We start from the raw sequence: 68,413 nt of genomic DNA, 5'->3' as shown, positions 1-68,413 counted from the left end.
AAAAAGACTGTCATGAATAATCGAAAATGCTTCAAACACCAAAAGGGAGGCTTCTTCTGGTTATGTATATTGATGAGAAAATGTTTTGTGTCAATCAATCGTAGAAAACTTGGGTTATCGTCATGACGTAGGAAAGTGTAACAAACAGATAGAATGAGTGAATACTATGGGCGCGAACATTTTTTTAATGGCGGGGGCTCTTATAAATTATAGTTACATCTCAGTCAGGGTATTCATACGACTCATTGCTTACATGATTTTATTAAAAGGAATTACGAAGGTTTACTGATTTTTATTCTAAATCCTCAAAACCAGTGTATAAATCAGAAAGTAACATGTAAGGTGTCACAAGTTGATGCACTGTGTAATCTCCATCTGAGTTGATATAAAGAAGCATTGGTCTATCTTTAGATTCATTCTGAATTTCTTAGACTAGCAAATTTTATTTCAATTTGAGAACCAATTCCTATTGCCGTTTTTCGGCCTCTTCTACCAGGCCACACTGTTCAGTTATGTTACGGATTGCAAATTGAAAAGGTACTTTACTTTTCACAATTCCGTCCAGGTACTCTGGGTCGATATCACTTATCACCATTCCATATACACGTGAATTATTTTCGTCATAGGACTGACCAGGGTTTTAGCTGGATAAGAAGTGGCCTTGCCTTTTAACGTTTTGGATACATTACAAATAGAAGCCATAAATAACTACATGGGTTAGACGTATAAAGAGGGGCATGAGATATCCCTAAACATGTTTAACACTGCCGCATTTGTTACACCTGCATGATTCAACTTGAGTCTGTAACCTTTGCTATAAAGTCTTGTATTTATTTCATTTTTAAAATTTTGATTCATTTATATGTTTCAAGAAACAAACATTGAACTGCGACCCCCTTTTGTAGTTAATGTATTGCTCACTTAGGAGACAGCTTTAGGTATACCATACAAGTTTAGCTTCGCATTATAGCCATGGTGAATTTTCTAAATATGAACGTTTTTGTACAATTGAATTGATTTTTAGATAGTTGAATAATAATATAGCCTTCCTAGTGGGTTTATATGAACATTTAGATTATTTTTAGCATGTTTTATAAGCCATTGTACAGTTTGACCGTCCAAGCGTTCCTGACCGTACCGCCATTTATTTTGAAAATTTTGTATTGTTTTTTTCAACCAAGATTCGACGCTCGATCTTTTCAATTCAATTTCATGGGAAAAACAGCAGAAATGCATATGATTTTTTTACCTCTTGATAGATATATGTCTATGGTTTCAGGAAAGGTATCACTCTTATTGATTGAAATTTTCCTTTGGACCAAATTTTCAGATCTTTGTGACATGTTCAACCCCCTATTTTGCAATATTTGGTATCAAATAATTGCTCATTGTTGCCATAGTTACAACAACAAAAGAGATTATATTTCACCATAATAACTGTTGGAAATCGCATCTATGGACAATTCTCTTTCCATAAATATACACATGCATAACTCAAATATTAAGCCTTATTTTTTAGGAAGGAAGGGAAAGAGGAAAAAGGGTGTTTAAAAATTATGAGTGTCAATTCTTAGTTTTTTTCCTATCTGTGACTTGACACCCACCCTAGTGCATAATTTTCTCGCTGCGTTGGGATGTTTCTTCTATTTGGTCGGGCTTCTGTTTCTTTGACATTTTCTTCATTTCCATTCTCAATTTAATTAAGGATTTACTATACTAACTGCAGATTTTTTTAAAGACATATACAGTTACATATAATTATGCTGTTTATGTTACTACTTTGCGGAAGCAACGTTAAGTAAGAGATGGACAACAAATTTTAATGTGATTCTTGTTAATAATAGTTAAGATCAGTTAACAGAGAAAATAATGTCAAAAACAGTGAACACTTTAAGCAAAAAGTAACAGATAACAAGAATCTCAATTTCAAATGAACAGTTAGCATCATTGCAAATTTTAACAAAACAAATTACAGACAGTGGGTCGAAAACAGTTAACAGTTTTTAAAATTTATCAGTCAAATAACAGTTTTAAACAAATTTAAACCTTGAAAAGGACAAAACAGTTTAACATAAAAAGACCCCCCCTTTAGATATTTGAACTTAATACTTTATTGTCTTTGAAAGGACGCGGTAAATAACTATTCTAAAATTAGCAAGTTGCCATACAGTTGAAAACAAGTTGCCCTACAGTAAATTTATCAACACGAGCAAGTTGCCGTACCCTAGACTTTATTTTTTATGGTCTATATTCTTTAAAATGCATCTTTTTGACAACAAACTTCAGTAAATATGATGCCACACTATAATAATCTAAAATCGTGTTTGGAAAAATAATGAAAAACAGTTCAGTATCTTGAGAATGGGGCCACAAAGGACGATAGACCTCGAAATTTTCCGGTACTAAGTGGCAAGTTTTGGAGTATTACACAAAATCTTGTATTTATTTTGTACTTATTGGTCTAATAATTTAAAGAATTGTATATCAGAAAATCATTTCTTAAGCGGCACCCTCATCAGATGAGTGGAAATGCTTTAAATTGAACGAATTCCTAACTTGTTTACTTTTTTTTCTGTTTCTCTCCGCTTCGTTAGTACCCAATTTCCGATGGCGATGATACACAGTGGTTATCACTGAATGGTAAAGATTGTTTTAATTTATCAGTTGGTAGTAAAAGTGAAAATACATTGTATTCTGTATAAAACAATGATTTAAGTTAATTCAACTACTATTCTGGACAAAGAAAGATAACTCCAATTGAAAATTTCTTGCCTATTGCACAATACTGTGCAATTGAAGATTTTTTGCTATTCAACAAAACTGCAATTAAAAATTTCTTGCTATTGCACAATACTGTACAATTGAAGATTTCTTGCTATTGCTGAATACTGTGCAATTCAAAATTTCTTGCTATTGCAAAATACTTAATATAATAATTTTCAATCCTGATTTGGACCATAATCAACCAGATGCTCCGCAGGGCGTAGCTTTATACGACCGCAGAGGTTGAACCCTGAATGGTTGGGGCAAGTATGGACACAACATTCAAGCTGGATTCCGCTCTAAATTTGGATTGTGATTAAATAGTTGACACAGCATAGGTTTCTGACACAGAATGAATGTATTCAAATGAACTTAAATTTTTTGTTTTCTCTTAGAGCAATTCACTATGCTGTTGAATATTAATCCTCTCAAAAAAATGTTTGAAGAAATTTCAAATGAGAAAAATTGAACCCAATTTTTTAATCACATCCCCCTTTCCCTTATTCCAAAACTAATTTCAATTAAAATATTCTAATGGAGTTTGCAACAATAACTACTCATTTAAATACATCATAAAATATTAAGATGTAAAAAAAACTGCTTGTTATCACTGAATGCTAAAGATTATTTAAATTTATCAGTTGGTAGTAAAAAGTGAATATACATTGTATATTGTATATAACAAAGATTTAAGTTGATTCTGGACAAAGAAAGATAACTCCAATTAAAAAAAAAATCTTGCAGATATTTCTTGCTTACTATACTGGACAAAGAAAGATAACTCTTAATTAAAAAAAAAATTGCTATTTCACAATATAGTGAAATTAGATATTTCTTGCCATTGCACAATACTGTGCAATAGAAAAGACTTGCTATTGCACAATACTTTATATAATATTTTTAGATCCTGATTTGGACCAACTTGAAAACTGGACCCATAATCAAAAATCTAAGTACATGTTTAGATTCAGCATATCAAAGAGGCCCAAGAATTTAATTTTTGTTAAAATCAAACTTAGTTTAATTTTGGACCCTTTGCACTTTAATTTAGACCAATTTTAAAACTGGACCAAAAATTAAGAATCTACATACACAGTTAGATTTGGCATATCAAAGAACCCCAATTATTTAATTTTTGATGAAATCAAACAATGTTTAATTTTGGACCTCAATTTGGGCCAACTTGAAAACTGGGCCAATAATCAAAAATCTAGTACATTTTTAGATTCAGCATATCAAACAACCCAAAGGTTTCAATTTTTGTTAAAATCAAACTAAGTTTAATTTTGGACCCTTTGGACCTTAATGTAGACCAATTTGAAAACGGGACCAAAAATTAAGAATCTACATACACAGTTAGATTCGGCATATTAAAGAACCCCAATTATTCAATTTTGATGAAATCAAACAAAATTTAATTTTGGACCCTTTGGGCCCCTTTTTCCTTAACTATTGGGACCAAAACTCCCAAAATCAATACCAACCTTCCTTTAATAGTCATAAACCTTTTGTTAAAATTTCATAGATTTCTATTTACTTATACTTACGCTATGGTGCGAAAACCAAGAAAAATGCTTATTTGGGTCCCTTTTTGGCCCCTAATTCCTAAACTGTTGGGACCGAAACTCCCAAAATCAATACCAACCTTCCTTTTGTGGTCATAAACATTGTGTTTAAATTTCATTGATTTCTATTTACTTTAACTAAAGTTATTGTGTGAAAACCAAGAATAATGCTTATTTGGGCCCTTTTTTGGCCCCTAATTCCTAAACTGTTGAAACCAAAACTCCCAAAATCAATCCCAACCTTTCTTTTGTGGTCATAAACCTTGTGTCAAAATTTCATAGATTTCTATTAACTTAAACTAAAGTTATAGTGCGAAAACCAAGAAAATGCTTATTTGGGCCCTTTTTGGCCCTTAATTCCTAAAATGTTGGGACCAAAACTCCCAAAATCAATACCAGCCTTCCTTTTATGGTCATAAACCTTGTGTTAAAATTTCATAGATTTCTATTCACTTTTACTAAAGTTAGAGTGCGAAAACTAAAAGTATTCGGACGACGACGACGACGACGACGACGACGACGCCAACGTGATAGCAATATACGACGAAAATTTTTTCAAAATTTGCGGTCGTATAAAAATCTGAGTACATGTTTAGAATCAGCATATCAACGAAGCCCAAAAAATCATTTTTTTGTGAAAATCAAACTTTAGTTTAATTTTGGACCCTAATGTAGACCAATTTGAAAACGGGACCAAAAATTAAGAATCTACATAGTCAGATTCGGCATATCAAAGAACCCCAATTATTCAATTTTTGATGAAATCAAACAAAGTTTAATTTTAGACCCCGATTTGGATCAACTTGAAAACTGGGTCAATAATAAACTAGAGGCTCTAAAGAGCCTGTGTCGCTCACCTTGGTCTATGTGAATATTCAACAAAGGACACAGATGGATTCATGACAAAATTGTGTTTTTGGTGACGTCTTTTTAGATCTTACTTTACTGAACATTCTTGTTGTGTACAATTATCCCTATCTATAATGATAGGTTTCAGTGGAAAATGTTAGTAAAAATTTACAAATTTTGTGAAAATTGTTAAAAATTGACAGTAAAGGGCAATAACTCCTTAGGGGGTAAATCGACAATTTTGGTCATGTTGACTTATTTGTAAATCTGACTTTGCTGAACATTTTTGCAGTTTACAGTTTATCTCTATCTATAATAATATTAAAGATAATAACCAAAAACTAAAATTTCCTTAAAATTACCAATTCAGGGGCAGCAACCCAACAACGCATTGTCCGATTCATCTGAAAATTTCAGGGCAGATAGATCTTGAACTGATAAACAATTTAACTCCATGTCAGATTTGCTCTAAATGCTATGTTTTTTTTAGTTATAAGCCAAAAACTGCGTTTTACCCCTATGTTCTATTTTTAGCCATGGTGGCCATCTTGGTTGGTTGGCCGGGTCACGCCACACATTTTTTAAACTAGATACCCCAATGATGATTGTGGCCAAGTTTGGTTTAGTTTGGCCCAGTAGTTTCAGAGGAGAAGATTTTTGTAAAAGTTAACGATGCCGGACGCCCTGTGGGCCAGGTGAGCTAAAAATCTAAGTACAGTTTTAGATTCAGCATATCAAAAAATCCCAAGGATTCAATTTTTGTCAAAATCAAACTAAGTTTAATTTTGGACCCTTTGGACCTTCATGTAGACCAATTTAAAAACGGGACCAAAAATTAAGAATCTACATAGACAGTCAGATTCGGCATATCAAAGAACCCAATTATTCAATTTTTGATGAAATCAAACAAAGTTTAGTTTTGAACCCTTTGGGCCCCTTATTCCCAAACTGTTGGGACCAAAACTCCCAAAATCAATCCCATCCTTCCTTTTATGGTCATAAACCTTGTTTAAATTTCATAGATTTCTATTTACTTATATTAAAGTTATAGTGCGAAAATCAAACGATGACATCAAAGTCATACCAATATACGACCAAAATTTTTTCAATTAAAAACTTAACTTTGAGACCGAACCATGAAAATGAGGTCAAGGTCAGGTGACGCCTGCCAGCTGGGCATGTTCAACTTACAATCATCCCATACACCAAATATACTACACAGCTACTTTTGCCTAGGTACAATTTCTGTACTAAAAAATGCAGTACTGGAAATTTACTTCTAATATTTAGTACTTTTTTTTAACTATTGTAAAATTTAAGTACTTGATTTGTACTAAATATTTTGGTACAGAAATAATACAATATTCCATGTTTGAAAATCATAACTTTAAGAGATTTGAAATGGAAAAACTTTCAAAATGATGAAAATGTAACGGTAGTAACCAAAAATATGTAGTACCTAAATTTCAAATGCAAATAAAGTACTGTAAAATATAGGTACCTAAATATTACAATAATTTTAGAGTAACAAAATAGTACTGAATATTAAAAGTAGATTTCCAGTACTACAAATTTTAAGTACAGAAATAGTACCAAAACTAAAGTAGCTGTGTAGACCTATTGCTTATAGTATCAGAGATATGGACTTGACCATCAAATCTTAATCCTAGTCACTGATCCATGAAATGAGGTCGAAGTCAAGTATCCTAGTCACTGATCCATGAAATGAGGTCGAAGTCAAGTAAAAACTGACTGACGGTCGGGCATGAGGACCTTACAAGGTACGCATGTACCAAATATAGTTATCCTCTTACTGATGATAAGAGAAATAGACATTGAAAAACAATCTTCACTTTTCAAGTAGTCACTGAACCGTGAAAATGAGGTCGAAGACAATAGACATATGACAGACAGAAACTTCGTAACATAAGGCATCTAAATATACAATGTATGAAGGATCTAGGTCTACCACCTTCTAAAATAAAATAAAAAAGCTTTAAGTATGCATACAAGCCTATAGAAAATTTGTATATTGTAGAACATTTAATTTCATGGTTTACCTATACCTATGAAATCCATAGTAAGTGGTATCCAATGAATTATAAATAATCCACAGTATATAATAAGGCCAAAAAAAAAAATAGGTGTGTTTCCGGTCGCCCGACCGACCTTAATTTTTTGGCGCCGACCCTAACTTTTTTTCCCCTGAAAAAAAAAATAAAAAAAAATCCGGATTTTTTTCGTTTTTTTCCGGAAACGGTTTTTGTTTAGTATAGCCTTTGAATGGCATCTTTTAAACGTTTGATTTCAAATAAAATTTTAATACAGTAAGCATTTGTGTGATACAGATTGAAGTCAAACAACGGCATGGCTTCTGCTATGGCCATCAGTCAATAAAAATCGATGAGTGTCCACACAGGAACGAGAAAAAAGTATAATAGCCCCATTTTCTAATTCTACCACCTTTATTGATATATTCAATCAGTATCATGACTTTGGATTAAAGAACAATGAATTTACTGTGACTGGAAAAAACCATGAAATATCTCCCACATTGACAGTTGGGGAAGTTGTGTGCAGCTTTTTAATGTGAGGGACTTTAAATTCAAGTGTGTTGTTCCAGAATCTGACACTTTTGAACAATGAACTGATGAAAATAACCTGAAAGAATGGGGCATGCAACAGGAAACACACCTATTTTTTTTTTTGGCCTAAGGCCTTTTCCTCCCCCCAAAAAAACAGTTTACAATTTCTAAACAAAACCTGTTGGGCTGTTACACCATTATCCCAGCTTAAAGGTAGAGGACATGCTAATCCCCTACATTCTACATGTGCCTGCCTCAAGTCATGAGCTTACAAATTAGTGATTTTCATTTTTAGAGGCCGTAGCCTGATCTTTTACAGTTGACTACACAAAAGGTTTTGCTCTTGTATAATGCTGTAAGGAGACTTAAATCCGAATCATTTATGACTCTATTGGATAGTTGGGCCATTGGTTATCATACCACAACTCCTTATTTTTTATTAGCAGATTCCGTTGATTTCTGGGGAAATCAGAAATATAATTCCTTGTATTTTTGCCATTAGAAAACAAGACAGACAAGGGTAAAACTGAATCTCTGATACAGCAGGGCATACGAAAATTGAAGTTTGTTTAACTCATGATTATCCTTATTCTCTCCCAGTATTTTTTTAATGCTCAACTAATCTTGGTGTATCCTCATATATTTTTTGGACACGTAACTAAACACATGACTAGTTTACTTTATTTTTTATTGTCTTTAGAAAAAGAAGCCAAGGATCTTTCCTCCTAAATGTTTTCTTCTGGCCTCTTCATGGTCCATGATTCCTCCTGAGGTTGTTAGTACCAAAAATCTACAACACAAAATCATTAAATTCATAATCAAGCAGCCAAATTTGAATTCATTCATTTCGGTAATAATTTTTTCTTTAAGGATGTACTTTAATAGGTGAGGTTTTGGAATAAGTGTAAAATATTCTTACTCCTTGGTGTTTCAATACAATACAAGGTAAAATATTTTGCCCCATAACACCTATTTTTTTTTAACACAAGACATAATAGTTCATAAAAGGTCATTTGACAAAATTTAATCAGATTTTTGATTTTCCTTCTTTTAATATGAGACCCAAATAATACCAATGCAAATATAAGGTAAAAGTCTGAGTCAGCCTTTTCCCACCATATTTTACAAATCAAATATATTGAAAAGGAGCTCCATGATCTATAAATATGTTTAGCTTATTTTGATCCTTAAGTAATACTCTTCCAGCTTAAAGTATCAATTTTGAATTCTTGATTTATTAAATTTTACCTTAGATCACCTAAGTAAGTCATAAGATAGAAGTTAAGTTAAGTTATCATTCAATTAAAATGTTAACAGTGACCAGAGAGGTTATCATAAACAGAAAATAGAAGATCACACTATGGCTAAAAGACAAAAGATCTAACAAATTATGGGACAACTATTGTCTTAACTCTACAATAACACAAGAAAATCTTGTTGACAAAAAAAGCTAAGATTCACTCACTGTAGATTAATTTGACTATATTTCCTCTAGTATATTAAATCATTTATCAAATTGTAACCTAGTCAAGTCATGATAGTCAAAATAAACTGACAATTTTTCAGATAAATTTCCAGTCAAGGTTCTGTCTATGGAAGGGGAGTTAACTCTTTTTGCTTTATTTTTGTCCATATCAAATACATTGAACTTCACCATGTTCTCAAGAGATATCTTGATAAAGTGGAAAAAATCATTTCAAATTTTGTCTAAAATTACCGATTTCTGTCCTTTCCAAGACAAATAATTATATAAGTTGTAATTGTTTAACCTAATTTCATAAATTGTGGAAATCAATGACCCAAGACTATCAGCTAAACCCATACTATATTTGAAAGATCATTGTACTGATTTTTTTTTTAAAGATAACAATATATATATTGTCTTTCAATCACTTACCCAAACTGTCTTGAAGGCAACAGATTTGTGGTCCACTTCTCCATGTCTCTCATGGCAATGTCAAACCTTGGACTGATTACACCACACTAGAAAACAAAGAAACAACAATAAATACAGCTGTATTGTCTACTTATGTCTTGTTTGAATATATAAGAAATCATATCCCAGTTCTGTGGTGTTTTTATACCCCATTTATGGGCAATATGTTTTGTGGTCTGTGCGTGCGTACAGCTTCAGGTTCAAGTTTTTGATCAAGGTAGTTACTGATGATGTTGAAGTCCAATCAACTCGAAACTTAGTACACATGTTCCCTTTGATATGATCCTTCTAATTTTAATGCCAAATTTAGATTTCCCCCCATTTTCATGTTCCATTAAACAAAGAAAATGATAGTGCAGATGGAGCATCTGTGTACTGGTGACACATTCTTGTTTTTTTTTAAATTTATTTAGTATCATTTGTTAGCACAAAGAGCTCATCATGACATGAATATACTAATCTTCATACAATGTATCAGAATAGGAAAACTAATTGTTAGAGACCAGAGTGCCATTTTACTTTACAAGTAAAAAGTAAATAGCAAAGAGATCTCTATTTTAATGTTCCATTCAATGCGACGATATAAGCACTAAAGTTCTTATACCGCTATTAGTGAATGGGCGTAACATTATACAATTCAAATCTTGAGAAATAGTAGATTTCAGAAGGGAATATGGCCTCATATAAAATTTCATTTATTTGGTATTGCATGCCACCTGACCCACTGAAATTCTTGCTGCCCAAGTAATTTCGTTTAGGTTTCAGAAACTATTTTTAGGGGGTATTAAAACAACTGGAAATTATAACAGAATTTGATCACATCTGCAGTTTATTCCCGACTTTACCCATTTCAAATCACGATCTTAAAAGTTCTTGCTGTGCACTGTAATGGGAACAAACATTTAAATAACGCAGAAATTGATGGAATAGAAAAAATCAGCCAAATGAAAAGTCAAAGAGGCCTATGCTGCTATATATGCTTTGGATAAGTGAACATTTTAAAAATAAAATTTTCATCTATTCTTTGGAAGAAACATTCTGAAAGTACTTTTAGCTCTTACATTTGGTAAATCCAGTATATGTTTCTATATGTTCTAGTTACCATGATATGTACATTTGTACATGTGTTAGTATAAACAATTTTAAGAGAAACATAAAATTTAAAAGAATTGTACATCTCTATTCCTTGTATTCTTTCAAAATTTTCATGATTAGATTTTCCCCTAGTCCCTTTTTTTCAGAGACAGATCATGGATACTGTAGACTTTTAATTATATTAAAAATTCACAAAAGAGTTAGGATGACACAAATGCCATTCTGCTGAAAACAGGTAGTATTCAAATCTTTTAAAGCACAAAACCCCAAAAAGGATAAAGAAACAGGAAAAGTACTAGTAAGCTCCTTGTTCATACATGTAGCACAGACACTAATTCCAAGAAAGCTTAATATCTTTCCTGTCAGATTGTGACATGATCTGGTCATGAATTCACTTATCTACAGACAAATACTGGATTAAGAAAATGAATTGTAAGAGACCAGAGTGCCATTTTACTCTACAAGTAAAAAGTAAATAGCAAAGAGATCTCTATTTTTATGTTCCATTCAATGCGACGATATAAGCACTAAAGTTCTTATACCGCTATTAGTGAATGGGTCTTGTCTGAAGATACAATTCAGTTCATGTAATTCTATATCACTAAAACATCTTGAGAACTAACTGGTAAATTTCAGAGGGAAATAAGGCCTAAAATAAAATTTCATTTGTTGGCGATGCTGTCAGACCCACTGAAAAACTTTGCGAGGCCCAAATATTTTCATTTCAGTTTCAGAAATCATTTTTATTTGTATTAATATAAAACATATTTAAATTGTGTCCCAGAATTTGATTCCTTATATTTTTAATATCTTATTAAAAGGTTAAGGTATTCCCTAGTCCATACAATTTAGCTTTGGTTTTAAGACAGTTACCTTAGACTTTTAATTATATAAAAAAATAGCATCTATATCAATTCAAATGGAGATTTAAAAATTCCCTTAAAAAATTTACATTTTAGGATGACACAAATGCCCTTCTGCTGATTTTTTTTCCAAATGCGATACCCTATAAAGTCAGCACAGTGATATTGTTGTCTTTTTCAAAACTATCTCTACCGTTTTTTATTGGGAAAAATTGATATTTTTATTGAAATTGGGAAATTTGTATATTTTATTCTAAACACATCTGGGTTTTTTTGCTGACCTTTGCTGTCTTTTTTTCACTGTTTTTTTTTATGTATTTTTTGTTTGTCAGACATTTTCAACCTGAAAGGTACTTTTCAGAGAGGGGAAAGAAACCAAAGCAATGATGGTACTTAATGCATTGAAAACTACATGTTTTACAAACACCATGATTTTTCTGATAAGAAAATCAGATCTCAAAAGTGCTTTCTAATATCAAAATAATAACATGAATACGATATTTACAAACATTACTACCAATGCCATCACCTTTTGGGGAAAATGTAAAAAAATTTGGGAGGAATTTTAAGCCATTTTTTTTTGGTAATTGAGAATTTCTCTAAGGGGAAAAGGCTGAATTTCGACTGTCATTTACGGGAAACAATATAACTGCAGCAAAAAGGAAAACTTTAAAGCGATCTCTAAGTTCATAGCACTGCCACCAGTTTCAATAAAAATATACCTCTATATCTTTACCTATCACAAAGTACATGATCTTATCAGAATTTACTGATCTACCAACAATGTATAGAAAATTAGGAAAATAAATTGTTCAAGACCAGAGTGCCATTTTACTTTACAAATAAAAAGTAAATAGCAAAGAGATATCTTTTTTTCTGTTCCATTCAATGCGACGATATAAGCACTAAATTTCTTATACCGCTATTAGTGAATGGGTCTTATAATAAGATTTCAAATCATATAATTTTATAACAGTAAGAAGAATGTGTCCATTGTACACAGTTACCCACCACACACTTTCATTTTCTATGTGGACAGTAAAATTGGGTTAAAACTGCAATAGTGCAATTTGAAATTAAAATCATACAGATCATATGTGTACTAATATAAGTTTCAATTTGATTGCACTTCAATGTCACCAAATACTACCTTCACCAAAAACATATTGCCCCTAGGTGGGGCATTAAAAGTACACATTCATTTCTTTTGGATTAAAGCTTAACCCTTCAAGTACACGTAGATAAATCATATTAATATTTGTTCCCAATAACTTTATTAATTCATAGTGTGTTAATTTACAGTTTTTGATTGAGTTAAGACTTCCAATAGGGCCACACTTAAAAATATTTTTGTTTGTCCAAACCCTACCCAAAGGTTGAGACAGTGGGTAGGTAGGTAGGCATTTTCTTTCTTTTTTCAAAAACAAAGAAATTGAAGTATCAGATGTTTATTAGTCTTCATGCCTATTTGAAAAAAAAAAAACTTCTTCAAATCAGGACAATAAAAGAATTTGAGTAGGCAGCTTTTTCTGGGTAGGTAGTGTTTGGGCAAACAAACCTATTATTTATTATGGCCTTGATATTTTATCGTGTGTTTTTCTATGTTTTAATGTTATATTATTGTCTCAGTAAAAGGGAGACGGTTTGGTACCATTAAAACATTTGATACCGCTGCAAATGTTTGCACCAGTCCTTAGTCAGGAGTCTGATGTACAGTAGTTGTTGTTTGTTTATGTAGTTTATAAATGTTTCTCGTTTTTTTATATAGATTAGACTGTTGGTTTTCCCATTTGAATGGTTTTACACTTATAATGTTGGGGCTCTTTATAGCTTGTTGTTTGGTTCGAGCCAAGGCTCTATGTTGAAGACCATTCCTTGACCTATAATATTTTATTTTCTTATTTTAATAAATTGTTATTTGGAGAGTTGTCTCATCTGCACTCATAACCACATCTTCCTATACCTATAATCTATTTTTTTTATTTTAAATTTCATACAACTTTAAGTACCAGTCTTATAATATTTTATTGTATCAAGTAATATACATAATATTTGATTTGTGGTTGATTCAGTGTCAGCTGCAAATACATAATTAAATTGAGAATGGAAATGGGGAATGTTTGAAAGAGACAACAACCCGACCAAAGAGCAGAAAACAGCCACAAAAACAACAAGAAAAGCATACATAATTTTTCCTATATAAGCATATAAAAGCAATGGAAACATTAATTAGAAATTTAAATTTAAGACTTATTTTACATACTTTATTTAATCTTCCTGTTAAATTGACAACAATCTTGCCATTTCTGTGGTCATCTACAATCTCAAACTCTCCAATGTAACCTGAAATAAAAATCTTTTTTTAAACAAGGTTTTTAAGTTGTTGGTACAGGTTTAACAGAGAAATGACATAGTTTCATATAAAAAAAATTTTGTTAACTTAATATAAAGATCACCTCCTTATTTCATTTTTGGGGGCTTATTAAATTGTACTCTCAAACAAATTATACATCTAACTTGCATAAAACATTCTTTCTTTTGATTCTCTGCTTTAAATGAAATAACGTTATACAAGTTTGAGGTTTTGTTTGTGGCAAGACCATTTCATTCAACAGTGCCTCTACCAAGTCAGGATAGTCAATCAACCAATTGTTCTGATGAGAATCATTGACAAAACCCCTTCCCCTTAAAAGTAGCCAGAATAAATAGTCATGATTCTTACATTAAAAGTTTAGTATATTTTGTTTTCTTATCTGGTAAATTAATGTGTTTTTACTTCATATTTATTTTGTTAATTATTTACATTAAAATATAAGGTTGCATAAATTGAAATTGTAGGGAAACATGTTTAATGTTCGTTTTGCAGGTTCTATAATTAGAAATAACTAGAGGCTCTAAAGAGCCTGTGTCGCTCACCTTGGTCTATGTGAATATTAAACAAAGGAAGCAGATTGAAAATTGACTACAAAGGTCAATAACTCCTACAGGGGTCAATTGACCATTTCGTTCATGTTGACTTATTTGTAGATCTTACTTTGCTGAACATTATTGCTGTTTACAGTTTACCTATATCTATAATAATATTCAATATAAAACAGCAAAATTTCCTTAAAATTACCAATTCAGGGGCCGCAACACAAAAACAGGTTGTCCAATTCATCTGAAAATTTCAGGGCAGATAGATCTTGACCTGATTAACAATTTTACTTCATGTCAGATTTTCTCTAAATTATTTGGTTTTTGAGTTATAAGCCAAAAACTGCATTTTACCCCTATGTTCTATTTTTAGCCGTGGCGGCCATCTTGGTTTGATGGCCAGGTCACCGGACACATTTTTTAAACAAGAAACCCCAAAGATGATTGTGGCCAAGTTTGGATCAATTTGGCACAGCAGTTTCAGAGAAGAAGATTTTAGTAAAAGATATATAAAATTTACGAAAAATGGTTAAAAATTGACTTTAAAGGGCAATAACTCCTAAAGAGGTCAACTGACCATTTTGGTCATGTTGACTTATTTGTAAATCTGACCTTGCTGAACATTATTGCTGTTTACAGTTTACCTATATCTATAATAATATTCAATATAATAACCAAAAACAGCAAAATTTCCTTAAAATTACTAATTCAGGGGCCGCAACCCAAAAACAGGTTGTCCAATTCATCTGAAAATTTCAGGGCAGATAGATCTTCACCTGATTAACAATTTTACCCCAATGTCAGATTTGCTCTAAATGCTTTGGTTTTTGAGTTATAAGCCAAAAACTGCATTTTACCCCTATGTTCTATTTATAGCCATGGCGGTCATCTTGGTCAGTTGGCGGGGTCACCGGACACAATTTTTAAACTAGATACCCCAATGATGATTGTGGCCAAGTTTCAAATAATTTGGCCCAGCAGTTTCAGAGGAGAAGATTTTTCTAAAAGATTACTAAGATTTACGAAAAATGGTTAAAAATTGACTATAAAGGGCAATAACTCCTAAAGTGGTCAACTGATCATTTTGGTCATGTTGACTTATTTGTAGATCTTACTTTGCTGAACATTATTGCTTTTTACAGTTTATCTCTATCTGAAATAATATTCAAGATAATAACCAAAAACAACAAAATTTCCTTGAAATTACCAATTCAGGGGCAGCAACCTAACAACGGAATGTCAGATTCATCTGAAAATTTCAGGGCAGATAGATCTTAACCTGATTAACAATATTATCCCATGTCAGATTTGCCCTAAATGCTTTGGTTTTTGAGTTATAAGCCAAAAACTGCATTTTACCCCTATGTTCTATTTATAGCCATGGCGGCCATCTTGGTTAGTTGGCGGGGTCACCGGACACAATTTTTAAACTAGATACCCCAATGATGATTGTGGCCAAGTTTGGTTAAATTTGGCCCAGTAGTTTCAGAGGAGAAGATTTTTGTAAAAGTTAACGCAGGACGACGACGGACGCCGGACGCCAAGTGATGAGAAAAGCTCACTTGGCCCTTCGGGCCAGGTGAGCTAAAAAGTGTTTTTGAGGTTTAATGCAGTCAATTCCTTTTAAGTGTCAGCAGTGCTTTGTATATGTCTTTTTGTCTGTAAGAAGATTCCTGGTTGATCTTCCCAATTTGTCACCAGAAGTTATTTAGAAAGCTGTGATTGTTTAAGCTGCTCGTTGAATTCTATTGGAATATCTCCACAAGGAAGTTTGAGTTCAATATATATATACATTGACTGTTGTAGTGAAATGTTTACTAGCAGATATTTCTAGTTCAGACTAACAATATTTCATATTTACCATGCTTCATCATTACTGTTAAAAATTTGATGATGACTTTTGATGAAGGTCTGATCAACACCTGCCTCTTTCCTCTTCTCTCGGCGGCTGCAATAGACCTCAAGGCATCTGCCAATACATTCATACGCACCATCTTGAGCTGAAAATAAAGAGACTATTCAGTTAGAAATAATTGTTTTAAAGCATTTTCAGATGCTATGCTTTCTTCTCTTATTTTGGTTCATTTGTAATATCCTGATAATTCAAGCCACAACCTTGATCTTAATATAAGCACTTGCTGCTTGTTTCTGAATCCTAATTGTTAACATCAATCTTGGGGGCAAGTAATTTGGTTGCTTTTAATAAACCTTATATCTATTCCCAGCTGACCCGAGAATCTGTTCCTCTTGAACTATTGATGTCATGATATTTTGTATTATAACCTCAAAAATTTTACGGGAACCTGGGTGGTCTAGATAGGGCAGAAAAATAGCAAAAATTGGTGTATTGGAATCACTGAAGCATGATACACCTTATGACTAATTGTCCGCCATTACTGGACCTCACACAGGTTCCCATAAAATTCTGATGCCAAAATACAAAATAAAATTCTGACGCCAAAATACAAAATAAGACACCATAATGGAAAAGTGATTGTTGTACAGCGTCAATAGTTCGAGCTGCAGATTCTGGGGTCAGCCCAGATTAGGTGTATTGGTGCAGCCCCCCTTCTTTAGCAGTGTTTTCCATAAGAACCGGCCGCCGGCCAAATTGACCGGTTCAAGCAATTATTTGGCCGGTTCAATCGTCATCAGTCTAAAAAATTTGGGTGCATATTTTACTTATACGACTATTTTACATTTCATAACTTTATTGATCTTTATTATGATCTTCAATATATTCTTGAAGTTTTATTTACGTTTGAGAGTTCCGGTTTGTATTTCTATCGGAACACACGGCCGTTATCCATCGAAAGAGAAACTCCCGAGAGATATCGAGTATTTATGCAAGTCATGCCATGTCAAGGTCGTTAAAAACTTTCGTTTGTTGTTGAAGATGAAACGTTCCATTACAGATTTTTTCCCCTCAAAGCGACACAAAGGTGTGGATTTTTATGATAATACAATTTATAAAGTTTGCATGCATTGTTTTTCAATTTGTTCTGTTGTGTTTATAAACGGATACTTTAAATCGCGAATGAATCGATGACATAGCAGTGTTCCAGCTAGGTCGTTTCAGAGGGCGCGGCGCCCACCCTTTTTTTCAGTTGCGCCCGTGCCCTTGTTGACGATTTCGGGGCGTCCTGTCCTTTTAGAGATCGATTGTGTTTGATTTCATTTCCTTGTTGACCCTATAATTAATATCGATTTTCATCATTAATCAAGGTAATTAATACCTGCAAGTTAAATTGACAACCTACTGACTTCACTTGACAGCTTGTGTGTCTAACAAACTGTTAATTAACATTTATTACCTGAGCTTTAGGTCATAAATTATCCGCGAATTTGAAGCGTTTGTAAATATATTTTCTCAGTTATTTCCCCCTTGTTTAGCTTCAATCAAATTTATTATCCTTCAAATGTTATTTACTATTAAAAATTGAAATAAACATGAATTTAATAAGAAATTGCATAAAGGAGGGGCATTAAGATAAAGATGTAAATTAAAACTCTAATTTTGAAATAAAGAAAAAATGTGAATGTTACTTCTTGTGATCATTAACATTTGGCTTCATACTTAAACATTTAAGTAAATATTTTTTATCCTTTTTTATGGTTATTTTCATTATGAATTATTGCCAATGGGGCCAATACATGTATATGTAGGAATCATTCCAATGCACTCAAAAACAATGTGTGATATATATGAAGAGATGAAAAGTGTGACTTAATTTCAGATCCAATTTTGTTTGTTTAAGTTATGCATGGATGACTTGAAAAAGTTTTTTGTTTCAACTGCATGTTTATTTTTGGATTTGACCAATAAAAATCATGTGAGTATATATAATTTAAGCCTTTAAAGATTTAGACATTATCATAACAAATCAATACAGAATAAAAAATAAGATGAAACAACATGTGATGTAGTTTTATCAGAAAGACAACACAAAATGTATTTTGAATTTAAAGGTTCTATATTTTTATAAATGAAGTAACTGTTGTAAACAGTATTTAATCAAAGAACGATGCAATTTAGCAATTACATATATTGAAAACAACTGGTACATGTATGATGTTTATAATTTATATAAATATTTTTTTGAAACACACTCCATTAGCCGCATCATTTAATTTTTCTTTATTCAGGATTGATTAGTTGTATTTACTATTATATGTTTCAGGCAATGACTGTGTTGACATTAATGGCAATGCAATAGATGAATCACCCTCCCCTACAAGTAGCTGCTATGATAAAGATCAGCATAGTGAAGAAAAAGAACCTGAGTCAGGATCTTCAACAGAAACGGCAACACACCATACTAGTAGTTCTGTTAATGAACAGTCTCAATCTTCAAAAGATTATATCTCAATGCCAAATGAAAAGAGTTATGGTCCGTGGAATTTTAAACAATGCAAAACAAACGTAGAAGATTTATTTGAGAACAAAGCAGTACATTCCTTTTTTACATGTAAAGATGCTGACTGTTCAACTATTCATACTGATTCCCAGATCTTCAAAAAATTTAAACACTCCTGGCTTAACAGTAAAAATTGGTGGCTCTGTTTTGTTGAAAATGATGGCATGTTTTGTTTGGTTTGCAAAAAGCATCAGATGAAGCACCCACAAAACCAACGCAGTGTATTTGCCTCTACACCAAGTGTAAGATTCAAAATCGATTCTCTAAATACTCATGTGCAAAGTAAATTACATATTGCTGCTTTACAAAATGAGTTATTACAACAAGTTTCAGTATTCCATCAAGAAGTTATTAAGAAAACAGAAGTGAATAACACTGTTTTAAACCAAGTATTTTCTTCAGCATATTTCTTAATGAAAGAATTTGTAGCAAATAAAAAACTACTTCCACTCTTGCAGTTTATTGAAAAAATCTTTGAGGTTGAACATTTAAAGTTCTTTCAACACAGATCAGCAAGGTCACAAACTGAGATTTTTCGAACTCTGGGGGATGTGATGAAAGAAATAATGTTAGAGAATGTACGAAAGTCTAATGCGTTTGGATTGATGACAGATGAAGTGGCAGACATTTCTGTGAAAGAAAATTTAGTAACTTTTATACAGTACTACAGCTTTAAAGATGAAGAAACTAAAACAAACTTTTTGTCCTGTAAAGATATTCTTGAGAAACACAATGCTGCTAATGCTGAGACAATAACTGGTCTGTTGCTTGAAGAACTTGAATCAGACAAGTTAGATGTTTCAAAACTTACAGGTTTCTCCTCTGATGGAGCTTCTGTGATGGTTGGTAAAAGAACAGGTGTCGCTACACGTCTCAGAGAAAAAAATCCATGTCTAATAAACATCCACTGTGTATGCCACAAGCTTGCCCTTTCTTGTGCTGATTCTAACGAGTCCATCAGTTTTATCAAGAATATGGAAATTATTCTTCGTCAACTTTGGCAACTCTTTGAAAATTCACCAAAGAAAATGGCCATTTACTTAAAAACTCAGAAGGAATTGAAAAATATTATCATGGGGGATAAGGCCCAAAAAGTTGTAAGCAAAAGATTAAAGAAGGCATGTAGGACAAGATGGCTTAGTCTTGAATCATCAGTCAAAGCTGTATTTTCAGAGTATGAAGTTATTCTTCATACATTAAGTAAGTTAGAAAAAGATGACGCAGCAGCATGTGGACTTTTAAAAAAGATGAAAGGTCTTAAGTTTCTTGGAGCAATATACATTTTAAATGACATTTTGCCAATACTAGCTGATTTATCAAGACTATTTCAGAAAGACTCTTTAAACTTTTCTGTGATATGCCCAGCAATTAACATGACAAAGGACAAGCTGAAACAACTAATTGAGGAAGATAAACCTATTGAAAGTTTAAGAAATGATATAGATTCTTTCACAAATATGTGTGCAGAAATAAACTTGACAAAGAAAGATTCTGATGAACTAACATCTCTTTTCAAAAAGTATGTCGATGCATTAATCAAAAACATTGATAGACGATTTGAAGATTGTGGAGAAGTCTTATCGTCTTTTGCAATTTTTGACCCAACACTTCTACCAAAAACTGATGAAACAGGATTTAAAGAGTATGGAGAAGATTCGATCAAAGTGTTGGGAGAACATTTCTATCAAGATGATGAAGAAGAAAAGAAAAATCAGAAAGCTGAAAAACTACTGACAGAATGGCAAGGATTGAAATATCAGATCAATGACAATTTGAAAAAGATCATGCCTCAAGATGTGAAAGATGGAAAATCCAAAATTACAGCCACTGAATGGCTTTTAAACCAACTAGTCAGAAACAAATCATTTTGCAACTTCTATCCTAGTATAGTTTTTATAGCAGAAGTTGCATTGGCACTTCCAGTGTCCAATGCATGGCCTGAGAGAGGGGCTAGTGCATTAAAAAATGTAAAGACAAAACAAAGAAACAGACTAACCAGCCACATGCTAGACTCAATTCTTCATGTGTGCATAAACGGCCCACCTGTAGAGTCATTAGAAGGTGAAGCTCTTATCAAACGAGCAGTAACAACCTGGACTGGTGCAAAAAATCGAAGACGATTACCAGCAAACAGAGCTCCTACATCTAAAGTACAAGAAAACACCATGACTTGTAAAGCACCTGTACTCGAAGATGCAAGTGTTCAGACAGAGACACCGACAGAAATTGTCACTATTGAAACTGAAGTCAGACAGACATTGAATGAAGTTCGAAATGCCATGAAAATCCTAGAACTTGATGAAATGGATAATCTCTCCGAAGATGATTGTTCCTCTTCTGATGATTTAGATTAATAAATTTGATAGTCTGAATTTTACCCACCATGTTGTGTTGACTTGTCTCAGTATATTTGGTTATACGAGTTCTAAAAACAAGAAGATTTTCATTCTATTTTTATTTGTATTTCTATTACAACTTAAATATATCATGACAAAATGACAAAATTATTACAAAACAAAAGCTAAAAAGACATGATAATATAGAATATAGTGTGCATCCTATCTATAATTAAATAAAAATAAATAAAATTGCTGTATCCAATAATCCAAGAACAGTATTCTTAATTTTGTCAACGTTCATGACGTTTAAATTATAGTAGTATTCAAAGTCTTAAAATTGTGCAGACAAAATTTTTTAGAAAAAAATTCTGCTAATAATATGCCCATTTAACAAGCATGAAATATTGTCTTAAAATTCGTCAGATGCCAGGATTTTGAATCTAGATTTCAAAAATTTTTTGGGGGGGCAAGCCCCCCCGGACCCCCCCTATTATCCGGTGACCGCCTACTTATTCATTTTGGCCTGTTAGGCCAAAATGAATGGAAAACCCTGCTTTAGGCCAGTTAGTGCCCACCCGGGGGCACCCCCCTTATAAGTTACAAATTCTGATTCCACCACTGCATGTACTTGTATTGTCCTTTCAAAACAGAGAGCAGTGTTGGTCATTCTTTTTACTATAGTTTGGTAAATAAACGACTTTCAACAAGAGGGTTGCACGACAAAAGGCAGGAAATACATATTTTGAAAGACTGCTTGTAATACTTGGGTTCACAATGTGAAAAGAGATTACAGTTTGAAATAATTATATCTGTTGCAGACCCAAAATCGTAGCCAATCTTAACATATTTATAGAAGCTGTCGGTTTATTTTATACCCAAGAAAAATACTTGACAGGAAAGTTTGAACCGGTTACAAGTGCGATTGGAAACAAGGTCAGTGACGTTTCTATAATAATTCAACAGTTTTGTCATAGTACATTTAATACTTAAAAGAGTGTCGACTCTGTATCCATCAGTTATTCAATTTATTTAACATAATTAAATAATCTGATCGCAACAGATCTCAGTACGTTGATTTGAGATGGACATGTCAAAGAACCAGATTGATTTTCCAATCATATGTTGTAAAGCAGTGGAAAATTATCGTCTATTTTAATAGCTATTGGTTCACTTAATCATTTAAAAGCCTTTTAATCGTTCAAATATTTTTCATAAGCTAGGATGATTACAGATAATTTTAAACACAAATAATTTGGCATGTACCGTTGAAATTAGCGGAAATAAAGGAAGAAAACAGTGAAAGGAATTGTGGGTAAAACAGGTGCTCGTCTTAGTCTTGAAAACGTTTTTCGTTACATTGATTTTATTGAATTATAAAACGTTTTGATGACCTATTTCGTCGACAAGGCAATGTAAACAATATGGCTTCCAAAATTTGATCTCTCATCTTTCCGAACTCCGACGACTAAAAGTAGCTGAACGAATCGCATGTTTATCGACTGGACATGCCCTTAACCAACATTTCAGTGAAGTTTTTATGTAAGGAATTGACTTGCAACAAAAATGTGAAAGATGAATACAAAACATTAAGAATTATAATAAATCTGTAAATAAAAGAGTATTTCTGTGTAAAAGTTATAAAATATTCCCAATATTCTTGGCACTATCATCAAATAAGATAAAATATTTTTATTTTTCCAATCAGGGTCCCACAGCATAAGTCTATGCTCAGCGGTGCACAAATAAAAAATATTAATAATAAAGTTTGAACAGACTTAAATTACGCCTGTTCAATATTTACAGTCGTCTACGACTCCTGACCATTATTGGAAGATGATGATGATGATGAATTATTATATATAAAGATGGAAATGAGTTCATCCTGGGGCATAGCTGGGTCCCTTTGAAGTGCATGCCAACCAGAGGGGGATTGCCCCCCCCCCCCCCCCTGGATATTTTTTAGACCCCGCGATGTGCACGTCATGGCGTGACAGTGTATATGCAGTTATGCCCCAGTCAGGTATCAGGTCCGTTCGCGCCCAATATACTTTCGCACCCTACAAGTTCGCACCTCGCATGTTCGCACCCAAGGTCCGCTCGCACTCTACACGTTCGCGCCCAATTTTAATTCAAATTCAAGTTGAATAAATGGAAAATCATGATTGTTGTTTTTAATTGCTTTGATGTAAATATTGAATGTATTTAAAGCTTGGTATGAGTAAAAGATTAGATATATTAAATGAAAAACACAAAAGATAATTGTTTTAACAGCTTAATCCAAGCTTTGATCTGAAACAATGAAATAATAAAATATAGCAATACACTATTATATAATAAAAACATGTTTAAATTTATTCAACGCACACAAAAAAACGTAGTCAGAATCTCACTTCATTTTGAAACAAGTCAACGAAACAAAGTTATAAGCAATACACTAAACAAAACATGATTAAGTGTTATTCAACAGAAAATAAAACGTTAACAGAATCAATCTTTAATTAGAAAGGAATATTATTTTTATTAACAATACACTCTCAAAAACATGATTAAGATTTATTCAACACATAAAAAATGCTGTTTCGCTTTATTTTGAGACAATGAAATCAATTATACTTTTAAGAATACTACTTGCCAAAACTTGATTACAAAGTTATAATTAAACACAAAACCAATTAAAATTGGGATGGTGCTCTAGGATAAACTGTTGATTGTGATTGGCAGTAACAGCAATCATCCCTGTGTAACAAAGCAGATGAACAAAATGAATAGAAAAACTGGATCCTATCAATTAACAAATATTTTTCTTAAATAACAACAATTGCTAATTTTGCAAAACATGTAATATAAAACTGCTATTTGCAGTGTTTAACCAGGAATATGCACAACTCTTTTAATACAGTTGAGTTCTCACTTGACAGCAGCCATAACAATTTCTCTTTGAAATTAAAGAAATTAAGTTTAATTAAATTAAGACATGATTCAGAAATAATGTGATATAAATTATATGACCAGTGTCTGTCTTCCTTATATTTTGTGTGATAAAAGCGATAATGAACTTCATCTTCAATATTACTAGAATTACAATACTGTCATAGTCTAAGGTGTGGAGGAGTACCCTGGTATTGTCCTATTTCAATCTGCAAATGGTGAGATGGCACCCTAAATTTTGTTAATGATCTAATAAGCTCATTTTTTTTTTCGATATTTAGATACTTTTGAAAACCATAATTATTCTTAAATTTTACATAAGTGCGGAGCTTTCCTTCTGAATTCTTGGTCAATTGATCGTTCCAATTTTTTTATACACGTCTCTTTGAATATTTTCCTGATGGTACTATATATAGAAGGTATGATCATATGATCATGTACATTAGGAAGTAATATTGTGATTTGGTTCACATATAGTTTTAATATATAAGAACATGTCTTATGTCATATTAATGTTACTGATTAAAATAATAACATAACCTGAGGGTACCCAAATTGCACCTATTTTGACAGTTTTTTAACCTTCATTTATTAATGCTTCAGACAAAAGTTTTCATTATGTGTTTATTTTGTAGATGTATCATTATTTACTATATGGTTTCATTAATTTAATTTTGAATCCATATGGAATCATAGAAAAATTGGTCTGAACTGACCTCCAAACCATCAATAATTCTGTTACAAATTAGAGGAGTACCCAAATTGCATCCATGCTCAAATTCTCATCATCAAAAGCTGAATAACAGAGCTTATGTTTAATTTCAAATATTTTGAACAATTGGATATTTGTCCATGCTTACTCTTAATTTCTTTTTTTTAAAAGTATACTTGTAACATACTGTAATGTATTTGCTAATTTTAACAAGATGACGTTTTAATGACATTTATATGAGGCCATAGTTATTTTATTTTTAGTTTTACGAAATTTTTTGACAAAACTAATGGGTAGGAGGACGAAAAAAAAAAAAAAAAAAAAAATGCTGCTGCTGATTTTTTTTTAATACCAACCGTCAATATCAAATTTTTTTTTTTTTTATTTCATCAGGAGATTTTCTACTAGTGTTACAACTAATTTTTTTTTCTTGACAAGGTTTGAATTGAAAATCAATGTGCAACAACTTACTAAATCACCAAGAGCATACATTTAGATTCTTTCATGCAGTTATGAACTAAAAATTTATTTTTTTTTGCATGAAAAACACTGGGTCGGCGGAGAAAAAAAAATAAAAATCAACATTTTTAATTTTATTTTTTTTCCTATTTGGCAAAAATTAGGGTAGGAGGGTTCGTAAAACTAAAAATAAAAAAACTACGGCCTGAACATTAAAATATTTACATAAACTTCAGATATACATGCACTCTTTATTATTTTACTCAAAAATATGTTTCCAGTGAATAAAGATAAAAAAAGAAGAGTTAAGCCATTTTTACTTCCTTTGAATTGCAGTGAAAAAGTTTCTATTTATATAATCACAGTAAGGCAACGAAGCAAAACAAAAATTGCATTTCAAGCTGTCATTATTATTTGGACTATATTAGATGTAGAATATATTATTCTGCTGGTATTGATTATAGAATTAATGAGTACTGTAGGTATAATAATCAATTGTAAACTGTATCATTTCAGATTAAATGTATAAATATATATATATTTCTATTTCTTTCTTTTAGGATATAATTGCTGACAAGATGTCTATGTACAGTACCAGACCAACCACAATAAGAAGTGGCATTACTCTGAAACCAAAATATAATGTCCAGCACTGTTCAGATAAACATACAGAAGAACAAGTATATTTTATTTAAACTAGTTTAAATTGCATTTCAAAACTCATCAAATTAATAGAGAGTCTAGGCTAGCCTATTTTATTGTTCACCTCATATTTTCAGTATTCTTTTATTTTGACCACAGAAAGATTATAGCATCAAATTGCAATGGAACTCACTAATGTATAGTGACTTGGTATAGATATATATAAGGAAGATGCGGAACATGTATCCATGCCAATGAGACAACTCTCCATCCAAGTCACAATTTAAAAAAGTAAACTATTATAGGTCAAAGTACAGTCTTCAACACATAGTCTTGGCTCACACTGAACAGTAAGCTATAAAGGGATTTGGGAAAAAAAATCCTGTTTTTATTGTATTCCACACTAATTTGTAAAAATTATTGTGTTGATGATTAGATTATACAATTGTTTAATACACACAGGAAAAAATTACAATTTGAGAATTTTTTTATAAGCTTAATTCATTAAAGCATTACTATTATTTCTGTTATAGAAAGATATAGTGAGAAATGCTCAGGCAGAACTACATACAATAATTACAGCATTGGAAGTAGTGAAGTCAGATCAAGAGGTTGACCGACTCAGAGAGGACTGTGTGAAGATCAAAGAAAAAGTAGATAAAGCTTTGTTGACCTTGAAAATCTTGTATAAAATAAATGCTGAGTTACAGTATGCGAGAGCAGATGTCCGGCATGGAGAAGGGGAGCTGATCACCATTGCTCGTAAACGTGTAAAATGGTTAGAGGATCGTATGGCCACGCTTTGTGGTAAAAATAAGCGACAGGTATTAATACTTATAATATATTGTTTAAATTTCTTTTATGATTCGAAAAATGATGTATGAATAAGAAATATTAAAATGTTAGCTTTTTTGGGAGTAAAAATTAATCTGTAACATATGTCAGATATGTATAGCAAAAATATATTTGAATGAAATATATAATTTACAAAAGTAAAAAAAAACAAAACATAAAAGTTAATGGTATACCATATACTTTAATGTTATATTTACTTATCTTCACAATAACACTTGCTCAATTAGAAGTGTGTATTTACATGTAGAAACTAAATTTTTGATGCTAAAGCATAAAATAAGGTCAGGTTGTTGCTTTAGTATTGATTTATAACTGATAAATTAGAAATGATTAAGAAACTAAGGTTCTAATTTCCTCAGGCTAAGTCCATCTTAGATGGATTTGTCCTCTTTTTTTTTATCAAACAGCGCCTCAAATATTCATGCATTTGTAATATTTTCTGTCTATTGAGAATTAGCATAAAAAAGAAGTGCACACTGAAAAATCTGTGTGAGTTGGTTATTTAAAAGTGTGCAAGTTGTTGTTGAGGTTATTTTGAATAGAGCGCAAAATTATACAGTTGGTACTCTAAATTCGTTTTTTAAGGAGTAAATCTTAATGAGTACAAGTTAATAGACAAAAATCATTCAGAGCATGTGTTACAGTCAAAATCAAGGTTGTACATTACACTACAGGGAGATAACTCTGTAAAATCAGCTGAACTTTTCAATTACGTTCTAGTGTTCAGGAAATATTAAGCTTCTGAATGAATATACATGATATAATAAGTGTTTGGCAAACTGCTATATATCCAACCATTTATTATCGATAATGTGTCTGGTTCAAGTTTTTTGAAATTTTGATTTTTTTGTCAAAGGGTTAAAGTACAATGTAAATATTTTGTCAAATTTTATGAAAATAAAACAAGCTGAATTATTTTTGTCAAGGTGTTTGGTACCACCTTAAATTGTTTTAACTATATATCATATAGGCTCTCAAAATTGTGAATGTGACTATAGTGAGTATTACTGATGAAAAAGATCAAAAGGGTTTTGGACACACCAAACTTATTAAGGTGTTTTAAACATTGTGATATATATAGAGCTTCTTGAAGATTTTGAGTAAGGAAGGTTCATTATCTCTCAGTGCACTCTTAATGTGATTGGTTTCACTTTAAGGCCACCCTATGGATGAGGAATACACATTTAAGGCACCTTTTCATAGATATAAAGACACTGTTATGGATAGGGACTTAACAATCAAAATATTGTGCCATTGTAACTGTTTTACTGTTCAGAAATAAAGATATGCATATTAGGTGACTAATCTCATTCCTTTTTGTAATAAAATAATCAATTTGAGATTTAACTAATAGAATCTTAAAATTGCAATTCAAATTTAAATCTATAACTCCAGTTACAAATGTATTTAATTTAGTACCAGAGCCTCATTGTCTAAGGATGTGGTGTGAACTTGTCAAGATTTGCATGACATTATTTTTTAGCTACATACATCTTAATAGCACCAAATTTTTTTGGGTTCTGATAAATTTATACAAAACTATCATCTTAACTTGCTAAGCAAGATGGTTCTCAGTAGCAGATGCAAAAAACGGATTTTGGCATGTGCAGTTAGAGGAAGAGACTAGTTACTTGACAACTTTCGGAACTCCGTGGGGACGATACCGATGGAAGAGAATGCCGTTCGGTATATCGCCAGCGCCCGAGGAATTTCAGCGTAGAATGGATGAAGCGCTCCAGGGATTAAAAGGCGTGAAAGTTATTCATGATGATATCTTGATATATGGTTGCGGAACCAACGACAAGGACGCACAAGAAGATCACGATAAGAACCTGATAGGGTTAATGGATCGTTGTAGACAGAAAGGTTTGAAACTAAATAAAGACAAACTGAAACTAAGATTACAGGAAGTTAGCTATCTTGGTCATAGAATTACCGCTGAAGGACTGAAAATAGACTCCGAAAAAGTGAAAGCTATTGCGGAAATGCCGATACCTGAGGACCGACAAGCAGTTCAGAGACTTTTGGGCATGGTGAACTATGTACAAAAGTTTGCACCATGTCTATCCGAAATCACCGCTCCACTTAGACAATTGCTTAAATCCGAAAATGATTTCAAATGGGATCCTCACGTACACGGACTATCATTTGATCAGATAAGAACCGTTTTGTCAAATACACCGGTACTTCGATACTTTGATGATAAGAAAGAAGTCATTTTGCAGTGTGATGCATCGAAATCAGGACTGGGTGCTTGCTTGTTGCAGGAGGGACAACCAGTATGCTATGCGTCGAGAGCATTAACACCAACCGAAGAAAACTATGCTCAAATTGAAAAAGAATTACTAGCAGTAGTTTTTGGAATGGAAAAATTTGAAACATACACATATGGAAGAAAAATCGTCGTCGAATCAGATCACAAACCGCTGGAGATTATATGTAAGAAAGTTTTGCTTACCGCTCCGAAACGACTACAAAGAATGTTGTTACGCTTACAAAAGTTTGAATATGTTGTTGTTTTCAAACCAGGTATTGAAATGTACATGGCAGATACATTGAGTAGAGCATACATTAACACAGAACTAAGTGGACAAGATAAAAGATCGGAAACCGAGAAGGAAGTTGAAACTGTGAATGCGATTCAATTCTTACCGATCACCGCCGAAAGGTGTAAAACACTACAATCAGCTACCGCAGAAGATGAAGAACTTCAAATTCTTTCGAAAGTTATAAAGAAAGGATGGCCGATTAACAAGGATGCCGTAGATACAATGATACAGAAGTATTTTCCGTTTCGAGAAGAACTTACAATTCAGAATGGATTGATTTTCAAAAGTGATAGGGTTGTAGTGCCGAACAGTGCAAGAGCAGATCTGACAGAAAAAGCACATTCTAGTCACATAGGAATACAAGTATGCTTACGACGAGCAAGAGAATGTTTATATTGGCCGAATATGAACTCGGACATTGAAAGTTACATTAAAACATGTGAAACTTGCAATGCATTCAACATGGAACAACAGAAAGAAAGTTTGCATAGTCATGAACTCTGTACAAGACCATGGGAGAAAATTGCTTGCGATCTCTTTGAGTTTAATCAACAAGACTATTTAATGACTATTGATTACTATTCCGATTACTTTGAAATCGACAGATTAAATAACAAGAAAGGAAAAGAAGTAATTGGAATCTTGAAGAAACATTTTGCGAGATATGGATTACCTGATTGTGTATTTTCAGACAATGGACCGCCGTTCAACAGTCATGAGTTTAGACATTTCTCAAATCAGTATGAATTTACGCATACAACAAGTTCACCGAGATTCCCACAATCAAACGGAAAAGTTGAAAACGCTATCAAAACAGCGAAAAGGTTAATGGTGAAATCTCATAAGGATGCGAAAGACCCGTATTTAGCATTATTAGATTGGAGAAATACACCATCTGAAGGCTTGGATAGTTCTCCGTCACAACGCATGTTTGGAAGAAGAGAAAGAACGTTATTACCGTCGGCGTCAAGATTATTGAAGCCAGACATTCAAACAGATGTTATAAGGAACAAGAGGGTTCAAAAGGAGAAGCAACGTAGCTATTACAACCATAGTGCTAAAGATAAGACCGAACTAGCGAAAGGAGATATAGTGCGAATTAAACCGTTCAAAAATGGAAAAGAATGGACAAAAGCAAAGGTTGATGAGAAATGTAATATAAGATCGTACAATGTGACCACCGAAGATGGCAGCACTTATCGGAGAAACCGTAGACATTTGATATTAACTAAAGAGCCGATGATTGAACAGTCCTAATTAGATCTACCAACTCAGACATCCGCAGATCGTACTGACAATCACGCACAACCGATCGCCATCGATAATCAAGTAGACGACAAAGTGATTGAACAACTAGAACCAAAACCAACTATCAGAACCTCAGAACGTATGCGTAGTAGACCGAAACATCTTCAGGACTATGTATGTACAGTAGTGCGTTGAATGGACTTTGTAAATATGTGCCTGTTCAATTTTTCAGTTTGAGTTAGATTAGGGTTTTGATATTGTGAATTTATAATGGACTTATAAAAGTAGGGTTTCTAGTGATGGACTGTAAATATGTTCTGTAGTAAAGGTTAATACTTTCAATGGCACAATCGCGAGTTAAGATCAGTTTAAAGAAATTTTGAGAACAAGAACTTTAAAGATTTTTTCTTAAGAAAGGGGATGTAACGATATGTATATGTTTATAGTGCGCCCCATAGATTAGCACTGATACTGATGACGTTGTACACGTACATGATGTAACTGTTTTTGGAATTATACATGTGTGCCTAAACTATTGTTTGTACTTCTTATTGCCCTCATATCGTAGGAATAACGATACAATGATCATTGGCTCAAGACTGTACAACTAACATTAAGCCTATTAATGTTTTTTTCCCATATAATTCTGTTTTTTTCCCATTTAGATGAAAGGGTGCTGATTTCTTGTACTTAAAATCTTTAGTAATTAGTATGAAGACAAGTTGACTTTTTATCTATCATGAATTGGTCATGCATTGTGAATGTAAAACTGGTTAAGCTATTATTTTAACATTTATTTTTCACCATGAAAACATTTTGTCTTCTGAATTTACCATATATGTAAGTAATTTTACACGTCTGTATTTCATAAAAAAAAACCTGAGGTCATTTTAACACATATATTGTACATAATTTATAGGGTCAAACTGGACTAAGACAATCTCATAAAACATACACAACAGCTGTAACGTTTCGATCAGACAGTGAGGACTTTAGTGAACAAAGACTTCCTCCCATTAGTCAGAGACCAGGTTATTCAGATGATGAAGGTCCTAGTTCACTGTATACACCATCTATCAGTGGATCAGAAGATTTACAAGAACTACAGGTACAGTACCCTTAGCCTGGGGTGTCTGGGGTTCAGACAAATCCCATCTGAAAAATATAATACTTAAAATTTTAAATTTAGAATTAGCTCGCCGTTTATGCTGATTAAACTTTATAATTATGTTGAATACTATATTTCAAACATGCAAATGAAAATAATTATAACAAATAACATGTAATATGATAATGAGATAACCTACAACTTTTTACTCAGAGAGGACAAAGAGGGATGATGGACACACCTATGTCAGAGGCCTCATCAGAAGTACCTACTACTACAGCTTACAAACAAACAGAGGAGGATTCAGATGAATCTGATATAGAATCCAGTACAAAGAAAGGATCCAGTACTAGTTCTTCTGAGAGAAAAGATACCAGTTCAGGACAGTCAGAAGCAGGAGACCAGTTAGGTGAACTGCCTTCTGTATTCCAGAAGAAAGAATTTATACAAACAAGTTCTCCCCAACCAATTGTTATAACAGCTACAGTTCAGGTAGAGTATTAAGTCAAATGCAAAGTAAACTTATATTTGTACTTATAGAATTTTTCTGGGTAAAATGACTATATTTTTTTGCTTGCATGGGTCACAGTTTTTTCAATATGCTTGTCTGTCTTAAATATTATTTCTTTACATTCTTAATTTGTAGAAATATTAAACAACCACCTGTTAATAAGCTATCACATATTTTTTATGATGAATTTTTTTTTGTTTACAACAAATGATACAATGAAAAATGAAAGTACTCAAAGCTAGTACGTAACAATTTTCATATTTTGCACACTACAGCACAGAATTTTTTCTTTATATCGATATTTTAAATATAGGAAGAAGATGAGGAGGAAGAAGAGAATGATGAGGAGGAGGAAGAAAAAGAGGATGATAAACCTCAAGGTCAAGAGGAAGTACAACCTGATAAGGTCAAAGGTCAGGAACAAGAAGCAGTTGGTGAACAAGAGGAAACACAAGAGAAAAACGGTGCTGAAAAGCAAGAAAAAACTTTCCTTACAGAAGTTTCTGCTGTCACAAACAAAAGTCGTGTAACCATAGTAACACCCACAAGAGAAGACACACGACAAGGTATTGTAGTATTTGTTTAATAAACTGTATTAGCCTTTCCACTTAGATTTTGAGAAAATTACCAGGTAATAAAAAATCTATTTTTACTTTAGTGTCAAAAATGCACCACTCTACAGACAAGTCTCAATACCAGATTTTCTTTTACATTTGTACTGTGAATCATAAATTTTTGTACAGTATATGATATCATACCTAAACATTTTGAAGACAGATTTTTCAATATTTGTTTTGGATTTGAACTAAGGCATCTGTGTGTATATAAGAAATAAAATAAAAATCTTAAGAATCAATATGAAGTACTTTATCTGCATTACTAAGTTTGGGTATTAAATGTCTAAATATGTATCTGTTAGAATTGGATTTAATTTTAAAAAGTTCTAATAAAGCTGGTTTATTTACCACTGACCAGAAAAGTGTGTGCTTTTAATTTTAAGTTTATTTATGTTTGTAAGTTTTGATAATTGAACAATGTCTGTTTTAAATATGTTCAAAAGATTTAGTGAACAATCTAATGTCATGATTAAATATAAATTTCAAGCTTTTATAAATTGTAACTGTTTTTTGACATTTGACAGTTAAGATTTATAAACAGAAAAAGTTTAAACCAGGTAAAGTGTGAGATGAGAGCTTACATGTATACATTGTATTAATACGATTGGCTGTTTTTAATGTTGGATCATGGGAAATCTATATCATAAGATATGTATTAAAAAGTTTCTTCATCAAGAAATTGCTTATGGGATATAGGAATTAAACTTGCTTTTGAAAGAATATCTGAAAGAGATGTGTGTGTTAAAGCAATTAAACAATGCAAAGAATATGAGAGTTTTTATGTAAAACCTGATTTTTAAAGAGGTTAATTTGTATGTAAAAAAAACTAAAACTTTTATATATTTATCTGTTAGCTTTATTTTGTGACCTTTACCTCATATTTTAAAATTTGTGGGATCAATGGAGTGTGCTATTATTACTAACTCTATTGGAAAAAGAATGCTGGTGAATAGGAAAAAAAACAAGAATTTACTCATTTGGATAAATGGCTTTATGCAAAGCATTGGAAATAACATTGAAAATTTAAAGTTCTACTTGCTCTGTTTACCCAATAATGAGTGTTAGCAAAGCCAATGTGGAAGATAAAGCTACTAATAGCTGTAATTTCTATGTGAAAATTGGACGAAGGATTATAAAATATGGAAATTTCCAACCATCAATTCATGATTTGGCAATTGCATATGTCATTAATATCGACACAAGAGGCCTATAGCTAGGGGAGTCAATACAATCAATATTTGCAACTATAAAATCAAATTGATGGTGGCAACTCTTCAAATATAATGATTTTATTTCTATTCTAATGCAACACTTTTAAAGTGTTCAAACTTTATCATTTAAAATATCTTGCAACTGTCGTCTGCTCAACATTATTGCTGATGTCTTTGATCATTAACCATGGATCGAACTGATGGCAGACGTCATCCAATCAAAATAAAGTGATGTTACATGTCATATTGCATTATTATAAGAATAATTTATAATCAAGGTACTATTTATGTTTGAATGTTACCAAATATATTTTTACAGAATTTCCAAATAGTTTAAATCAGAGGTCCCATAATGGTAAGAAATGCATGTTAGCTGCATGACAGAAGTGAACATTGAATGATCTGAATGAGTTAACTTACATAAATAATTGTTTTTATACGGGTAGTTTATCAATCGATAATTTTGATAGAACACTTTCTGCAATTTGTAGAATAAATTGCTTTAGTTAATATGAGTTTTAATTCACTGAAAAAAAAACATGCCTATAGCATGTCTAGTATGCATCATGGTTTGTTTTATAAGTATATGTATAAATTTTATTTTCAGAAAACAGTGATGATATACATGTATTAAAACCAGTTTGCAATTTCAAATACTTGATAGTACAACATTTGACTTGACTTGACCTACATATCATGCTTGAGTGATTTTGACCAAAGCTGTGTTTAGGTTCTTTTTGTTGAATCAATAATACTATATAAGTGATATTGTTAACACAAGAAAATAGCTATGATGTAATAATTGCATGCCTTGGTATTTATTTTGTTATTACGGTAGCTAAAATGTAAATGATTTTTTAAAGAAGACTTAAACATACTTGTATTACTCTAATACCCTGTTCAATATTTCAGTTTTACATAGAAATTTTGACATGAATTTGAAAAATTCAGGGTTAAATCTAAAAAGAGAATTCACCAGATAATTTATTTCTATTTCCACAGAGTTCTTCTATTTAGCTGTGCATAGGTGAAGTTTTTAAATGAAAAACAGTCTGTTTAAATTTTCCTTTACGCATACTTCCAATTTCCTACAGAAATATAAATGTAGGCTTTTAAATAAATCTGAAAGAATTTCATATTCTGTTCCCATATTGGAAATTTGGAATGTGCCTTAAGTGTCATTATTGAAGACAAAACAATCTTTTAATATATGCATTGCCTTCTTTAGCATGTTAAGCTAAATTTTTCTTTTATTTATTAAAAAAGACTAATTATAAATACTTGGAATATAAGTTGGTGTAACTTGTACCCAAATGTAACATAAATATCATGTTATTTTACACTTATTTAAAGATATACAATTTTGTATCATACTCAATCAATGGAAAAGTAAATTAACATCAAATTTAATGAATCTTTGTATAGAAAACCCCCAATTAATTTTAGCTAATGAATATATTTTCAGCTTTTCTAAGAGATGTAGAAGAAGAGGACAGAGATGTTGTATTGGAGTACTGGCAATCAGAACATCACAGGTTTGAGTACGGAGAACATTACGATGTTATGTTACAGTTAGATCCTCTGTCTTATCATCAGATGCCGCTAGCTGTACCGGGTAGTTTTCTACAAAAATGTAAGTCTCATACATTTGTTTATTCTTGATTATCTAGATTCTCTGCAATTTTTGGTAGCTATAATGGGCCCATATTGAATGAAACACCACAAAAAAGTAGTAGTCAAGTATTTATAAAGAAACCATCTTTTTACATTTATTTACCTTGTACTGTTCCTTTTCAAACTGATTGATTTACTCAATGGGATTTGAAAATAGATTGTTCAAAGTACACTACTTATTTGAATCATTTATATATTGAGTGGTACGTACAGTATCTTTCAAAATATCACAGTTCCATCTTTTGTTGTTTGTTATATTTATTATAAAGTTTAACTTCTCTTATTGTTTAATTTTTCTGTATTGTGGTTTTCAGATGAGAAAGAATTTGAAGGTCTTCCCTGGAGAAAGCTGGAAAAACATGAAATCGATGTTTCAACTGTTTACGTGAGTGTGCATTAAATTTTGTGAATGTTTGAAAAAAAATATTATTGGGAAAAGTGAATTTGTTCTTTAACTGACTATTGATTAGCAATTAAAGTTAAGAGATAATTAACTTTGATTAGTTGTTATCAATTTTCTAGCAATTAATTTCAAAGTTCTTTGAAATATCAATAGAAAAATCCAATGCAGGAACAATATAAATAGGAATTAATTACTTTAAATTGAAAGAAAGTACAATGAATCATTGTTTTGAAAAACGATTCTTAAAGAAATTGCTGATGAATAAATCAGATGTAAATACTGGATTCAGTAATGATATGTTTTTATAATTGGAAAATCAGCTGTAGCAATAAAGAGAGTTTTACAAATGTAATTATAGTGTGAGGAAAGGGACAAATCAGTTAACCTATAAAGAGTTAAGATTTATCAAAAGTGAATTTTATGAGTGTTTGCATGTGTACAAAAACTTTAATCAAAACACATTTTGATTTAAGTAGAAATCTTTTTCTACAAAAGTAATAGGGCACAGATTTTAAAAATCTATGGTTTTGTGCTGATGGCTTTATTGTGATTGTTGTTAAGCGATAAATACTAATTTATAAACATGATAAAGGTTTAAAAAGTTTGATGTAATATTGGAAAATAGCTCCAAGTTTTATGGTCGAAATATTCACATGGCAATTGGACTGTCTTGTCGGATGAAATAATACCTGTCTGTTTTTGATGAATCAATAACATCTATAAACTTACCATTAAGCCTTTAAATTTAGACACTTTGTATAATTTTATTGGTATGATTGGTATTTATAATACAGAAAGGAGATTTGGATAAGCTGGCCAAGAGAGTATACAGAATGTATGACAAAGTGTACCAGGCTACAATGTTATCTGTCAAACCAACCAAGGTAGAAAATGAGAGGACCAGGTCCCAGTCACTCATCTTTCAAAACAGAGAAAGTAAGTGCAAACTTAATTTTAAACAAATGGGTTTTTTTTAACTTTAGACACATTAGGAAAAGGAATTGTGTGTAATATGTGAATGAGACAGCAATCCAACAACACACTGAAACAAAACAGTTATCCAAGTTGTTTTTAACAAAAGGCAATTTTCTTTACCTTAATTTATGCTTTTAGCATGTTTTTTAAAAAAACCTGATAAATCAGAAATTTTGGCACAACATCATTTGAAAATTCATTTTCTGTAATAGCTTCACAAACTGAAACTTCATGAAGAAACTGTTTGTCTTTCTGCTTTATCATTTTGACTTAATCTTTCATTGTCTTTCCTTTTTGTTTGCTTTTCAGTGATGAGCAAAGAAAGTACAATGGTGGGTTCAACAAGGGTAAGTGTTTTGTGTTTTAAATGCATGAGAAGAATAAAAAGTGGTTGATGCACAAAAATACTTTAACAAAAATATCTGCATATTGCTATGCTTGAATTTGACAAGTGATAGAAGGTTCAGCCAATGAACTAGAGAGTCAAATGCACTGTGAGAGTAGGATTGAAGCAACTTGTTACTTATTTACATTAGAATATGTTCACATTTATACAATATTATACTGTGGTTTCATTATTATTCTTTGGATACCAATTTTCGTGGGTTTCGTGGGTACAGGTGAACCACGAATTCAAATGTTCAACGAATATCATATTTTCAATAGGCTTTGTATACAGAGATTGGCAAAACCACGAAATCAAATATCCTCGAATATGCAAGTTTTCAGCAATCCACGAAAATTGATACCCACGAAAAAAAATGAATTCACAGTATTATTTAAACAATTGATATTCCAAATTCAAAACTTTTAAAACAAGAATGTGTCCCCAGTACATGGATGCCCCATTAACACTATCATATTCTCTGTTCAGTGGACTGTGAAAATGGTGGAAAATCTCTAACTTGGCATTAAAATTAGAAAGATCATATCATAGGGAACATGTGCACTAAGTTCCAAGTTGATTGGACTTTAACTTTATCAAAAGCTTCCTCATCCAAAAACTTTAACTGGAAGCGGGATGGATGAACAGACGAACAAAGAAACGAACGAATGAACAAATGAATGAACGAATGAACGAATGAACAAACAAACAAACAATAAACAAACAAACGAATGAACTGGGTCAATTATTTTTTTCGCCACCTCTTTCGCCAAAACAATTTATTTTTCGCCACTTTATTATTTTTTTCGCCAAATAATATAACTATATTTTTCGTTTAAATTTAACATTTTTTTCTAACCACCTCCCCCTCCCCTTTCCCTTAAATAAGATGATTTGGCCCATTGTGTCTATGATTATGCTCTCAAATTTATTTTAGAGTTTACATGTTAATGAATAAACACTAAAAAATTACTTTAAAACAACAGATTTTTTTAATTTAAAAGGGAAAACCATTCATTGTATTTTAAACAACTTTTCTAAATGATTGGGCCACTATACTTTTAATAATAAAGAAGATATACATCCTGGAATATAACAAAATTAATGGACATGTTTTGATTATATAATACCAGTAAAATTCGTAGGGACAGTTTCTCTAAAAGAAAAATACTGATGTTTCCTTTTGTATTTAGAAGTTTTTTTTACAACAAAACAAAAGCTTTTATCACATGAAATTGATCCCTCGTTTCAATTGTAGTCATTACATTGAAGGGCTACTCTCATTCGAGCCAACCTTTTGGATAGATTTCTTCATAACGACAGGTTTTTTTTCTTGACCATCGTAAATGAAAAAGTTTAGACGTAAAACTAGGCTTGAAACACGTGTGTCACTCAAACGACTTTAAAAACGTCTTCCTAATCAATTACCGATATTTAAGTCAAAGGATAATTAAAGAATTTTCTCTTGCTTTTGGACATTTTTCGTCACAACAACAGCTTTCTTTTCTAAACTATCTTTAAAAGCGGAAGAGACGTCAAAAAATTGCTTCAAACACGTGCGTCGCAAAGTGGTTTGTGACATTTAACAGAAGCCATTTAACCATATCATTTTGTCAAACAATTCAATCAACACCTTTATTAATATAGTCCTTTGTTGTCGATAGTTATACAATGCAATCAGCTGATTATTGATTTTCTGTCCAAACCTTAATGAGGTCAAGGTGAATTCCGAGTATTGTCTGATCGGGTACAGTCCGAGAAACTCGAAAAAAGTAAATAAACAAGATGGAGGAAAATAAATCGTTCTATATATTTCTTTCGCCAAATTCTTTCGCAAATGACGAATTTTTATCGCCACAATTATTATTTTTTCGCAAATTGCGAAAATGGCGACCGCCAGCGGAAACCCTGGAACACACAGACCAGAAAACATAATGCCCATAAAAGGATTATAGATATTAAATATTTGCATATTTTAAATGTCTTATTTGCATCTCCAAGCATGCTGTGAGCTGGAACATTTAAACTTTTATATGGTCCGGCACAATTACAGGTAAGAGTTGTATTTAAAAGTTTTCATCAAATAATATGTCAATATGGCAGTTGGCTAACCACACATATATATTGACAAAACATTTTCTTTATTTTAGATGCAGACAGCTGCCACTAGTTGTTTACCAAGTGAGATATCCAGAATGATGTCTGTTCAACCAGCCATACCTATTAAAATGCCAAAGAGATTACTGAATAATAGAAAATCTCCTCCCATAGTGTATTATCCTAAACCAATACCACCACCAGATGTTTTACCTTTAACTAGAACGGTAAGAGTCTTGCTTGGTCAAATGAATTTAAAGTCAAAAATTTGTTTCCTAGAATCAAAATTTCATAAGTAAAACAATTTGATTTTCATAAACGTTGACTAGGTTTAAGAAAAAATTAAAAGGTGGTCTTTAGGCACTTTCAATTTAGCATCGCAATGCATTAAATTTCTTAAGAAACTGATTTCTAGACATGTTACCTTCAATAATCTGTGTCCGAGTGTATCTAAAATTGATCTTTTTGAAAGGCCTTCATCAAATATATATAAATCAAAGTTCTGAAAATTTTTACTTCCTTAGACAAGAGGAAAGGAGTACCCTAGATTGGTAGAGTCCTTCACAGATCCTGATCCTGTTAGACGTAAACCTGCTGTTCGTGTCTGTGACCAGGGTAAACTTGCACAGGAAACCAGATTAACACTGTATAAAGAGAAAGTCAAAGGTAGAAGGAAGGGACCCAGTACAACAGAGAAGAAATTCAGACTAATGTTACAACAGGAACAGAGTACTGTTAGCACACCTAAATCTGACAGGTATTACTTTTACAAATCATGACTTAGATGGAGAGTTGTCTCATTGGCACTCATACCACATCTTCTTATATCTACTGTGGAATCAAACTTATTTTTACAATGACTTATTTTTGTGGATCAGTTTTAAGATTTCAATTTATTAGAAATACTAACATTGAATTCAAATGACAAAGATTTTAGTCTTTGTTTTATCTGTTTCAATTATTGTTGAATCTTTATTAATCAAGAATTGAAGTTGATTTACACTTCTATCCTTATATACCGATTCATAGCATATATCCATTCGCAAATGGAGTTAGTTACCTTGATGAGAAAACTTAATTACAGATATCATAGTTATCAAAATATTTTATTTCTATAAAATAATAATAATTTAAAAAAAAAAAAAAAGCTGCTCTCTAGCTATTAACTAAATATGGTACAAATTTTTGAATTAAGCAATAAATAACACAATAAAATAAGTAATCTGAACAAATGAAATGTTTTCATACTTGGACTATTTTTCAGAAAATGGTTAGTCCAGAATGGTTAGTTTGATTTTTCATGCTATCTGTAATAAAAAAAAATTATTGACTGTTTTATTTCAAGTGTATAAGTTAATTACATTATTTTTTCCAGAGCCAGGTCAAGACCATTAGTAGTGAGAATGGATACTAAGATGTCTCAAGGTTAGTGAATACTGATGGAAGGGGAGATAACTTATAAACTGATGGAAGGGGAGATAACTTATAACAATTAATGAAGAATGAATTATCCCCCTGTTGGGAAAGTGAAATGAAACAGAAACACACACAGAAACTGTAATGTAGAAGTCTATCTTTTTAAAAACTTTGAATTAATGTTCAATGTAGTATTGAATATTTTCAATCATTTTTAATATGAAAAATGAAAAAAATAATCTTGAAATGTAAACCTAAGCATAGTGTGATAATTCCATGATATACCGGTAATCACAATTTCATATGATAATTTCTTAATAATAAAACTTAAAAAAGAAGGATTTTTGAATGTAAAAACTTGAATTGTTTTTAGAGGAGGAAAACCAAGATATTGTTGATGACGATAGTAGCCAAGGTAAACTAGGCTGGTGATAGCTGTTTTGTTTTAGATCTATGTATATAGTGTTTGAATATAGTTTTGTTTCTTATTTGGCTGGGTTTATTATATTATGTACATGTGCTTTTCACAGAATTATGTCGACTTTTTTAATTGTAGAACATTCTATTCATTAATACAAATTTTCATTTGCAGATTCATTAATTTAGTTTGCTTACTTTAGAAGTTTGTTGATAACATATGTCAGCACCTTTTCAATCCTACTTTCATTTTTGCTAAAATATCTGCTATTCCTAAATGTATCACTCATTTGGGTGTTTAGAGCTTTCTGTACAATGAGAACTACTAACCATTGTTGAAATCTATATCAGTGGGAGCTATTTTGCACTGTTGGATTGCTGTCTTAACAGATTTTTACTTTATTTCTTTTTTATTTGTATACGATTGTATTCCGTTTATTGCTTGAATCATTAACTAAATAACAACAACAAAATCTTGGCTAGACTATATAAGCTTAAGAAATTAAGAAATTAGTTATTGACTACTAACTTGTTTTTCAGTCGTTAGCTTCTATGTTGTGTTTTGTATAGTGTTGGTTGTTTTTTTGTTTTGTTTTTGACTTGGTGTTTTCAGTGTTACATTGATTAGCGATGTATGAGTTTGCATATCTATTTCATAACTTCTGCCTCTTTTTAAACTGTTCCTTATTTTAGAAGATTTTAAATTTAATTATTATACAGTGTGATTGAATTTTGTTTATTACTTTTCATAGCTTTAACTATTCATATTGAATTGGTTAGTGATTATGGGATTATTGAAAATGAATCCACCTAGAATTTGCAATTAAACTAGTGCATGTCATGCTGCTGCTGCACTGATGAAACAATTATAGGGATATCTTAAATTCTAAAATTTTGCTCTTGCTTAGAATTTGCTGATTATAAATGACTGCAAATGATTCATTGATTTAACTTAATTGCCATAATTTAAATGCTTAATGCTTTTCTATTTTTTGTAAGAATTACTGATGTTTAAAGTTGTACACATTACAGGTCCAGAAATAGAAACTGATATGATTTCGAAAAATTCCTTAGTAAGGAAAAAAAAACATTTTTTTGGGGGGGGTGGGGGGGGGGGAGATCTTGTTATCTGAATTTATATGTTACTGAAGATTTTTATTTATATTTACAGCAAGCAGTTGGAATAAACTGAAGCCTAAGAGCCAGGAGTATGCTGGTTTGAAATGGGAAAGAGTAAAGGTAAACATATAACAAATGAATGAGTCAAATGAACCATCACCTTTGAGGTACAATCTGACAGAATTATCAGGATAGAGACTGAAGTCTGCTAAGGATATGCAAACTTCATAAATTCAAACTATAGAAAGACATCATCATCCTGGATACAAGTAATTGTGATTGACAAGTTTAACCACTTAGTGTGGCATCTTCAAGACAATATGAACAATTGTAATTACATATTGGATCAGCATTGCATAGTTGAGAAATAACTCTTTCTCCTGGTGATTTGACATTGTCTTTACTTGAGTTCCTTCTCAAGCTTTAGTATTAGCACCTTATTATTAAAACAAAAATCTTGATAAAAATGAAATGATCGCATGCTATAGAAACTTGCTAACATAGCTATGATTTTAGTAATAATAATGTCATTATTTTTCAGACTATCGTTCACAATAATCTGACTTCTAAAAGAATAGATGAAAGAGTTGATGCTACAAAGGTAAGGATCTTATAGCTGTATAGGTTCAATCACTAAAATAGTTCGGCTATGCTATGTCCATATAGAAATAAGGTGATGTGGTATGATTGCCTATGAGAGAGACAACAATCTACAAAAGTGCAAATGACATGCATGTAAACAATTAATGATCACCATACAGCTTTATTGTCATCTCTGATAGACCCTGACAAGACAAAATGTGAAACTGTCTTTTTTGTGATGTTATTAACCAACATGTGATCATAAACTGTCAAAATAAATTTAGAATCTTAAAAAAAAAAATATTTAAAAAGATTTCAAAAAGTGTATTTTAAGTGTTCAAGACAGCTCTATAATATGACCAAACAGAAGGAATTAAGACTTACTAAAAAAATGTTTTTGTTTTTAAATTGTCTTCAACTAAAGAATCGTTCAATAAAAAAGTGAAAATAACATAGATTTAAAAATGTTTGAAGCCCTTTTCTGGATTAACAATTATCAGGAAGATTCAATGCTTTGAAAGTGACGAATGAAACACATGAAGAGGTATATTACCAAGAGGAATACAAAATATTTGCCAAATGCATATTTTAAGGTCAATTTTGTCAAAGTATTTGAATAGCTTTCTTAAATTATTTGCTGATAGAGCTTAGCTTTCATCATTCAATCAATATTATGTAGATTTGTCTTGTTTATATTTACAGCATCTAGGTTTACTGAGATGTGGAGATGCTACTGTGATATATGCTTTGAAAGAAAGAATGAAATTAGATGAAGAACAGAGAGTTAGATATGAAGCTGCCAAATCTCTTATTCTTGTCGGTAGGTTTATCAATTGGTTCTACATATTGGAAGGATCAACTGGTTTGAACTTTTATGCCCCCACCGTAGCAAAGGGACATAAAGTTTTCCCTTGTCCGTCTGTATGTTCATACGTATGTCTCAAAGTTGGTTTCTGTTCAGTAACTTAAGTTTGCCTGTACCGAATGTTAAAAGATTTATGCACAATGCTTATTATCACATAATACAGATCAAGTTTGAATGCACTGTGGAAAAAAATTGCTGAAATTTTAGTTTCTGTTCTCTAACTTTAGTTTGCCTTAATCAAATGTTATGAAACTCATATATAATGTTAATAATCAAGTTTGAACTTTGGTGGCATCACTTTAACTGTTCTAGAATTTTGCCCTTTTATATCTATTTTTCAAAACACATATTGCAATAAAGACAAATATCTATACTATAACTCAAACATTGAATAGCCCAGTGGAATATCCTATAAATATCAGTTTAGACCAGATGATAATAAATTTAATATAGACTGCAAATGACCTACCAGCAACACAAAATTCCTTACAGAACAAAAAGATACTAACATATATATTTTTTATTCTTCAGGATGGTGGGAAGAGGAAGTAATACAAGTCATTCTGAAATACCTGGTGATAGGTAACACTGAGGTCAGACTAGACTTAATCAGTACCATGATTGATGGTAAAAATGTACAGTATGTTAATAAGGTAAATAGGTTAGAGGTCATAGGTCATAGAACATAACACAAGGGTCAGACTAGACTTAATCAGTACTATGATAGATGGTAAAAATGTCCAGTATGTTAATAAGGTAAATATAAATAGATTATAGGTCATAGGTCAAAGAACATAACACAGAGGTCCAACTAGACTTAATCAGTACTATGATAGATGGTAAAAATGTACAGTATGTTAATAAGGTAAATAGGTTAGAGGTCATAGGTCATAGAATACAACACAGAGGTCAGACTGGACTTAATCAGTACTATGATTGATGGTAAAAATGTACAGTATGTTAATAAGGTAAATATAGATAGGTTATAGGTCATAGGTCAAAGAACATAACACAGAGGTCAAACTAGACTTAATCAGTACTATGATAGATGGTAAAAATGTACAGTATGTTAATAAGGTAAATATAAATAGATTATAGGTCATAGGTCAAAGAACATAACACAGAGGTCCAACTAGACTTAATCAGTACCATGATTGATGGTAAAAATGTCCAGTATGTTAATAAGGTAAATAGGTTAGAGGTCATAGGTCATAGAATACAACACAGAGGTCAGACTGGACTTAATCAGTACTATGATTGATGGTAAAAATGTACAGTATGTTAATAAGGTAAATATAGATAGGTTATAGGTCATAGGTCAAAGAACATAACACAGAGGTCAAACTAGACTTAATCAGTACTATGATAGATGGTAAAAATGTACAGTATGTTAATAAGGTAAATATAGATAGGTAATAGGTCATAGGTCATAGGTCAAGGAATACAACACAGAGGTCAGACTAGACTTAATCAGTACTATGATTGATGGTAAAAATGTACAGTATGTTAATAAGGTAAATATAGATAGGTTAGAGGTCATAGGTCATAGAATATAACACAGAGGTCAGACTAGACTTAATCAGTACTATGATAGATGGTAAAAATGTCCAGTATGTTAATAAGGTAAATAGGTTAGAGGTCATAGGTCATAGAACATAACACAGAGGTCAGACTAGACTTAATCAGTACCATGATTGATGATAAAAATGTCCAGTATGTTAATAAGGTAAATAGGTTAGAGGTCATAGGTCATAGAACATAACACAGAGATCAGAACAGACTTAATCAGTACTATGATTGATGATAAAAATGTACAGTATGTTAATTAGGTAAATATAAATAGGTTGTAGGTCATAGGTAAAAAAACCACAACACAGAATCAGAAAAGTTCACCTGTCAAAGAACACAACACAAACATCAGGTAGAGCCAAAAATTGTCTAAATATAACAGGCCCGTAGCCAGGAATTTCCAAGAAGGGGTTCGTTGGACTCACAAACTCGACTTTAACAGTCACAATTCAAACAGAACATTGACTTTAACAGTGCTTATTTGTTTTCAAGGGGGGGTTGGACAAACCCCCCGAACCCCCCTGGCTACGGGTATGTATACCTTCTCCTTTCGTTGTTGTTTTATTTTAAACAAATGTGATAAATTTTGATTGTGGAGTAAGTTTATCTTTATTGTGTTGTCATATTTTTCTATATGTACCGTAAAGAGCATGCTTTAAGTAAATTAAATTTTATTGTAGTCAATCAATACATTCCCAGAGCTTGTAAAAGTGCTGAGTCATTTCTGCTGTAATCCCGACCCAGACGATCAGATCTCATTCGAAGCCTCTGTTTTATTGGGAAGACTCTGTGTGTCAGATGAAAATGCCAGATTTAAACTGAAACAGTCATTAGAGTTCAGTAATGATACACATGTCAAAGCAAAGGTTTGTAGGTTATGATATAGTAAATACTTAGGCCATAAAGAATATAAATACTATTCATATTATCACTTATTTGATAAAGATATTAGCAATTTTTCATATGGCATAGCAATAAATTGGCGAAGTACTATTTTGACAAGAGCAAGATAACTTCCCTTCAAGGCAATGTAACATGTTTTATCACATATTTTGAACTGATATGTACGTTTTTGCATGGCCAATAATAGCCGGAAGTCAAGGTTGGTTATCAGCCCTCGGGCCGATATCGATATCAGCCCTCGAAATCCATATCGAGCCCCCGAGTTTAACTTCTAGTAACCTGTCATTCAAAAACTATTTCTCTTGCTTGAAAATATGTGATAAATAGATTATAACATGTTATTTTCCATATGGTCCGTGGTATCAGCCCTCTGGCTTGATATGGGAGTCTAGGGCTGATACCAGGGCCATATGGAAAATGCCATGTAATAATCTATAAATATCTTTCACTGAAGAACTGTTCACCTTGTTTTTTATGCCCCACCTACGATAGTAGAGCGGCATTATGTTTTCTGGTCTGTGGGTCCATTAGTCCGTCCGTTCGTTTGTCTGTTCGTTCGTTCGTTCATCCGTTCGTTCGTCCGTCTGTCCCGCTTCAGGTTTTTGGTCAAGGTAGTTTTTGATGAAGTTGAAGTCCAATCAACTTCAAACTTAGTATACATGTGCCCTATGATATGATCTTTTTAATTTTAATGCCAAATTAGAGTTTTGACCCCAATTTTACGGTTCACTGAACATAGAAAATGATAGTGCAAATTTGAGGTTAAAGTTTTTGGTCAAGGTAGTTTTTGATAAAGTAGAAGTCCAATCAACTTGAAACTTAGTATACACGTTCCCTTTGATAAGATCATTCTAATTTTAATGCCAAATTAGAGAATTTATTCCAATTTCACGGTCCACTAAACATAGAAAATGATAGTGCGAGTGGGGCATCAGTGTACTGTGTACACATTCTTGTTTATCCATGTCAAAGTTGTGGGATGATTGCCAATGAGATGACTCTCCAATAGAGACCAAATCACATAGAAGTTAGCAACTGTAGGTCACGGTATGGTTATAAACAAAGAGCTAAACCAATACCGCATAGAAAGCTATAAAAATATTTAAGATGAAAAAAGTTATTCAAACATCAAAACAAATGGTCTGATTTATGTCATCTTTATTTTCAGTCTTTGGAGATTTTAGTGAAGCAGTTGAATGTAACAGACAATGATATAGTCCAGAGTACACTTAAGATGTTGAGTAAATCCTCTGTGTGGAAACATCGCTGTCTGGCGGCAGAACTTCTTATTACTTTAGGTATGTTTCTCCAGTAGATTCTGAATAACTCATTATTATTTGAGTTCTATGTTATATTTAAGAATTGAATACTTCTTTTTGTAACTTTATTGGGGTGTAAAAGTGTTTACCAAAGTACATTTTGTATGAAACTTACAAATATTTGTTTTTTTGTAAATAGGCCAGATTCATGTTTTTGCTGAAACAAAAGAAGAAGATGTATACACTATACTGGAACGAAGGCTGTGGGATGACCCAACTGTTGTAAGTTTATCCTTCATCTCTCGTCAAAATTCCTGATATAAGACTTGCATAATTAATAAGATTTTGTCGAACAGAAAACAAAACTCGGTCATTGAATGACAAAAACATTTAGACATATCTTAAGGTATATTTAAGGTGATACCTAACACTACAGGGAGATAACTCTGTAAGATCAGCTAAACATTTTAATCACGTTGTGTTGTTAAGGGAATAGTAAGCTTTTCAATGATTAAAATGAGTGTTTGTCAAACCAGTGTATTTTTTCTCATAAAATGGTTGGTTCAAGTTTTTTGAAACTTTTATATTTATGTCAAAGGGTCAAAGTAAATACTTTGTCAAAATTTTATGATCAAACGAGCCAAATTAATTTTAGCAAAGGTGTTGGGTACCACCTTAATACAACTGTCAGAAAGGTTCTTGACTTTGGACAGGCACATGAGCACAAATATTTTCTGAGATCTCAATTACTTTCCTTTTTTTACATCAAGATATAAATATTCAAAATGTAAATAAACTCAGATATATTTTAATTGTAAAATTTGTCTTTAACAGGATGTAAGATTATCATCAGCCAAAGCTTTGGCGGCATTGGGCATGTTTTCAAAGGCTTGTGAGAAAACAGAAAAGTAAGTATATTTAGGGACGGTTTTATTTTGTGAGTTGTGCTCACAGTACCTCTAATAATTTATATATGTATGCTTTTGTCATGTGACCAATTAATATCTTGTTTCAAACACATAGTTTTATAGTTTGACACCAATATATAATCAATGAAAACTATGCATGACTTAACATTATCTCACAAGAAATTTTTCATTAGAATTTTGCCCTTACAACAGACTGGAAAATAGATCAGTACATCATAGACAAGACAAGACAAATACTTTATTAAAGTCTCACCACTTGTTACATATGAAATATGCAGCTTTTTAAAACAAAAATTAACAACAAGAGCCACTCTATAAAGAGTTATGAGAGACTATAAAACATTTTTTCTTAAATTATAATACAAATACAACTAAAGTCAACTATCATGAATATAAAATACATTTTCCCTTTGTTAAAATTTCATAGCAGATTTAAAACCGCATAAAATACCATATTTGCATTTGTAAAAAGAAATATTAATTTCTCATTATCAGACATATGTAAAAAAAAATCTCATCAACAATACAAGCATGGTTAAAAATAACATTACGAATATCTGAATATACAGGACAGTTTAACAAAACATGTTTTTCATCTTCAACGTCATCAGTAGAGTTAAAACATAATCTATTTTCAATATCAATATTCTCATAACTACCAGTTTCAATTCTGATGGGTGCTACACCACATCTAAATTTTGCTAAAGCACTCCTGTATCTACCTGGTATATTAAAAACTAAATAATTTTCTACGCAAAATACATTTTTGAACATTCTATATGTATGTTATTTATTTTTATCATCTGACATAATTTTGTCATACCATTCTTCCTTTTTTTAAAACATACATTTTCAATATTCTTAACTAAATCCTTGTTCAAAATAGCACCATTGCACAAATATTCCATATCAAGTTCTTTAAACTTATTTTTTACTCTAAAATGCCAATTTTTTACTTTTTTACATGTGTTACCCAATATAAACACTTTTTTGTACCTACTTCCAAGTCAAAAATATTTATCAATTTTAATAGCTATTATTTGGTATAATTTCAAACACTACTGTATTATTATTTTTTTATATAATTCATTGTTTTTTTTAATCATAGGAATCTAGAAGATCCAGATGAAGACACAAGGAGCCAAGCAGTTATATCTGTGGTGGGTTTTCTTATATCTATTTATAAAATTTATAAACATTGAGTCACTTTTAATCTTTATGTTTTAATGTTTTGGATATTGGATTCACCATGGGTTGATATGGAAGGAATGCCTACAGAACTGATGGGAAATATCTTTTCATATAAAACAGTTCTCTTGTGCAGATCATTTAAAGTTCAAGAAGAGAGGAAAATATAATATTGTTTAAGAAGTTTAAATATAGAAACAGTTCAATTCTTTACATGTAGATCAAAACATAGTTGTAGTCAGTGGCGGATCCAGAAATTTTAATAAGTGGGGGCCCACTGACTGCCTAAGAGGGGGCCTGCTCCAGTCATGCTTCAGTGATTCCCTACATAAGCAACCAAAATTTTTCCCAAAAAAAAAATTGTGTAAGAACACAAGTTATCTCAATCTATATTTTAAGCCCTCTAGGGAAAGCATGAGATAATAAAATATGTATATGGGTGTAAATTTTTGATTGTGTTTTTCAGGGTACACTTGGAATGAAAAATGAAAGAATTATAAGAATCCTGTTAGAAATGTTAGAATTAGACTCCAGTGACTATGTTAGATTAATGGTAAGATATTTGTAGATACTTTAACTATAGAGGTAAATGTCATTTACTGAATTTGCCATGTAGCTGTATACTAGATCCAATTTCACGTTGTTTATTTTTTTAAATTTTACACCAAGCAGGTTAAGTACTCTATAAGAAGTATTACACTCAGAATGTTTTGCACAAGGTTAAAGTTTCTTAAGTATAGAATTAGATGTTAAATAAATGCAATATTAAGATCCATCTCTACACTTTTGAAAACATGACAATATTTACAGTACAAAATTCACTCCAGACTTACAAGAGCAATTGAAAAGATTCAAAGTCTGTCAGAACCTTGATAAATGAAAATTAAACTTTTCTTTCAAGTTCAATTGGTATTCTATAACTAGTAAAATTTGATGTAAATTCAGTCATTTTTGCCGAAGAGATACAATTTTCTTAACTTCAAATTTTAATAAGTTTTTGAACAAATTTATTTTCTGATATTTTAAATTGCTATCTTGATCTTTTAAATACCATATTCCATTTCAAGTGAAAAGGTCCAATAAAAATAACTAGGTAATAAATTGTAATTATTGATTTTAATTTCAGGTTGTGAGGACGTTTGTGACATTAAAACTTATTGACAAGAGAGTTATGAGAGCTTTAAGAGAAAGAGAAAGAGCTGAAGGACCATTGTCAAGGTAACAAAAACATTTCATTAGTTAATTCCTAAAAAAAATCAACCTTTTCAAGCAGGAGTTATTCCCCTTTTCAGAATCTAAAGGACTATGTTGTAATCTTATTTTTCATACACCAAAATGAAAATAATGTTATGCCATTGGTTGAATTCCCATTGTTTAGAAAGTTTTAAACCAATCACAACATTTTGTGTACACTGTGAAAATGTTACCCAGAATGCATTAGATTATGAAATGGAAAAATTTTCAATATCAAAATACATTGTTTACATCTTTGTAGCATTTCATGCATGAGGCAAACAAATAAATATATGTCTGTTTATGGTTTCCTGACTGACCCTATATTGAGCGCCTACCCTAAGTCATTTTATTTCCGTCATATAGTGAAAAATTAACTGAACTCATGTTAAAAGTGAAGATATTGTTGCCTAATACATCCCAATGTTCATAATCATGAATATGATAGCCGTTTAAGGATATTCGCAACTCTTCTGAAAAAATAAACATTTTGCCGCATTTTTTTTCCAATCAATATCAAAGGGAAATAATCCACAATCATTAACCATGGACAACTATGACCACGGCAAGACGGACCACACAACTCAAAATCATGGCGCAAAACATAAAATGGAAAAAAAAAAAAAAATTGTATTTATTTTGATGATGTAACCTAATCAAACAGACATATATTTTTTTGGGGCTGAATAACATATTAGAATTATTTTGAAAGGTAGGTTGATAGCTGGTGTATTTTTGTTAGAATGTTAGATATCAGAAAATTTATGTCTTCAGCCATAATCAATGTTCTTTTCAAGTAAACGGTACACAAAAATGATTTTTGCCTGCAAGGCTATCAAAGGGATATGTAAGAATATTTTAAAATGCCCCCCCCCCCTTGATTATTTTTTTTAGACAACTTTTTTTTCAATCTATTAATTTTGACAGTATCCTATAAACACTGATTACATAAATCAATGAAAAACATGAGTAAACAAGACATATTTCTATCTGTTTTCAGAGAATCAAAGAAAGCAATAAAAGCATTAGAGTCCTTGGTATCATTAGGGAGTCCAGTGCTTGGTAGAAAGTCATACACACCATCCAGGAGGGCTGGTAGTTCACAAGGACAAAATAGACTTGTACAGAGTGTGGCATAAAATTTCAATCTATTTGTTATGTTGAAACATTGTAATTTTGAAGGGTAACACTGCCAAAAATTTCAGTTATCCAGTATCTTAAATATTTGGAAAACCTATGGATATTATTCGGATATCTTATGCTGTCTTTTGTTATTGGTGTCTATCATTGTCCCGGTAAACTTTTATCTGAATCTCCATCTGTTTGAAATCAGCTCGACACTGTTCAGTCAACATTTAATAGTTTCTTTTTCAAGAACTTTTGATTTATTTACACCTGTTATTTTGATGTTTATATTCTAAGCCAATATGATGTTTATTGCAAAATATGACATTTTTACAGCTTGTCATTTTACAGTATTGTTAACAAACATAATTGTCTATTTAAAATTATAAATGTTACTATTTTAAAATCCTTATATAGAATTGATGTAAATGAAAAAAAAAAAATTTGTGATAAATATTATTTATATATTTGTGGATATTCTTTTAAGTAGGCCTTATCTTTCAATTATCATCTGACAGGAAAAAGATGATATTTTTGCTGAAGGTAAAAAAAGATCAGACTTTTAAAATTGTTTAATATGAATTTATATTTTTACAAAGCTTTTGCTGTGATATTTGTGGTCGGTGCATTTAAATATTTTATATGTTTATATAATGAATAAAGTCTATGTTATATAACAAAAGAAAAAAAGAAAAGAACATGAATTCTTATTTTTATTGGTAACTGGTGATTTTGATGGATTGCTTTTTTAGCTCACCTGGCCCAAAGGGCCAAGTGAGCTTTTCTCATCACTTTGCGTCCGTCGTCCGTCGTCGTCCGTCGTCGTCGTCCTGCGTTAACTTTTACAAAAATCTTCTCCTCTGAAACTACTGGGCCAAATTAAACCAAACTTAGCCACAATCATCATTAATGTATCTAGTTTAAAATTTGTGTTTTTTTACCCGGCCAACCAACCAAGAACATAGGGGTAAAATGCAGTTTTTGGCTTATAACTCAAAAACCAAAGCATTTAGAGCAAATCTGACATGGGGGTAAAATTGTTTATCAGGTGAAGATCTATCTGCCATGTAATTTTCAGATGAATCAGACAACCCGTTGTTGGGTTGCTGCCCCTGAATTGGTAATTTTAAGGAAATTTTACTGTTTTTGGTCATTATCTTGAATATTATTATAGATGGAGATAAACTGTAAACAGCAATAATGTTCAGCAAAGTAAGATTTACAAATATGTCAACATGACCAAATTGGTCAGTTGACCCCTTTAGGAGTTATTGCCCTTTATAGTCAATTTTTAACCTTTTTTCGTAAATTTCCATATCTTTTACAAAAATCTTCTCCTCTGAAACTACTGGGCCAAATTAAACCAAAATTAGCAACAATCAACATTGATGTATCTAGTTTAAAATTTGTGTTTTTTTACCCGGCCAACCAACCAAGATGGCCGCCATGGCTAAAAATAGAACATAGGGGTAAAATGCAGTTTTTGGCTTATATCTCAAAAACCAAAGCATTTAGAGCAAATCTGACAAGGGGCAAATTTGTTTATCTGGTCAAAAATCTATCTGCCCTGAAATTTTTAGATGAATGGGTCAACTGGTTGTGAGGTTGCTGCCCCTAAATTGGTAATTTTAAGGAAATTTTGCTGTTTTGGGTTATTATCTTGAATATTATTATAGATAGAGATAAACTGTAAACAGCAATAATATACAGCAATTTATGACTAAAAAATAGGTCAAAATGACCAAAATGGTCAATTGACCCCCTATGAAGTTATCGTTTTTATAATCAATTTTTAACAATTTTCATAAAATTTGTGAATTTTTACTAACATTTTCCACTGAAACTACACGGACAAGTTCATTATAGATAGAGATGATTGTAAGCAGCAAGAATGTTTAGTAAAGTAAGATGTACAAACACATCAAAATCACCTAAACACAATTTTGTCATGAACTGTCTGCTTCCTTTGTTTAATTCACATATACCAAGGTGAGCGACACAGGCTCTTTAGAGCCTCTAGTTTCTCAGTTCCTTTGGAATGTAAACTAAATGTACAAAGCAGAGACAAAGTAGTCTGAACTTGTCACATACTAAAAATTTAAAAGAAACATCTGATGCATATAAACCAATATATGTCAATAATGGAAAATAAAATGGATGTGACAACTTCTTACTCTTCCAGAGCATCTTACTACAACATTTTTGTGAGATTCATCTTTATAAAAGATATATGTGTCCAAGCATTTCTTGTATTTTTTTTATTTGTATGCCCATTGTCAGCAATAATCTACTGAATTATCATTAATTTTTCATTACATTTCCAAATTAACGAGAATAGTTACAAATGTCACAAAGAGGAATTTATGGAGGCATATATGATAGATATTAAGTAACTGACACTAACCCAAATCTTGATAACATCATAAAGTAATGACTTTAACTTTGCTGTTCTGGGCCCTTGGTTTGATAAAGCCAGCTCAGTGTAACAATTTTCCTCTAACAAACTAATCAAAATGAGTAACATGAGGCCTGGTGTATATATCGATTTGGGTTATCATACTCCGTATGACGGTGCAGATTTTATGTTTCTGAACAGAAATGAAAAGTTCACAACCGTAAAAAAAAAAACACACTCTTTTATCATGAAATTTAGTTCTCCAATCAACATACAATCCATATTGCCATTTTATTACAGGGGACTGCAATATTGTTTCTAGACCAAGAGGTTAAAAACTTTGAAAAAAGGATTGAAATATTGTCATCCATCTAAAATAGATGGTAAACCGTGTTGTCAGGTCACAGAAGATGCTCTTATTTGGTCTTGTAAAAACTTGTGTAAACAATAAAAATCTGATAAAAAAAACCTCTTGATACTTATTTGACTTATTGTAAGAACATTGTAGATATTTGAATATTACATTTTAAAAATAATTCAGACTTAAATAAAATAGTATATAATACGCCTATTTATATTTGCGTTTGTACCAGCTTACAAGCTAGTCAAGAGAGTGGTGGTAGTTTATGTTCTTAAGAATAAAATATAAATTCTTCTATATTTAGGACTGTGCTCAGAAAGTCATATAGTAAACAGTTTAAATTTCCCAAAGGTATCACCAGCCCAGTATACGTAGTCAGCACTTCTGTGTTGACTTGAGTTATCATTGATATGTTCATAATTATAGTTTAACTGTTAGCAAAACTTTGAATTTTGAAATACTAAGGCTTTTTCTACCTAAGGAATTGATTACCTTAGCTGTGTTTGGCTAAACTTTTAGGAATGTCTGGTCATCAAGGCTCTTCAGCTAAGTACTTTATTTGTCCTTTTTAATATTTTTTTATTCGAACGTCACTAATGAGTCTTTTGTAGACAAAACACATGTCTGACGTAAATATAAAATTTCAATCCTGGTATCTATTTTGATATTATTCACATCATAAGCACATCACAGCTTCAGGCCTCCTCTGAACATTTGAATGTCCCTTCTTTGTATTAATTACCTTAACTAAACAAAAAAATATAAGTATCTTTTCATCTTGACCTCACATAGGTTTCTACACTTTATCTTTATGCGCTTTTAACTAGTTTCTTAACTGCTATCAAATAAACTTATCACCACCTTTAGAATTGACTATTTTTTGAGTAAATAAATCTTCCTAGTTGGATGTTTTAGATTAAGTACATGATTTTGATTTTATATACATATGCACAGTCATGGTTCTACAATCTGTTGATACCTGCATATTATCACTGCACAAGGTCCTCCCATTTTTTTTTTACTGTTTATGACATTTTTACATTAGATTTATTGTGTTTTGATAGATATCTGTGTCTAAGATACACATGATTTTCATTAGTTGTCCTTGGCTTTTAAGTAGCTGTCGGTATACTTCATATTTGTTTTTCATTCTTTGTTTTGGGCTTGAATTTGCCGGTTATATTTTTCTTTGAAAGTACCACTTGTGAGTTATGTCCTTCAATGGAAAAAAGTTCTTCAATTATGTGCAACCTTAGGGCATCATTTCCCATTTAGAGGTGACCACCTGCACCCCTCCAATATTGATTGTCATTATGCAGGTTTATCAAAAAATAATGTTTGTTCTAGAGGTGCTTAACCATTATTCCCAAATAACAGCAGTGCTGATTTTCAATTACTAGAATTTAGTTTGCCTAATAATTCTTGCAATATAGCGTTATATTTTTTCAACAACTCGCTCAAAAAAGAAAGGAAGTGATGATGCCCCTAAACGCACGAATGATGTTCACTAAAACCATATTTTTTTTACACAAATGCAACAAACTCCAACTTGGTCTATTGTTTTACATTCATCCTTAATGGGTACTTTTTTTTTGCTGACCATGCGTTTTGAGTTTGCTCATTGTTTGATGCTGTATGGTGACCTATAGTTGTTAATTCTATGTTATTTGGTCAATGGTGGAGTTTATCTCATCATGCCCATTGGCAATTAATTGAACCACATCTTATTTTTATAGTAATTAGTTTAATGAACAAAAATGGAGTCATACAAAAGCAACTAACTGAGATTTTCATTAAAAAACTGTAACACAGAGTGAAATGCAAGTTTTGAAATTAAAGCAGTAATACTTTAACTTATTAATTTCCTCGGAGTTCGGTATATTTTAGTTATTTGACTTTTAGCTATTTGACTTTATTTTTTTAGAATAGGTTATGTAGTCTAATGCATAACTGTTGTGGGAACATATTGATAATCAAAGGGAAAGCTTATCTAAAGAAAAAATTATACCTGAAATAATTTCCTGAAATAACAAATATTACACTATTGCCATAAGTTAGTTCTACAAAATATGCAGTAAGTAGAACGAACAGACGTTAATGGCTTTAAAACATCGTTCAGTGATATTAAAACAGACAATATCTACGCTCTTTAACCGACACTCTTTCTCCATCTATCTAACTCTTGTCCGAGGTCTAATATTTCGAATACTTTAAACAAAGGTATATCGGAGCTAAACATAAGGAATTGTATTTAGTGGATAGTTTTTTCACCTATAATAGACGGGAAGGAAATATTTGAATGAGAAAACAAGAAGCGGATTCAATATATTATAGATGAATAATTCTTATATGATATGCATATTAGAGATTACATTTATATGATTGATCGTGGTGAAGGCTTCCGGTAGTTTCTTTTGAAGTTACTCATTTTTCGATAGACGACGTTCACGGCACTACTTTTTGTAACTTATGAAAACAAGATGGTAAAACGTTTATTTTCTCTTCGCAATCAACTTCACATTAAATAATAAACACAAAACAATCATTTGAATCATTTTTCCTATTTAGGCAATAGCAAATGTCATGGATGCTCAAAACATTGTGTTGCATGTTTACGTATAAAAAATGCGGTTATTATCCTACAAAATCTTAAGTTTTCAAAATTACTTACAAACAACAAGTATAGCCAAATGAGGAGCTAAAACAAATATGAAATCATTTCCTGCGTAAAAGCCAACAAAATAAATCGGACGAAAATTCTTTATTTCCAAAAGTAACTGACGACTATTTTAGTTTTATCCTTAACAGGTTTTTTTAAACATGTGATTTTGAAACAGAGGAGTGAACATTTTTAATACTTTACCACGCATATACGCTTTTATTTATCCAGGTTTCAGTATGTACCTTTTTTTTGGCGTTGACCAAAAATATTCTCATGCGGCAAGCCAATTAAATGACACAAATATATAGTTTATCTATAGGGATAACAAATGGAGAAAACAATTTATTTCAAATTTTAAAGATTTGTTAGGATTAAACATATTTTTAAAGGAATATATTGGTGTATAAACTGGATCTTTATTTGTTTGTCGATGAATTGATCCACAAACGAATTTCCGTAAAAAGGCGTAAAAATTCAACGGTTGTATGATTTACCGCTGTTCGACGTATACAGCCAATCTAAAACGAAACACAGATAGATATATTGTCTTTGTCAAAGGTTAACACAGTCTGTTCTGTTTTTCAAAATATCCCAATCCTCACAAAATCAGAAGCGTATTACTAAATGTATGCTTAAATGTTTTTTAATTGAAATATTCAGTTGATAGATGATCGTACTACATAGGTTACTCTCTCTCCTCCTTTCAATCGCACAGCTCTACGTGCATATATCTCTTTGTTAGATTTTGTTGATGCTGTGTAAATTATGTATGAATTGTTGAATATCTATGATAAATGTTACACATTTTAGCTGCTGAATCCCAGTTATTATCATGTTAAGTTTATATGTCTGTTTTAGTGACCCACACACGTGTGTCATTAGAACGGAATTATGTGCAAATGTTTTCAATTTTTGAAGTTAAGCTAGCTATTAAACCAGGGTGACACGCTATTGTTGTCGAAAAATACATTTACCAAGACAGAAACATAAAATTTGTTTTTAGTCATTTCGAATAAAGTCTAGCGTTTTGTTTTGTCAGGTTTTATGGACTTTCCCCTTTTAGAATTTACCTAGGTCCGAGTATGGTAGTTTTGTTCCTACATTTCATTTATGCAACCATTTAAGAATTGAATGCTTCTTTTTGTAAATTTATTAGGGTGTAAAAGCGTTGACCGAAGTACATTTTGTATGAAGCGCGGAAGCGCTTCATACTAAAAATGTACGCACGGTCAACGCTTTTACAACCCTATAAAGTTACAAAAAGAAGCATTCAATAATTATAATTACATTTTTCAGCTATGATCGTGAAAACACGAATTTTATATTTTTTGTATGTTATTCACCTGTGCATTTTATTGTGGGTGTTATCTTGAATGAAAAGTTTTATTGAGTGATGCAATTGCTTACGGAATAACAAGTGATGTGCAGTTAGCCAATCAAAATAAAGTATTATAATGAAACATACATCTAATGTAATTATAATCTAATGGATACATTGCTTTTTTTTTACGGATAGACCTGAAATGATTCTAAGAAGCATAAAATAAATCCAATGCGTTTGCGTCATTATAATTAATTCTAATCTTCCAGTCTTGTACTTATCTCTTCCTCGTCTACTGCATTCGATCGATAAACCCAAAACTTCGGCATGATTAAGATTTTTAGTTCTTCATCAAATTGAAATTCCGTTTCAAAATGACAATTTGGAGATATTACATGCACCTTTTTACCGATTTTGTTAATGATCAATTCGGTGTGCCCTGTTCCAATTTTCATTTTAAAAAAATTGTCGTATCCATCCACATATATTACGATTGTGCAATTATTGTATTGCTCTTTCTCTGGAAAACACTTGAAGATTAACGATCGAAAAGCTTGTGCAAATTTGATGCCTTCTATCTTTTTACCACCCTTTGCAATGACACCAGCATATTTATGAATTGCAACCGACAAAGTGACAAATTCATTGTCTGGACGAAACTGAAAAAGAATAGGATTAATCAATAAGACATTTTGGAAATAATTTGTAAGAAAGAACATTTAAGACGCAAATGGGTTATAAGAGCATATATTTTTACTGACCCTATCTGAAAAATAAAAATGACAAAATAAGATTGTTCAAAACGACATTTGTACGACAATTAAATTGAGACTCTATGACCCTTTCAAAAGACCTCGTTGAAATATTACGTTTCCATTGGTTGCTATCTCATTGACTCTCTTGTATCTTGCATTAAAATGAAATAACAGAACATGAAAACCGTACTGATGAATATAAAAAAAAAATCAAAACTTTACGACAAAAGAGATGATTTCAGCTTTCAGATTGAGGACTTTCCATTTTTAAGTAGCAACATTCAAGCAGCACCTGCATACGAGGTATATATCTCCCAATTGATACGATATTCTCGTACTTGTATTTCCTATCACGATTTTCTTGATAGGGGGTTGCTGCTCACAAGGAAGCTAACCCTAACCCTAAACCAAGAGTTCCAAATGGTGAAGCCGAAATCATCCCTTCGTAAATTTTACAGACGCCATCACGAGTTGGTTGACCGTAATGGGATAACCGTTTCACAGATGATATCGGATATATTTCTAACGTCGTAACTACAATCCCCTTCCCTTTCATGAATGTGACATACCGAATTAGACTATTTTCAGGATTTGTTATAAAATGAGCAACACGACGGGTGCCACATATGGAGCAGGATCTGCTTAACCTCCTGGAGCACCTAAGATCACCCCTAGCTTTTGATGGGGTTCGTGTTGCTTATTCTTTAGTTTTTTATGTTGTGTCACGTGTACTATTGTTTGTCTGTTTGTCCTTATCATTTTAGCCGTGGCGTTGTCAGTTTATTTTTTATTTATAAGTTTGACTGTCCCTCTGGTATCATTCGTCCCTCTTTTACTGCTGTCCAGTTTTCGCCCTCTTTTTTCAAGTGGTGAATTTAATATCTTGGTTCTCTTTTGAATAAAGAATTTTACAACTAAAGTTAAAACTTAATACTGGTATTTAGTTATACTTGACCACTTTTGACAGAAGGTAATTAAGTGACTTAAAACTATTGAAAAAGATTGTTAAATCCTTATGATTCGAAACATATATCTGAGTTTCCATGTAATGCGCTGTTAATTATTTTTCCGTTTGGAGAATTTACATGACTTTGTGTTGTTGAATATATCTCTTTACTACTTATATAACGAGTTCAAAATTGTAACCCGGCACCACGTAAACGACGAATCAAAGAATTCAACTTTATACATAACTTATTTAATATGGTGTTGCTTTAAATAGATAAAAAGATACACATAAGGGAGCTACCATTTGATTTTTATGGGGGGGGGGGGGGGGGGGCTAGGATGAAATTTGAAAAAAATAGGCAGGACAGGAGTTTTGAGTAAAAAAAAAGGCAGGATGAGACACTTGCCAAAAAAAAGAGTCAGGATGACAATTTATGTAAAAATAGTCAGGATGAACTAAAAAAAAAAAAGGCAGGACCGGATAGAGTGAAAAATAAAAAAGCAGGACAGAGATTACAACTAAATAAAAATGCAGCCTGACAAAATTTTTCATCCTAGGCCCCCCCCCCCCCCCCCCCCATAAAAATCAAATGGTAGCTCCCTTATACATTTTGTATTTCAAACGATCCCATTCATTGCGGTTGGAAAATAAAAACATTAATTACCACTGTGTATCATCGCCACCGGAAATTGGGTACTAACGAAGCGGAGAGAAACAGAAAAAAAATAAACAAGTTAAGAATTCATTCAATTTAAAGCATGTCCACTCATTTGATGAGGGTGCCGCTGAAGAAATGATTTTCTGATATATAATTCTTTAAATTATTAGGCCGATAAGTACAAAATAAATACAAGATTTTGTGTAATACTCCAAAACTTGCCACTTAGTACCGGAAAATTTCGAGGTCTATCGTCCTCCGTAGCCCCATTCTCAAGATATTGAACTGTTTTTCATTATTTTTCCAGACACGATTTTAGATTATTATAGTATGGCATCATATTTACTGAAATTTGTTGTCAAAAAGATGCATTTTAAAGAATATAGACCATAAAAAATAAAGTCTAGGGTACGGCAACTTGCTCGTGTTGACAAATTTACTGTATGGCAACTTGTTTTCAACTGTATGGCAACTTGCTAATTTTAGACTAGTTATTTACCGCGACCTTTCAAAGAAAATAAAGTATTAAGTTCAAATATCTAAGGTGGGGGGGGGGGTGGAATGTTAAACTGTTTTTGTCCTTTTCAAGATTTAAATTTGTTTAAAACTGTTATTTGACTGATAAATTTTAAAAACTGTTAACTGTTTTCGACTCACTGTCTGTAATCTGTTTTGTTAAAATTTGCAATGATGTTAATTGTTTATTTGAAATTGAGATTCTTGTTATCTGTTACTTTATGCTTAAAGTGTTCACTGTTTTTTGACACTATTTTCTCTGTTAACTGATCTTAACTATTATTAACAAGAATCATATTAAAATTTGCTGTCCATCTCTTACTTAACGTTGCTTCCGCAAAGGAGTGACATAAACAGCATAATTATATGTAACTGTACATGTCTTTAAACAAATCTTCAGTGAGTATAGTAAATCCTGGATTAAATTGAGAATGGAAATGTCAAAGAAACAGAAGCCCGACCAAATAGAAGAAACAACCCAACGCACTGCAGCGAGAAAATTATGCATTAGGGTCAAGTCACAGATAGGAAAAAACTAAAAGTTGTGTACGTTCGTACAACAAAGTTTATGATTAAAAATTATATAATTGTCCCGAATAAACAGCTGTCATGGCTACAAAGAGCTATTGGAGTAACAATTATTTTAATAAAAATATAAATCTTCAAGTTTGTAACATCTAGTTCAATTATTTATAGTTTTTCACTTGCTTTTCATCACGATATAATTTAAGAGACGTTTTTTCAAACACAACCAAATCACCCACCATGACAGCAATTTGTCCAATCACAAGAAGGATTTTCGAGCATGCGTATGCTGTTGCCATAGTGAAGCGTCTTTAAGTTCAAAGGGCACAAAAACCGAAACTATACCGACTACGTCGGAAAATTGAAATACATACAAGACTTTATATAGCAAAAGTTACGGACTTAAGTTGGGTCATGCAGGTGCAACAAATGCGGCAGTGTTAAACATGTTTAGAGATATCTCATGCCCTTCTTTATACGTCTAACTAATGTAGTTATTTCTGGCTTCTATTTGTAATGTATCCAAAACGTTAAAAGGAAAGGCCACTTCTTATCCAGCTAAAACCCTGGTCAGTCCTATGACGAAAATAATTCACATGTATATGGAATGTTTGATAAGTTATATCGACTCAGAGTACCTGGACGGAATTGTGAAAAATAAAGTACCTTTTCAATTTGCAATTCGTAAAATAACTGAACAGTGTGGCTTGGTAGAAGAGGCCGAACAAAAATTGGAATTGGTTCTCAAATTGAAATCAAATTTGCTAGTCTACGAAATTCAGAATGGACCTAAAGATAGACTAAGGCTTCTTTATATCAGCTCAGATGGAGATGAAAGAGTGCTTCAACTTGTGACACCTTACATGTTACTTTCTGATTTATACACTGGTTTTGATGATTTAAAATAAAGATCAGTAAACCTTCGTAATTCCTTTTAATTAAATCATGTAAGCAATGAGTCGTATGAATACCCTGACTGAGATGCAACTATAATTTATAAGAGCCCCCGCCATTAAAAAAATGTTCGCGCCCTATAGTATTCACTCATTCTATCTGTTTGTTACACTTTCCTACGTCATGACGATAACCCAAGTTTTCTACGATTGATTGACACAAAACATTTACTCAACAATATACATAACCAGAGGAAGCCTCCCTTTTGGTGTTTGAAGCATTTTCGATTATTCATGACATAGTCTTTTTTCTTGGAGTCAATCACTCCGTCTGCTTTTCCATCCGTTCAATTGTCTGTCCATGTGTCATTAAAGTTGCTGTTTACTCTTATCAGCATTTAAACTTTGTTGTTATCTGTTTTTGCCAAAATCGAGGTCAGTGTTGTTAACATGTTAACAGACCCCCCCCCCCCCCCCCCCCCCCATCTAATTATGCATCAGATAGAAACAGACAAAACAATTAATTCGAAATACAATTCACGATTAGTTTCGCCTTACTTTCGATGAAAACAAAGTATTTTCTTAATTCAAAGTTAATTTTTACTAATGAGTCATTTCAGAAATTAAATAATTAAACAATTGTATGTGTCTGTCCGAATTCTCGATCCTGTGGTTCGGTGGTTGTCGTTGCTTCATCTCTATCTTATTTGTTGTTTTCATAAATTGCTTTGTTATGAGTAAGGCCGTTCGCTTTCTTGTTGAGTTCTTCCACATTTTTCGGTCGGTGCTTTGTATAGCCGACTATAAGGGACGAGTTTTCGTTGTTGAAGGCCGTACGATAGCATATAACTGCTTACATACAGTTTATTTGATCCTGATGAATAGTTATCTTATTTGCTATCATACCACATCTTAACTGTTTTTATCTAAAAAAAACAAAAACAAAAAAAAACTAGCACCAACAAAAGATGAATGGACGGTTTATTTTATTTGATCTTACAAAATTTCACCCTTACAACAAATAAGACAATATTTACAGTCGTTAGTAGTTTACCGATATATATATTAATGTATTTAGGATAAGGTTGTAAAAAACAACTTTTTTACAAAATCGAAAAGCGGAAGGCAACGAGGCCTCCTGAACTGAATTAACGGCATATATTTAATAATAGGTAAGACAATTTGTATGATTGTAAGCCTGTAAAGCTTTGTAATCAACAAAATATCGCCACTTGATATTATCTAAACAGTGATTTATTTCCTCTTAAAATCATAGACGTAACGCGATGTTCGTCCCGTTCACGTTTTTTGTATGTTTTGTGGTAAAAACTGAGCTACAGGTGCAGAAAAAACGTATTTTGTATTAAACCTCTGATACTATTGTGCTTGATATATCTTTGTTCAATTATCTCCATTAAAACAATATAAAACGCATTTGGTCGAGTTTTTATGCATTTGATTATGGATTTTGGAATAATAATGGGCTGTCCTGACTAGTGCTGTCCTGGGTAACATTTGACGACAAAAACTGAAGTATAAGACTTCTTTTCGACTTTTTTTTGCATATTTTCATTATTTTTTTTGTTTGCCGCGAATTGCCATGAAATGGCAACCCATTATGATATATTTGTTTGACGGCTTATTGCGTCTTATTCTGTTACGCCAGGCAAATCTGCAAGGTTTCATTGTGTCCCATCTCCATTTTCGAAACTGCTCTAACGAAAACAGTTAAAAAATACGGATAAATGATGTCATCAGGTGAGAAAATGATATAGCTGGTATAATGTTGTTTTTCTGTAATTAATAAATTTCAAACGCAAATTCGGTCAAACACAAAAACAAAAAGATTCAAAATTTTAAAATTTGGTGAATAAAATGTCACACGTTCATTTTTTTGCAAAAACGTTGCGTACAGGCGTAATTAAAGTTAACTATATTAAGTTTTGCACTTGATTATCGACAATCAAAGTCTTATATAGACATGTTATTTTTCTAATCTTTTCAAAATATCTTTATTGGCCTCCATAGCATTCGAATTGTCCGAGAAAAAAATGTTTGAAAATTGGTGAAAAAGATGTCACACGCATTTAATTTCTGACGGCGGCAACCTGACGTCGTTTCGAATAGCCAAAATAACCAAAAAAAAACGCTGTGCAATAAAAACACACAGAACAAGCTAAGCGTACAACTTAAATTAATCGATTGTCGATGCATGTATTGTTCAACTACATATATAGAGAGAGTATGTTTAAACTACGATTTGATATGCTACTGATTTTTCGGATTCTTTTTGTTATTCCGTGATATTGATAAGTGTTGCGCTCAACCTGGAACTGATTGCATGTTTTATTTTTACTCGCAAAATTTAAATTAAGTGCAGAACTAGCAAAGTTTTTAAAACGAGTAAAACTTGGGTGCGTAATTGTACGAGCATTTATTTTGCGTTTATAACGTGTAGCACTAAAGAGGCTTCTATAAAATTTACGGACAAAATATGTTTTGGATGATGCTCCCAATGTATGATTGGAACGATACGAATATATTACTGTGACAATTAAGAAAAAAAATATAGTCAGAAAATGCACTAAACCGGATTTCCCACAACAATTAAATTACTTTAGAAAACTTTAAGACAAATTCGATGAAAATTAGTTCCGTACATAGTGGCAAAATGCACAATTTAATAAAAGTTTGAAATAAAACTTAATACCTAAGCACAGTATTATAATTCATGACTATTCCGAAAGTACGGTTGCAAAGAAAAAAATGAACTTATTTTCTGCGCATCGATGTATTTATCTATATGTCCGTTATTTGTCGATATAAAAGGTAAACGAAGAAGAAAATTTTCATATATTATCAGCTGATACTATCGGTTTAGTATAAGTCACGACATTTTTTTTAATGTTACTTAACTGACATTTCTTTCAAACACGGATTTGAAATATTCATTCGAAATTATTCCGAAACTCCGTGAAAGGGACCTTAGGACGCAGCCGGGGGATTTTTAAAGAATCAAGTTTTTTTTTTTTCGCGGGAACGAAATAATACAATCTGCGGCAGATTTTTAAAAATTGTTGTGGGAAACATTTGAACGATGCTAAGTTACTGTATTGTAAACGCCGAATATTTAGATATGTCGAGAGAATACATGTAGATCGTGACACAATTGTCCTTTAAATCGTTCCTAATATTAAAAGTATCTATCAAGTGTTTTTTCTTCTTTGGATGATGCTTATCTGACATTTAGGTACCTGACATGTTATTCTTGTGAAAACTATTTGATTGGTATTATCAATGACTGTATGAATAATTCCATTTGAAGTATAAGGCGACCATACCGACAGTTGTCGAAAACAAATGAAACCGCAATTGGGATCCCGCAGAAGATGTGATATTATTGCCAATGAGACAATTAACTCTCCACAAGAGACTAAAATAACTCAGAAATTAACAACTAATGGTCACCTTTACGGCCTTCAACAATGAGTAAAGCCCATACCGCATACTCAACTATAAAAGACCCCTCAATGACCATGTAAAACGAGAAAACTAAGAGCCGTATTTATTTTAAAATGAACAAAAACAAATATGTAACACATTAACAAACGACAACCAGTGAATTACGGACTCCTGACTTGGGACAGGAAAATTCATACATAATGTGGCGGCGTTAAACATGTTAGCAGGATCCCAACCCTTACCCTAACCAGACAGGTACATTAACTTTACTTATTCTAGAAGTATTTTTGTAGAGTCTACACCACGAAAACGTCCGATTTTAGCGATAACGTCTGTTACGCTTATAGGCACGAACATCGCGCGTAACGTCATAATATATTGCAAGACGCCGTACAGACAAAAGTTGTTATTTTGCAATTCGCCGTACAACAAACAAACAAAGTTTTTGTCCATATTCTTTAAAAAACATGTTTTTGACAACATTAAATATGATACCACACTATAATATTCTAAAATCGTGTCTGGAAAAATAATGAAAATCAGTTCAATATCATGAGAATGGGGCTACAGAGGACGATAGACCTCGAAATTTTCTGGTACTAAGTGGCAAGTTTTGGAGTATAACACGAAATCTTGTATTTATTTTGTACTTATCGGCCTAATAATTTAAAGAATTATATATCAGAAAATCATTTCTTAAGCGGCACCCTCATCAAATGAGTGGAAATGCTTTAAATTGAACGAATTCATAACTTGTTTACTTTTTTTTTCTATTTCTCTCCGCTTCGTTAGTACCCAATTTCCGGTGGCGATGATACACAGTGATTACCTTAAGAAAAGTGTGACAAATAGTGATTTTCAGTAGGTTTTTTTTACCCTTTTAGCCTCAACAAAACCGTATAATTTACGAACAAGCCGTTGACAATACCGAAAGGGATCACAATGATTAACACAATGGATAAAATTCCATCTAAGTCGTATGACAAATAAAATCTAAAACACATCAGGAATCTTGGATCTCAGAAACCGTTGACGCTACTTCAAATTGAATGTTTCTTTTTTGACTGTTATTGATTACATGTTTCCTTATAATTGACAGTAATCTGTAATCGAAGACATTTTTGATTACATGTAATCGATTTAAAAAATCATGATTTAATCATCGATTACTTTCGATTACATTTCGATTGCTTAAGTAAAATAGTTTGATGAAATATAAACTATTTTAAATAAAAACATGTATGTAATCATTACTTTGAAATACTGATATGGCCTAATTGTTTATCAGCTGCCCTTATATTTCTATCTATTGTCTCAAGCTGCATTATGATCACCCAGATCTCCTACCATAATTTACTTTATATCTAGCTTTTGAAACAAATGGATTTATGTACGTGTCAATAAGTCAACCCCTTTTATATTAAAATAAGAAAATAGATTTAAAATGAAAAATGTGTTAGGTCATGTACTTCCTAAAAGTAGTTAGCCCTTTTGTATTAAATTTCCTAAAAGCATAATTTTCAATAACATGGGCATAGAACACGGAGGTTTGGCATGCCACAAAACCAGGTTCAACCCACCATTTTTTTCTTTAGAAAAATGTCCGGT

The 68,413-nt window shown here is 31.9% G+C and overlaps 2 protein-coding genes across 9 annotated transcripts; one reads left to right on the top strand and one right to left on the bottom strand.

The window, feature by feature from the left end:
- Positions 1-8,433: 8,433 nt before the first annotated feature.
- On the bottom strand, positions 8,434-22,662 carry LOC134724734 (small ribosomal subunit protein uS8A). Of its 2 annotated transcripts, none has more exons than XM_063587935.1 (5): positions 22,593-22,662; positions 16,434-16,572; positions 13,920-13,999; positions 9,660-9,745; positions 8,434-8,552 (listed from the first exon to the last, which is right to left on the bottom strand). In XM_063587935.1, the coding sequence occupies exons 2-5, from the start codon at positions 16,564-16,566 to the stop codon at positions 8,459-8,461; spliced, it is 393 nt and encodes a 130-aa protein (XP_063444005.1). In that variant the 5' UTR covers positions 16,567-16,572; positions 22,593-22,662; the 3' UTR covers positions 8,434-8,458. The 2 variants fall into 2 exon arrangements, with proteins under 2 accessions (XP_063444005.1, XP_063444004.1); XM_063587934.1 differs by having other exon boundaries at positions 22,559-22,616.
- LOC134724732 (uncharacterized) lies at positions 22,163-52,428 on the top strand. 7 transcript variants are annotated; one of them, XM_063587928.1, is made up of 27 exons: positions 22,726-22,868; positions 25,989-26,108; positions 26,604-26,894; positions 31,642-31,830; positions 32,044-32,322; positions 32,655-32,907; positions 35,635-35,802; positions 36,158-36,228; positions 37,041-37,182; positions 37,531-37,568; positions 39,757-39,930; positions 40,228-40,460; positions 41,079-41,128; positions 41,493-41,534; positions 42,708-42,775; positions 43,197-43,256; positions 43,940-44,057; positions 44,634-44,695; positions 45,769-45,828; positions 46,352-46,537; positions 47,743-47,872; positions 48,033-48,115; positions 48,668-48,741; positions 49,871-49,922; positions 50,417-50,503; positions 51,077-51,168; positions 52,184-52,428. In XM_063587928.1, exons 2-27 carry the CDS (start codon positions 26,007-26,009, stop codon positions 52,320-52,322), a joined length of 3,243 nt encoding a protein of 1,080 aa, XP_063443998.1. In that variant the 5' UTR covers positions 22,726-22,868; positions 25,989-26,006; the 3' UTR covers positions 52,323-52,428. The 7 variants fall into 7 exon arrangements, with proteins under 7 accessions (XP_063444000.1, XP_063443998.1, XP_063444002.1 ...); XM_063587932.1 differs by lacking the exon at positions 45,769-45,828 and adding an exon at positions 45,557-45,616; XM_063587929.1 differs by lacking the exon at positions 45,769-45,828 and adding an exon at positions 45,332-45,391.
- The last annotated feature ends 15,985 nt before the right edge of the window (positions 52,429-68,413 follow it).

This window comes from Mytilus trossulus, chromosome 7, assembly GCF_036588685.1.
Source record: "Mytilus trossulus isolate FHL-02 chromosome 7, PNRI_Mtr1.1.1.hap1, whole genome shotgun sequence".
NCBI classification, from domain to species: Eukaryota; Metazoa; Mollusca; class Bivalvia; order Mytilida; family Mytilidae; genus Mytilus; species Mytilus trossulus.
The sequence above is the reverse complement of the archived record's forward strand: the minus strand, read 5'-3'. Positions and strand labels throughout refer to the sequence as shown.

Bases quoted from the DNA above. Each gene is read 5' to 3' on its own strand.
- LOC134724734 (XM_063587934.1), bottom strand. From the start codon at position 22,588: ATGCCAAATTATTTGTGTTTAAAATTATCT. The intron at 14,000-16,433 runs GTAAATATGAAA...TTTTTATTTCAG, and splicing joins AACAGTAATGATGAAGCATG to GTTACATTGGAGAGTTTGAG. The intron at 8,553-9,659 runs GTAAGTGATTGA...TTTGTGTTGTAG, and splicing joins TTGCCTTCAAGACAGTTTGG to ATTTTTGGTACTAACAACCT.
- LOC134724732 (XM_063587930.1), top strand. From the start codon at position 26,007: ATGTCTATGTACAGTACCAGACCAACCACAATAAGAAGTGGCATTACT. The intron at 37,183-37,530 runs GTAAGTGCAAAC...TTTGCTTTTCAG, and splicing joins CATCTTTCAAAACAGAGAAA to TGATGAGCAAAGAAAGTACA. The intron at 41,129-41,492 runs GTTAGTGAATAC...AATTGTTTTTAG, and splicing joins GGATACTAAGATGTCTCAAG to AGGAGGAAAACCAAGATATT.